Raw genomic sequence first — 69,877 nt, 5'->3', positions numbered from 1 at the left:
GCTCTCCCTGATACAGAAGCTCTGTTTCCACTAGAATGTGGCATCACTAGGCGGTTTTAGTTTAGTTTAGATTTCTTTTCTTTTTTTTTTTTTTTTGGTGTGGGCTTCCCTGGTAGCACAGTGGTAGAGAATCCACCTGCCAATGCAGGAGATGCAGGTTCAATCCTTGGGTCAGGAATATTCCCTGGAGGGAGAAATGACAACTGACTCCAGTATTCTTGCCTGGAAAAATCCCCATGGACAGAGGAACCTGGTGGGCTACAGTCCATGGGGTCGCAAAAGAGTCAAACATGACTTATGGACTCAACAACAACTTGGAACATCTTGGAATGGGTAGCCCTTTCCCACCCCAAGCTTAGAGCACCCACACCAGGGACCTCTAGGTGTCTCAGAGCTTGGGAATCCACAGGCACCATCCTCACCCAAGGGGTAATTAATTAATGCTAATTAATATCTGTGTTCACAGAGCCAGCCAGGCTCCTGGGCCTGGAGCATCCAAGGAAGAGAAGTATGAGAAAGCTGACACCTTTCCAAGCAATGGGGATTATTCAGCCTGCCAAGGGCTGGCAGGCAGGGACGGGCTCATGGTGACCAGCAGGGAAACAGAGGCGTAGGTGAGGAGCAAGCAGTCCTGGACAGCTTCAGAAGGGATTTGCCATTTCTTTTGTTTTCTCTTTTACTTTTTGTCTGCACCCCATGGTACATGGGATCTTAGTTCCCCCATCAGGAATCAAACCCGCACACCTCTGCATTGGAAGGCAGAGTCTTAACCACTGGACCACCGGGGAAGTCCCTTCATTTGAAAGAACACGACCAGCCTTGGCAAGAGGACAAGAGCCTCTGGCTTCACATGAGCTCTGGGTCCCATCCTTTGAGCTTCAGTTTTCTCATCGGTGCGTGCGTACTAAGTCACTTCAGTCATGTCCGGCTGTTTGTGACCCCATGAACTACAGCCCACCAGGTTTCTCCGTCCATGGGATTCTCCCAGAAAGAATACTGGAGTGGGTTGCCATTTCCTTCTCCATTTCTCATCTGTAAATGGGGCCAATAATCTTTTTTTCTTCTACATGCAAGGAGAATCATCAAGAGTGTATGCATGTTGGACTTCCCTGGTGGTACTGTGAATGACAATCTGCCTGCCAATGCAGAGGACACAGGTTCGATCCCTGGTCCAGGAATATTCCACACGCTCCGGAGCCACTAAGGTCCTGCGAGCCACAACTACTGAAGCCCAGCCGCCTAGAGCCTGTGCTTTAGACTAAGAGAAGCCACAGTAATCCGAAGCTAACCAAGGGCAAGGAAGAGTAGCCTCCACTTACCACAACCAGAGAAAGCCTGTGTGACAGTAAGGAAGACTCAATGCAGCCGAAAAAAAAAAGATTTTATGCCTGTAAAATGCTTTGCTTGCAAACTTCCTTTCCTTGGCTGCCTAGGGAGAGGATTTCTGCAGCCACGTGCCTCAGTTTCCCCTCTCAGGCACACAAAGAGCAGGGAAGATGCCCCTCTGCTGCCCCTCCCTATAGAAGGCTCCCAGGGCAGGGAGGGCCCCACTTCACCGAAGACTCAGAAAGATCGCTTCCGATCGGCTTTAAATTAATATCGCCATCACAAACGTGGCGACGAGAGGGTTCCCTGGCCCCTGATTAAAAACAGAAGTCTCCCCCACGTTTGCGGAGACGGAGCAGAAGGGAAAACAAAGACGTCGCACACTCGCCACCAGATAAATACAGACGCAAACACATGCACGGCAGATAAACACACACTGGCACACCAAATATACACACAGCCGGCTGCCGAGCTCGGGGTGGGCTGGCACAGCCTGGCTCCAGTCGGCCCACAGCCCACACCCTCCCTCAGGAATGGCCACACGGGAAGGTAAAGAAACCCCACCCCCCACCCCCACACAGATGCTGCCAGGCCTGGACAACGTCCAGGCCCCTGACCAGTGCAGTGCTTGTGGCCAGGAGCCAGACGCGCGCCAATGCACGCCCCCAGCAACCAGTCCTTAGTTCAAGCAGGAAGGGACTTGGTGGATAAATACCTCTGCTCCCTCTTCTCGCGGCTGCGTGGTCCATGGGTCTCCCAGAGCTCCTGGAGCATCTGCAAGCCCTGTCTCTCCACCCCTCCCCACTCTATCCACCCCCTCAAGTTTCCCCCCTCATCTCCTGTCTTCATCTGTTCTGGCTGCTCTAACAAAAATACCTAGACTGAGTGGCTTGTAACAGCAGAAATTTCCTTCTCCCAGTTTTGGAAACTGGATGACCGAGATTATGGTGGAGTTCTGGTGACAGCTTTTTTTTAGGTTCATACAAAGCCAGCTTCATGTTCTGTCCTCACGTGGCAGAAAGAGGAAGAGGGACCTCTCTGGGTGCCTTTTTCAAAACTTTATTTTGTGTTGGTGTCTAGCCGATGAACAGTGTTTTGATAGTTTCAGATGGACAGCAAAGGGACTCAGTCATGCATATACATGTCTCCATTCTCCCCCAAACTCCACTCCCATCCAGGCTGCCGCATAACATTGAGCAGAGCTCCACGTGCTATACGATAGGCCTTTGTTGCTTATCCATTTTATTTATTTTTATTTTTTTTAAAAACCAAAAATATTTTGTATCGGGGTATAGCTGATTAAGAACGTTGTGATAGTTTCAGGTCAACAGCAAAAGGACTGAGTCATACATATACAAACTTCCCACCCATCCAGACTGCCACATAGCTGAGTTCCCTGGGCTATATGGTAGGTCCTTGTCGGTTACCCATTTTAAATATAGCAGTGTGCTCACGTCCATTCTGAGTCCCTTTTATATGATGGCTCCACCCTCATGACTTAATCCCTCCCAAAGGCCACACCTCCTAATACCATCACATTGAGTGTTAGGATTTCAACATAGGAATTTGGCAGAAATACAAGCGTCCATTTTGTCTCCCAAACAAGCCCTGTGCCTTCCCGCCTTGTGTCACAGTCGGCTTCTGAGGGAAGCCAGCCCAAGGCACCCACAAAGAAGCAGAAATGCACATCTGTACCCTGACTCGGTGGGTACCTACCAGAAGGGTATGCAGCTGTAGGTCTCAATGCGGGTGATTGTGCCCCCAGGGGATGTTCAGCAGAGTCTGCAGACATTTTCGGTTGTCACAACTGAGGTGCTACTGGGATCTAGTGGGTCAAGGCAAGTGAGGCCGCTTAACACCCTACAGTGCACGGGATGGCCCCTCCCCCACAGCAAAGCAGGATCCAGGCCCTTGTGTCAAGAGTGCTGAGATTGAGAAATTCTAGTCTACGGGAACCCAACTGCCTCGCATACCTTGGCATTCACGTAGAACTGACCTCCATGTAGAAACAGCTGAATGCACACATATCCAGTGCGGCACTGTGGTTCACAGGCAGCCTCAGACCACAGAGATGCACTAGGCACCAGGCCCTCATACTAGGCAAAATAGCAGGAACATTCGAGAATGGTGTGTTAGCCACCAGGATGTGTAGACCACCAAAGGGGACCTGCACAGTCTGGGCGCAGCCCACATACCAAGCACTGCTCTGAGAGCTTTTCATGGGAATAATCCACTGGACACTCACAGCCATCTAGGGAGATAGGTCAGTGGCCATTTAAGCTGGGACTTCCCTGATGTTCAGTGTTTAAGAATCCGTCTTCCAGTGCAGGGGACTCAGGTTCAATCCCTGGTCAGGGAACTAAGATCTCACGGGCCACAAGGCAACTAAACTGATGCACTGGGATGAAGACACAGCTCAGCAAAAAAAAAAAAAAAATATATATATATATATATACACACACACACACACACACACATATATATATATATATATATAACAACTCCCCCCCAAAAACCCTGACAATTAAGCCCATTTTACAGATGAGGAAACTGAGGCCCTGAGAGAGTAGTTTATGCTTGGTGCCCCAGCTAGAAATCTAGGGGCCCCCAGTGGTATGTGTAGGCACCTGTGAAGACAGAGAAAGCAAGGTGGAAGGGAACCTTCCCCATCACCATCTGGGGCCTGAGATGAGATTCAGGGAAGATTTCGACTTTCGAAACAGATTCCTGTATCCCTGTGGGTAACTAACAAATCCAACTCTTTAGTTTTTTTTTAACCGACTGATGCTGGAGTTTGGACACACCTAGGGCTCTAACCCCAGCCTCACCATTTTCCAACTCTGTGAACCTGGGGTCTCCTGGAGCCTCAGTTTCCCCTTCTGTAAAATGGGGATTCCTCCATTCAGTATTCCACAAGTAGGCTCTGCGGGCCCACCAAGGCCGAGCGCGGAATCCAGACCCAGTTTATAAAGGGTTAAGAAAAGACATGCGCTGAGCAAGCGCATCCCCCACCCTCAAGGTACCCCTCCTCAGGCGTGAGGCTACTTAACTAGTTATGCGTGAGCAAGAGCAAACGTGGGGCGGAGCCCTCAGCTCCCTTCAGCCCCACCCTCCCCGTGCCTCCGACACCCCCAGAAGTTGAGACCCCTGGAGGCGTCCAAACTGCGGCCAGGGGCTGACCCCAGGAAGATAGGGGCTGGGATTAAATCAGCAGGTGCCTCTGCAACCACCAAAAGCTCAGGTTTTCCCACCTGTGCCTCCAGCCGCTAAAAGCGCGCGGAGCGAGCGCCACCTGTGGGCCACCGGAGGGAGGTGCGTGCGCCTACCCGGAAAGTGGGTCGCCCCTCCCGTCTCTCCCCACCCAGGACTTGTGGGGTGGGAGGCCGCGCGACAGTTCTGGGTCCAGCCCCTGCCGCCGGTCTACAAAATTCTCCTCCACGTTCCGCTTTTCCCAGCCGCTGTTTCCACATTGTAATCTTGTCGCCCGTTTACTTCCCATCACCAACAGTTAGCACTTAGCTGTACCGGACTCTGTCCTGGGTTCAGAGGACACAGAAGGTACATAATAGGTAAAACTCCCTGCTATTCTGAAACACTCAGTCTGGGGCAACACAGACGAGGAAAGGGAGAGCAACCCAGGGGCCCATTCCTGGTTGAGATGAGTGTTCTGAAGGTGAAAGTGAACAGAAGGATGTAAGAGGACAGGAAGCTTGCTCTGAATAAGCGGAGTAGAAGGGGCTCTCAGAGGCGGCAAAGTTTGCACTGAGGCCTGAGGGGGATGTGGGCTTCTCAGGTGGCTGGCGCTAGTGCTAAAGAACCCGCCTGCCAACGCGGGAAACATAAGAGACCTGGGTTCAATCCCTGGGTCGGGAAGATCCCCTGGAGGAGGGCATGACAACCCAGTTGAGTATTCTCATGGACAGAGGAGCCTGGCAGGCTACAGCTCATAGGGTCGCAAAGAGTCGGACACGACTAAAGCAACTAAGCATGCGCTGAGAGGGATAAAGCCCCAGCCACCCCAAGACGGGGGCGAGGCATCCTGCGGAGGACATAGTGAGTGCAAAGGTCCTGGGGCAGACAGAAAGGAGCTTGGGGTGTTGGACAAGAAAGGATCAGGGTGGCCAGAGCTGAGCGGTAGAGGGAGAGGTTAGGTGGGATGTCAGATACTCTTTTGGAGGCAAATCCGACCTTACACTCCCCATCACACAGGTCCCCCTGCTTCTGTACCCCTCTTTGAGGTGTCATCTCCTGGAGAGGAAAAGAATAAACCTCAGACTGAGACAAAAGCCCTCTATCACCACTCAGCTCCACATAGATACCATTCTCCCAACCCACCATGAACACCTGCGAGCAAGTGCCCCCCCACCCCCGCCACACACACCAGAAAAAAAACCTCAGGCCATGGGACCTGCCTCCCTCTCCCAGGCGTTTGCCTCTGAGGATACTGACTCAGTTATACCACCAAAGGGCAAGTGTAGTGGAGAGGAATGGGACTCTACATGGGGACCTAGAGTTGGCCTCAGAAAGCTTGCCGAGGGGGACTTCCCTGGTGGTCCAGTGGCTAAGACTCCGTGCTTCCAATGCAGGGGGCCTGAGTTCAATGCCTGGTCAGGGAACCAAGATCCTGCAAGCTGCAATGAAGATCAGAGTTCCTACATGCCACAGCTAAGACCCAAGACAGCTTAAATTCATAATTATTTTTTAAAGGAAGTCTCCTTGGGGGATGCCAGGGGCTAGATAGATGGGGCAGGGGCAAAGCAAGGGGTCTCTGTGGACCTGCGTGTCCTAGGGATCACTGTGTACCAGTTGCCCCACACACTGGGCCATGGGGTCGTCTCTGCTCCTCGTCTCCCGACCACCTCCCTGGGAGACCCAGAGAGCACACAACCAGTCTGACTCCTGAGGCCTATGCCTCTTTGCCGTGGTGAGCGGACATCTCCTGTCCTCACTGAGCCCCCTAAGACTGCCCCCATCCTCCCTGTGGCCAGCCCGTGTCCCTGGGGTCCTCACCCCCTTTGAGGTTGGGATCTCTGCTTCACTCCCCTTGGCCAGAGAGAAAAACCCTTAAGGGTTATTGCCAGCCCCACACCCCAGGCCCCTTGCCCAGCCCCGTCTCCCTGACTTCCTGCCCCGCAAAAGCAAAGTCCCCTTGTGTAGCCTGACAACCCTGAAAGGAAAATGCCTGGGTTCCATGGGCGCTGGTCCCTGCATCCCTGCTCTGGGATGGGATGGGGTGGTGCTGAGGGAGGCTGGGAGGCTGTGAGTACCCCTCAACCCTGCCAGGGAAAGAACCCTGCCCCCAGTCCCAGCTGGCCTCAGCATTGGGGACTGTCTGCCTCTTGGGGAGGGGGGCGGAGCCTCTTGGAGCTCCTAATTACGCTTTCAGAAACACAGACTTAATTACTGCCTTGCGAAGGGTTAATTACCCCTAATCGGTTGGGAATCAGGCAATTCTCATGCCTCCGGAGAATCAAAATATTTCCCCTCCCAGAAGCCCCCCCTCTACTTTGAATCTTCGCCGTTTCCTTGCATGGAGGTGTGGGATGGGCTGGGCGGATCGCAGCGGTGGGACAGAGAGGGTTTGAAACACCCAGTCTGCTGGCAGAGAATCTGCTTTCTGGGCAGAAAAGAGACCCAGCGGGCCCAGAGGGGGCTCCATCAGTGGGGGCTCACTCAGCACCTGGGGCTGCTCTGTTCCTCCCAGAGCCTTCTGCCTGGGCTCGGGAAAATCAAGAACTGCCCACTTCCCTGCTTTTCTTCTGATGCCCTCCCAGGGCCCTAGACATACCCACTGCTTCCCACTTCAGGCCCTGGCAGGTCCCTCCACCTGGTTTCCTTTCCCCCACCCCCCACCATGATGCTGTGTCTGGGAAGTTCTGACCCCAAAATGTCATCTCTTCCAGGAAGCCCTCCCTGACCACCATCTCCCCAGGCACCGCTCCTTTCCTGGGAGTTCTCTGGACTAGCATGCTTTACTCCTCTGAGAAACTGCCTTATTTATACGCAGGCTGGGTGACCCGGGGCTCCGTTTCCTTATCTGGAAAGTAGGGGTGATGTCAGCAGTCCCATCAGAGTCTTGGACCATGACTGTGGTGACCCCCAGGGCTCAGGGTGACTTGGGACAGCCTTCTGGAGGGTCCCAGGAGATGAAGATTCTGAGCAATGCTCAAGGGTAGCGGGTTGAGGGCAGGCGAAGTGAGGTTCGGGTGAGCAGTTAGAAGACGTTAGAAGGGAGGCAGAGCTGGGAACAATGATCAGGCTGTTTTGCACCTGTTTTACAGGTGGGGAAACTCGGGCTTAAGGAGGTGAAGTTACCCAGGGCACAAAGCCCTCTAGTGGGAGAGCTGGATTTCAGACCCACATTTGGCAGAGTCCCACAGGGGCTTCCCTGGTGGTTCAGGCGATAAAGAATCTGCCTGTAATGCGAGAGACCCAGGTTTGATCCCTGGACCAGGAAGATCCCCTGGAGAAGGGAATGGCTACCCACTCCAGTATTCTTGCCTGGAGAATTCCATGAACCAAGGAGCCTGGTGGAGTACAGACAGTCCATGGGGCTGCAAAGAACTGGACACGACTGAGCAACTGACACACAGGCACTGAATTAGGGAGGAGTGAGGCTGGGGAGGTGGTGATGGGAGGAGGGTTGTTTGGAGGGAAGGTAAAAAGTTCAGTTTGACTCAGTTGAGTTGGCTGTGTTGGGGGAGGGGTGGCAAGAATTATGGTTTAGACTGGGATGGGGTAAGGATTAAATTAGGGATAGGAGGGAAGAAGGGAAAAAGGGAAGGAGGGAGAAAGAAAGAAAGAGATGGAGAGAGAGAGAGAAAGATGAAGAAGGGAAGGAAGGAAAAAAGAAAAAAAAGGAAGTGGAGAGGAATGGAAAGAGGCAGGCAGGGGAAGGAAACCCAAATTGACTTAAGGACAAAAAATATTAATAATTGAATGGTTCATATAGCTGAAAAGTCTAAGGTATGTTGGCTTCAGGCGCAGCTGGGTCCGGGGACTGAAACCAAGTAATGTTCCCCTCTCAAATGTGTCTGTGTGCTAATCTCTCAGTCATGTCCAGCTCTTTGCGACCCCCATGGACCCTGTCCGTGGAATTCTCCAGGCAAGAATACTGGAGTGGGTTGCCATTGCCTTCTCCATCGGATCTTCCCAACCCAGGGATTGAACACCGGTCTCCCACATTGCAGGCGATTCTTAACTGTCTGAGCCACCAGGGAAGCCCCTCTCTCAAATGAGCCGTCCTCTAGTGAGTTCACACTCAGACAGCCATTTCCCATGGGGTTTAAACGGCCTCACAATCCCCGGGTTATATCTTATCAGCCCCGAAACTCTAGGGAAGACAGCTACTTTGACAATAGCTCTGGCAAAAGTCCTAGGGCTGCCTGTCCTTGGATAGACTGAGATCCATGTCATTTAGGAATCAATCACGGTAGCCAGAAAAAAGTGGCGTGTGTCCACTGACCAGGTCTGATCTTGTGATCGCTCCTGGTGATGGGGGTGGGCCTGGCCCCACCAGGCCTAAGTGGACAAAGGGTGAACGAGAAAGAGACAACTCACTCAACGAATTTATTGAGCACCTACTGTATGCCTGGTTCTGCTTTAGGTGCTGGAAATACACCAGAAACACCCCTTGCACTCATGGAGTTGATACTCCAGGTAAAGGCGTGAATTATAATGATAGTAGAAGGTGTGGTATAGAGGGACTTCCCTGGTGGTCCAGTGATTAAGAATCCACTTCCAATGCAGAAGACGCGGGTTTGATCTCTGGTCCTCTGGTCGGGCAACTAAATCCCACATGCCTCAACTAGAGAGCCCATGCACCACAACAAAGACCCAACACAGCCAAAATAATGGTAATATTAACAATAAAGTGTATAGTTTAACAAAGAAAAAATAAGGTGTGGCATAGAGAAAACTAAAGCAGGGGGAAAGGATAGAGACATTTGAGGAAAGGGAACTGAGTTGTTTTTGATTTTTTAATATTTATTTATTTATTTGCCTGCACCAGATTTTAGTTGAGGCGTGTGAATCCTTAGTTGGGGCACTTGGGACCTAGTTCCCTGACCAGGGATCAAACCCCAGCCCCCTGCATTGGGAACGGGGAGTCTTAGCCACTGGGCCACCAGAGAAGCCCCAAGGAGCTGAGATCTTTTTAAACAGGAGGTGGTATGTGAACAAAGACTTGAAGCAAAAGGAGTAAAAACATTTGGGAAAGGCAGAGGGAACAGCCTGTGCAAAGGCCCCGAGGCTGGACTGTGTCGGTGTGTTTGAGGAGCGGGAAGGAGGCCTGTGTGGCTGGAGGAAATGAGTGACGAGGAGGGTGGGAGGCAATGGGGCCAATTGTTCAGGGCCTTGTGGGCCACGAGGACTTTGGATTTTGGCCTGAGTGAGATGGGGTCCACAGAGGGTTCTGAGTAGAGAGGAGAGACAGGACCTGAACAGACTCGGGAATTCACGGAAAGAATAGATGGTCAGACCCACATAGCACCTGTTATATACACACACACAGAGGCTGGGTCTCTACCCACCATGATCCCCGCTGATCTGCCCGCTACCATCCTCTCCCCGTGCTTCCCTGAGGTTCTGAAACAGGAGGGAGGAAGGCAGGTCAGAATGTTGAAAAGAATGACGTAGCCCAAGAACTCAACATAAACTGATTGGAACCAAATGGGTCCAAGATGGCAGACAAGTGGACTTCCACTGGACCTTAAGCTTCAGTATATGCTCATTGTAACACATCATCAAGCTAAGGGACCCACCCACAGGTGCCATGACACTTCCAAGGCTGACCTTCAAAGACCCCAAAGTGGGAGGTGGCCCAGTTCTTGGACATCGCCACCCCTTCCTCAAAATAGATAACCAGTCCTCCCAGCAGGTGCCAATAGTAAAGAATCTGCTTGCCAAGAGACTTGGGTTCGATCCCTGGGTCAGGAAGATCCCCTGGAGGAGGAAATGGCAACCCACTCCAGTATTCTTGCCTGGGAAATCTCATGGACAGAGGAGCCTGGCGGGCTACAGTTCGTGGGGTTGCAAAGAGTCAGACGCGACTGAGCAACTGAGCACACACTCTTCCCACTCATCAGCCTGTGAAATTAGCCAGCCCGTGAAAGCTAACCACACCACATTTCGAGGCAGCACTTGCCCCCTCTGACATTCCACGTTTTCTCTGTGGAGTGTGTTTCATTCTAAATAAATCAACTTCTTACCTATCACTTTGTCTCTCACTGAATTCTTTCTACAATGAGACATCAAGAACCTGAGTTCCATTGGGTCCCAAAACCAGCTGTGTGATCTCAGCTGGAAGACTGTGGATTTCGGCCAGGTTTGAACCCCGGCCATGTGGGTTCAGGTCCCAATCTGAGATGAATGGTTTCAGTTGGCTTTGTGACCTTCTCCCACGACCCACAGGGAGAGGCAGGGGTTGGGTGAAGGGCTGGGAGGGTAGTATAATACCTCGGGCTTCTCATTCCCAGAAGCCCTCAGCCCCACCCTGATCAGGGCACACTTGGGCAAGGCTTCTGGGAAAGTGTCTGCTTTCTGCCTTCTGCAGGTTGGTGGGAACAGGAGTGGCTAGGGGAACAAGGACACGTGACCTAGCTTGACTGGAGCAGGGGAAGAGGGAAGGAAGCCGGTCGCTGAGAAGCCCACGTAAGCCAGCAAGTCCTACGCACAGGGTCTGCCCCCTCGGAGGAGGCACAGGGTCCAGAGGTTATTTCAGGCTTTGCTGGCACCGTGCTCTGTTTGGATCTCAAGCCAGGGGCTGTAGGAAGGTGGCAAGCCCTGTGGTCTGGCTCGAGTAGAGCTGTTGATGGAAGGGCCGATAAGGACCCTTGAGGCTGGATTTCAGCCCTGAGAGGTTGGGCAACATCCTGTTTGGGCATCCTGTCTATGGTTTTCTCTCCTGCAGCCCTGCCCTGACCCTGGTGGGAGAATTACAGACGGGCAAGCAGGAGCCAAGTACCCACTCGACCAGAAACCAAAATAACCCCCGTTCGAATTTTCCAAAGAATAGGATATACACATGCAAAAGGAAGAGGAAGGAGAAGAAGAGGATGGGGGCAAGCTCTTACAATCTATTTCCTGTTCTACACAAAAAGTCATTCTAAATAGACCAGAGCGTGCATGTGTGCTCTGTCATGTCCAACTCTTTGCGACCCCATGGACTGTAGCCCACCAGGCTCCTCTATGCAGGGGATTTTTCAGGCAAGAATACTGGAGTGGGTTGCCATTTCCTCTCTAGGGCATCTTCCCACCGAGGGATCAAACCCAAGTCTCTGCGTCTCCTGCACTGGCAGGCAAGTTCTTTACCACTGAGCCACCTGGGAAATAAACCATAGACCTAAACATAAAACCTAAAACTATACAGAATTCCTTGGAGATCTAGTAGGTTAGGACACTCACTGCTTTCACTCTTGGGCCTAATTGGGGAACGAAGGTCCCACCAGCCACACGGTGCAACCAGAACAAACAAACAAACAGAAATTTTTAAAAATCCCAAAGTAAACAAAAACAAAAATTCCCTTAAACTATAAAACTTCTGGGAGAAAATAAATGGGGCAATCTTTGTGACCTTGGTTTAGGCAAAAAAATTTTAGCACTATGTCTCCAAAAGCATGTTTTGTAAAAGAAAATATAAGTAACTTGAACTCCTTTTAAGTGAAATATTTGGAAAATGAAAAGACAAGTCACAGACCAGGAGGAAATACGTGCAAATCGTATATCTGATAAAGGACTTGTATCCATAATATGTAGAAAGCTCTCAAAACTCAATAATAAGTCTCAACATCCATTCATGTTTAAGACTCTAAAGAAAGTAAATATAGATAAGATTTTCTAAACTCTGATATAAGGTACCTACCAAAACCTCACAGGAAATATCAAACTTAATTGTGAAATAGTGAAAGATTTCCCTCTGAGATTAGCACAAGAAAAAAAGGCTCCTATCACCACTTGTCTTCAACGTTGCAGTAGGGGACCTAGCCAAGGTAATAAAGAAAGAAAATAAAAGATTTAAAGATTGAAAACTGAAAGTGTTAGTTGTGTGTGATTCTTTGCAGACCCATGGGCTGTAGCCTGCCAGGCTCCTCTGTCCATGGAATTCTCCAGGCAAGAATCCTGGTGTGTGTAGCCATTCTGTTCTCCAGGGGATTTTCCTGACCCAGGGATCGAACTTGGGTCTCCTGCATTAGCAGGAAGATTCTTTATCATCTGAGCCACTGGGGAAGTCCATAAAGATTGAAATGCAGTAACTAAAACCTTCACTGTTAGTGAATGATACTGTTATGTACATTGCATATATAATAAAATCTACTGCTAGGGACTTTCCTGGTGGTCCAGTTGCTAGGACCCTGCACTCCCAATGCAGGGGGTCCAGGTTCACTCCCTGGTCAGGGAACTAGATCCCACATGACACCCTGACACCATGACTTGAGAAGCCTGCACACTGCAACGAAGACCCAGCACACCCCAAAAAAGTAAGATAAAAATGCTTTAAAAAAAAATCTACTGCCAAACTAATAAAACTGAGTGAATTTAACAAAATCCCTGGATACAAGGTCAATTTTTTTTAATAACTTATTTTTATTGGAGTAAAGGTCAATACTTTAAAATAAATTCTATTTCTATATATCAGCAGCAAGGTATTGAAAAATAACTTTTTAAAAAAGGAAATAATAAGATACTGTACAACGTGGGGAATAGAGGCAAGATTTGATAATAACTATAAATGTAGTATAACCTTAAAATTATAAATCACTACATAGTACACCTCTAACAAATAAAATGGTACAGAAACTATACTTCAATAAAAAACAAAAACAGGGAACTTCCTGGCGGTCTAGTGATTAGAACTCAGCACTTTCCCAGCTGCAGCTTGGGTTCAGTCCCTGGTTGGAGAACTAAGATTCCACAAACTGTGGAGCATGACCAAAAAAAAACAAAACCACAACAAAACCCCCTCCAAAAAAATAAAGCTCAATAAACGAAAATTAAAAACTCAATTTAAGGGACTTCTCTGGTAGTTCAGTGTTTGGGACTCCAAGCTTCCAATCCAGAAGACGTGGGTTCAATTCCTGGTTAGGGAACTGGGATCCTACATGCCCTGCAGCACAGTCAGAAAAAAAAAAAAAGTTGCAGCTCTGGGAAACTACTGGATAAAGTGACTAAGAGTGAAAAGGAGAAGAGGGTGACAGAGGACAAGATGGCTGGGTGACATCACTGATGCAATGAACATGAACTTGGGCAAACTCCAGGAGATGGTGAGGGACAGGCAAGCCTGGCATGCTGAAGTCATGGGCTCACAAACAGTCAGACACGACTGGGCAACTGAACAAAAACAGGTGGTCCAATGGCTAAGACTCCATGTCCCCAGTGCAGAGAGCCCAGGTTCGATCCCTGGTCAGGGAACTAGATCCCACATCCTGCAACTAAGAGCTCACACGCTACAACTAAAGATCTCAAGTGCTGCAACTGAAACATGTTACATGCCACAATAGAGATAGAAGGTCCTGTGTGCTGCAGCTAAGACCTAGTGCAGCTAAATAAATAAATGTTTTTAAAAACAATTTTATAAGGTTTTAAACAGATAATTCAGCAAAGAGGATATTTGGATGGCAAATAAAAATAGGAAAAGATACTCAAGATCATTCGTGGTTAGAGAAATGCAGATTAAAGCCACCATGAGATACCACCACACACACCATTTGAAAGAGGTAAAATAAAAAAGACTGATAATGCCTAGCATTAGGATATGGAGGTACTGGAACCCTCAACTGCTTCTAATGTCGAAGTAAAACAGTACCATCGCTTTGGAAAACCATCTGGCAATGTCTTAAAAAGTTAAACATTTGTGCCCCATATGATCCAGAAATGAAAGCAACCTCTGCAGAAAACTTGCATATGAGTCTCCAGAGCAGCCTTATCTGTAATAGCCCAAAGGTGGCAATGATTGAAATGTCTATGCAATGACATAAGGTGCTTTTGGTAGGCACCTTATATCCGAGTTTAGAAGTTCCTGTCTATTTTTACCTTGCTTAGAGTTTTAAATATGAGTGGATATTGAGACATTATTGAGTTTTGAGTTATGGATACAAGGCTTTTTATCAGATATACAGTCTGATAATGAATAAAAAGAATGTGATAGATCCACACAATGGAATACTACTCGGCAATGAAAAAGAACAAAGAATTGATAAACACACCAACATGGATGGATCCCCAACAATATTACCCCAAGTGAAAGAAGCCAGATACAAAATACTACATCTTGTATGATTCCATTTTTGAGAAATTTCTAGAAGAGGCAAAGCTAGAAAGACTGAACATAGACCAGTGGTTGCCTAAACTAGGAGGCAGTGGAGACAGACTATAAAGGGGAATGAGACAGGGGCCTTTCCTGGTGATCCAGTGGCTAAGACTTTGCACTCCCAATGCACAGGGCCCAGGTTCAATCCCTGGTCTGGGAACTAAGATTTCACGTGCTGCAATTAAGACCAGGTGTGTGGCCAAATAGATAAAATTTAAGAAAACGAAACAAACCCAATAGGGAAGAAGAGAACTTTTGAACTGTTCAAAGTGTTCCCAAACACCAGATTATGGTGGTGGTTGCATAATACCCCCGAATTTACTAAAAATCACCTGACTGCAGATACCAGGTGAATTAAACAAAATATAAATTACACTTTGAGAAAGCTAGAAAAAAACTTGCCCCAACCATCTTCAGATGGGATTGTCATCATTCAGTCAGTTAGATCAACAAGTAGCTACTCTTCACACAGGGAGCACAGCGGGGAAGAAAACAAACAAAAAAAAACCCTTGCCTGTGTGAAACTGATGTTCTCACGCGGAGACAGGAAGCAAGATCAGAAACGAAAACCTAGAGTTGTCAAATGCTGATGTGTTACAAAAAATTGTGCAATTTTAAGTCGGGGGTCAGGGAAGGCTCTCTGAGGAGGTGACCTTTGAGGAAAGACCTGAAGGAGGTGAAGAGAAAGTCATGCAGAAATCTAGGGTGGAAAGGTACTAGGCAGTGGGAATGACAGGTGCAAAGGCCGTGTGGTAGGAGCAGGACAGGATCAGTGAAGAAGCCAGTGGGGGACAGAAGGAATAGCCAGGGGGAGAGTGGGAGGAGGTGAGGGCAGGGAGGGGACAGGGCAGAGTGTGCAGAGCCTGGTGGTCCTGGGGCACACTGGCTTTTGCTCTGAGTGAAGTGGGAGCCAAGGAGGTTTCTTGAGCAGGGGAGGGTGTCCTCTGGCCACTGTTGGGGGAGCAGCCTGTAGAGAGGTGAGAGTTTGAGTTGGAAGATCCGGGCAGAGGTGATTGCACTGGTCCAAGTGGGAGATGACTGGGGCTGGGAAGGAGGTGAAGGGTGGTCGAATTATGCATAATTGGAAGTTGGTGGTCAGCAACCCCTGGACCACTGGGTTTGCTGATGCAGGAGAGAGAGAGAGAGAAGAAGGGGGAGGTGGGAGAAGGAGGAGGAAGGTGGGGGGTGGTGGAGCAAGAAGAAGAAGAAAAAAGAGGAGAAGAAGATGAAAATAGCCTGGAGAGGTACGGATGACTTCCAAAATTTTGACCTGAGCCTCTGGGCCACTAAGAAGAAAACTGAGGCCCAGAGAGGTAGGGGATGGGGCAGGTTGCACAAGGATCCAGGGCGGACCTCATCCCCAGGTGAGGCTGATTTGAGAGCCCTGGGGGTGTGAGTATCACCACAGGCAGAGCCAGGCACCTCCCACCTGCTTCCTCTCGCGTCCCCATCCTAGTACCCCTTTGGGCTCTGCTCTCTTCATTTCAGTCTTCTTTCCAGAATTTCTCCTCCCTGGGGAATCCAGTCCATGTGCTTCTGATTCCTTTGTCCTGAACTCATATGGTGTGAGCACACCACCCCCCTCCCGGCCCCCCGAAAGCCTTATGTGGAAGAGTGTAGAGGCAGTGGCAGGGGAGGGGGCACATTCCTCCTGGGGAGTGGGGGATGGTCAGGGCTGTGTCCAGCAGCCCAGAGGCATCTCCCGGCCGTCCAGCAGCAAAGGAGGCATCTTCCCAGGCTGGGCCAGACCGGCTGCCGCCCGGCACATGCTTTCTTTGGGGACTGGCCCACAGCCCCGGCTCCGGCTCCGTTTGCCCTGATCTTCCCCCCAGGCCTCCCACGTATTTCCTCCTAAGAGCCGTGACTATGGGATGTGGTTCCCCCACCCTCTCCATCTCTATGCAGCTCTACCACTTCCCTAGGCCGTCTCCCTGGTGGTCACAGTGGGCCTGGCTCCCCGGCCAGCCCCAAATAGCTGTGGCAGCGCCATTATGTGGCCAGAGCCACAAGGCAGGGATCACACCCTCCCCCATCTTCTGACCTCTATGTTCCCTCCTCCTCCCCACCACTTGGGGATCTCTGGTCCCCTCCTCCCTCTCCACGTCAAAGACTTTAGAGAGGTCGCTTTAATTCATTGCCCCTTTGCTGACCACTAACCCGCCAAACCGAGCTCTCATAACGGGGGAGACAGACTGGCCGACGCTTAGAAGCTAATACTTGTAGAGAGGCCTTTCTGGCCATTATTAGATCAGCCCATCCATCTCCGGACGACTCTAAGAAAGAGCAAGATGGGTTCCTGTTCCCGTTTACATGCAGGGAGGAGATGTTGCTTGTCCAGGGTCACAGTGCCAGAAAGCGGCTGAGCTGGGACAATCTCTTGACCACAGATGAGGTCTTGACCTTCCAGGAACTCTCAATCCAGGCGAGAGAGACAAGAAATAGCAACTGAGCAAGAATATCCTTCAGTGACAAGGGCGATGACGATCTCAAAGAGGACAGCTGGTTGGGGAGTGGAGGCTTGGGTTGGAGATTCCCCCAGGACCACCCTTGGGGGAACTTCCCTGGTGGTCCAGTGGTTAAGAACCCACCTCTCAGGCTTCCCTGGTGGCTTAGTGGTAAAGAATCTGCCTGCCAGTTCAGGAGACACTGTTAATTGATTCCTGATCCAGGAGGATCTCATATGTTGCGGAGCAACGGAGCCCGTGTGCCGCAACGATGAAGCTAACACTCCAGAGCCCAGGAGCCTCAACTGCTGAGCCCAAGCGTCCTAGAGCCCCTGCTCCACAACAAAAGAAGCCACTGCAGTGAGAAGTCTGCGTGCCACAACGAGAGTAGCCCTCATTCGCCACAACTAGAGAAAGCCCGAGCAGCAACGAAGACCTAGCACAGTCAAAAAATAAATACATTTCTTTTCAAAAAGAATACGCCTTGCAATGCAAGGGATGTGAGTTTGATCCCTGGTCAGGGAACTAAGATCCCACATGCCATGGAGCAACTAAGCCCCTGGGCCTTGACTAGAGAATTTACACGCTTCAACAAAAGATCCTGCGTGACGCAATGAAGATACTGTGTGCAGTAACTAAAACCCAATGCAGCCAAATAAATAAATAAATATTAAAAAAAAAAAAAACAAAAAAAAAAACCAGACCTCTCTGGGAGTAAGTGAGTCATGAGGACTCACAGACCTCAGAAAAGTTGTTAAACTCGCAGTTGCAGCTTATCTCAAGAGAAAAAGATCGAGATTAACATCAGCAAAAACCAGTGGCGCATGGGTCAGCGTCTCAAGAGACCAGACACAAGTCTCCATGTCCCCTCTGGGTCATGCCGACAGCTCTCAGTTCTGCCAGTAAGGGTGTGTGACAACATGCATGGGGTATTGCCAACCAGGGGAACTCACTCCAGCCTTGGTGTCCAGGGTTTTTCTGGGAGCCAGTCACACAGGCACAGCTGACCCCCGAGTAGCTGATCTAAGATGCCAGCCCCTCCAGAGGCCAAGCTGATACTGCGTGGTGGCCCAAGAACCCCACCACAGAGCTTGTGATTTATCTCGTGTGGGTTGGATCCTAGGAATAGAGACGCTCTTATCTTGCAGGACACTCCAGGGGCTTAAAGGTGACCTCCAGGAGCGGGGCGAGGGCCAGTGTTGCAGACGGACGTTTCTTTGAAATGTGCAGGATTGGAGAACTTCAAACTCACTGAGTTCACTCTTTACTGGGAAGGACTAAAGATTGTGGTGGAACTAAGATCCTGCATGCAACATGGCACAGTTAAAAGAAAAAATAATAAAGATGCAGAAATGCATCTTTAAGGAGTTCATGTTGGGACTTCCCTGGTGCTCCAGTGGTTAAGACTCCACAATGCAGGGGGCCCAGTTTCAATTCCTGGCTGGGGAACTAAGACTCCGCAATGTGGCAGAGCAACTGAGCTGGCATGCCACGCTCTGAGCCCATGCACCACAGCTAGAGAGTCTATGTGCTGCCATGAAACATTCCAAATGATGCAACAAACTAAGATCCAGCTCAGCCAAATAAATAAACAAAGTATTTTTAAAAAATAAATAAATAGAACTTCCCTGGTGGTCCAGCGGTTAAGAGTCCACCTGCCAGGACGGGGGACATGGGTTTGATCCCTGGTCTGGGAAGATTCCGCCTGCCTTGGGGCAACAAAGCCCATGTGTCACAGCTGTCGAGCCTGTGCTCTAGAGCCCTTGAGCCGCAACGACCAAGCCCACGTACCACACCTGCTGAAGCCCTCATGCCAGGCTCTGCAACAAGAGCAGCTGCCATAATGAGAAGCCCCCGCGCCAAAACGAGAGAGCAGGCCCCACTCTCTGCAACCAGAGAAAGCCCACACAGCAATGAAGACCCAGCACAGTAAAAAAAAAATAAAACATAAATAAATAAACATGTTTAAAATAAATAGAGGAGTTCATGTTAAACCTACGGCCAGGAGGAATTAGGTCTCTACCGAACTGAGCCTTCGGATGAGACCGCAGCCCAAGTTCTCATTGGGGGCCCCGCACGTATGTGGCCATATGACTTGCTTTTGGCCAATGAAAAATGAGCAGTTATGACATGAGTCACCTCCAGGCAGAAGTTTTAGGAGCTGGTGCCAGCCCCGCTGTGTTTCTTTTACCTTCTGCAAAGGGCAGCAGCGTTATGAGAAACACTGAAGGAGGAGCCATGCCAATATCTCCTGGCAGAGAATTCTAGGTGGAGGGAACAGCAGGCACAAAGGCCTTCAGGTGAGGCTGAGCTTCCAAGAAGAGAGGGAAAGTCAACACGGCCGTCTCTGGATGAGGGAAAGAGGTGAGAAGAGAGGGACCACCTGGAGGCAGGTTAGGGGGCCTCATAGAAAGGATGACCGAAAGAGGGGAGTCCAGGAGGCCATCGCTACCTGGGGCTTGAACAACGGAGCCATACATCCAGAAGGGGAAAATCAGTGGACAAACTCCAGGACGGCCCCACCCTGTCTCCTGGTATCCACACACTGCGTAATCCCATCTCCTTGAGTGCAGGAAGGACCTTGTGACTTACTTCTTTATATATATATATATAAAGTGTGTGCTCAGATGGTATAGAACCTGCCTGCAATGCTGGAGACCTGGATTCAGTCCCTGGGTTGGAAAGATCCCCTGGAGGAGGAAATGGCAATCCATTCCAGTATTCTTGCCTGGAGAGTTCCATGGACAGAGGAGCCTGGTGGGCTGCAGTCCATGGGGTCACAAAGAGTTGGACATGACTGAACAACTAGCACTTTCGCTTCCCTTTGTATATATTTGGCTAAACTGAGTCTTAGTTGTGGCACACAGGATCTTTAGCTGAGGCAAACTCATAGTTATGGCATTTGGGATCTAGTTTCCTGACCAGGGATTGAACCCACGTCCCCTGCATTGGGAGCTCAGAGTCTTAACCATTGAACCACCAAGGAAGTTCCTTACTTCTAACGATAGAATAAGACAAAGGTGATGGGTTGTCATTACCAAGCTATGGTTACAAAAGATCGACACTTCCAGCTCTCTCTCTACCTATGATAAAGTTGTGTTGTGAGCTTCCCTGTAGAGAGATCCACATGGCAAAGATCTAAGAGCTACCTCCTCAACAGCCCATGAGGATCTGAATCCTGCCAATGAGTGAGTTTGGGAGTGGATCCCTCCCTTATCAAGCCTTCAGATGACACTGCAGTCCCAACCAGCCCATGGATGGCAGCCCATGAAAGGCCCTCAAACAGAGGACCTAGAGAAGCCACACCTGATTCCTGGCCCACAAAAACTGTAACATATAACAGTTTGCTATTATTTTAAATCTCTAAATCTGGGATAACTTGTGACTCAGCAATGGATCACTAATGCAGCAGGTTTTCATTGGAAGGACTGATTATGAAGCTGAAGCTCTAATACTTTGGCCACTTGACGTGAAAAGTCGACTCATTGGAAAAGACCCTGGGGCTGGGAAAGATTGAGGGCAGGAGGAGAAGAGGGTGACAGAGAGAGACGGTTGGATGCTATCACTGACTCATGGACATGAGTTTGAGTAAACTCTGCGAATTGGTGATGGACAGGGAGGCCTGGCGTGCTGCAGTCCATGGGGTCACAAAGAGTCCAACACGACTAAACAACTGAAAAACAAGCAGCGGGTTCGGCCAGAAGTTAGGAGGGGAACCAGGAATTAAGGTGCCTGCCATGTTGAAAAAAATCATCATTGGCCTCTCCCAGTTGCAGAGTCTGAGGGATATGAATGCAGGTGCTTCGTTAGAAGGGGATCCTGGACAGCATGAATGGAGAAAAGGGGAAGTGAGATAGGGAGGGGCGGACAGGAAATGCTGAAAGTCTGAATGAGCACATTTTTGCTGTGAACACCTGGGACTCAGTCCCTGTGGGGAACCTCTGACAGAGTGTGTAGGACACACACCTTAGTTATCCCATATGAGGGGTGAGGGAGCTGGTGTACCGATCCACCAAAAGTGAGTAAGGATTATTCCCAGGCATGTTAACATCCTATCAGTCCAGACCTGTGGTCCATGGAGAAACCTGTGGAGAAACCTCCCAGGCAGAGCATCCTGGGTGTTTTCCAGGGCTGGGACTAGAGTACGGTGAGTGAGGTGCACAGGTTGATTTTTCCCTCTGCCTCTCCTCTGGTGGATTCCTTGGTGGCTCAGTGATAAAGAATCCGCCTGCAAATGCAGGGGACTCTGGTTTGATCCCTGTGTCAGGAAGATCCCCTGGAGAAGGAAATGACAACCCACTCCAGTATACTTGCCTGGGAAATCCTATGGACAGAGGAGCCCGGTGTGCTACAGTCCATGGGGTTACAAAAGATTTAGACATGATTTAACAACTAACCAACAACAACAGGCTTCAATATGTCTTGGCATATCATTTGGACAGATCTCATCTTCACTTAAAATTTTACCTTTTTATTCATAGATGTTTTGCATTCATTTCAATTATTCAGAACATTGCACTGAAGTAATATTCACCTTGGGACTTCCCTGGTGGTCCAGTGGTTAAGACTCCATGGAGAGGGCCTGGGTTTGATCCCTGGTTAATGTATTCTGCATGGCGTAGCCAAAAGAAAAAAAAATAATAATAAAAGTTAAAGTTATAAAAAATATTCATCTTGACAATAGAGTTCTTTGTCATCCCCTTACGTTTTGCTTTCTGTGGTGAAAGCCTCACTTCTCACCCTAGTTCCAGCCCTGGGGTTCATGGTCCAAGGCCATCAACACACAGAGGAGATGACTCAAATGCCAGTCGCTGTGTCAGGGTCAGGGCAACCTCAGTTCTGCTGCAGTAACATGTAAGCCCCACATCTCAGGGATTTAAAACATCACAGCTCTTACTTCTCACTTGGCCACCATCTGGCACATTGCAGGCTGCCCGTTGCAGAAGGAAAAGGACCCACAGCAGGGCCAGCTCCAGCTCTTAAAGCTTCCACCGTGAAATGACACGTGTCATAACTGCTCACTTTTCACTGGGCAAAGCAAGTCATATGGCCACATAAGTGGGCAGCGCAGCTCCTTCTTCCCTTCTTCCTGGAAGTGTAGAAGCTGGAATGGTAGTGACAGACCCCACCTACAGTGGCCCTGTAGCAGCCCCAGGCGAGACTGAGGAGGAGCTGGGTATTTGAATCGAGATTGGAAGGTCCATATGGGGACAGAAACACATGAGGCTTCAGGATATAATTGGTATTGACTCCATAGGGGATCCATCATCTGTCCAAAAGACTCGTGGGCTGGCGGGTCCAGCCTCAGTCCATCGTAAACTCCCACCCTGAGTTTTTAATTAATGTGATAAAACACACATAACAAAATGTACCATTTTAACCATCTTTGGTGACCAGTTCAGTGGCATTGTGTACATTCGCAGTGTTGCACAACCATCACCACCATCCGTCTCCAGAAACCTTTGCATCATCCCAAACTGATTTGGTCCCCATTAAAAATTGACTCCCTATTCTTCACTCCCCGAGCCCCTGGCACCCACCTTTCTTCTTTCTGCCCCTATGATTTTGACTCTTCTATGTTGCTATGCACTTCTAGATGCTCCAGGGAGTGTGGAATCCTCTCAGACCAGGGAGCAAACCCATGGAATCGTATAGTATTTGTCTTTTTTGTGCTAGGCTTATTTCACTCAGCATAATGTCCTCAAGTTTCATCCAAATTGTACTATGTGTTTAAATATCTTTCCTTTTTTAAAAATTTGTAAGTGGTAAAAACACATAACATAAAATTTACCATCATAACCATTTTGTGTACAGTTCAGCAGTGTTAAGTATTCATTCAGTGAATGTTAAGTAACATTCACTGTGGTACAATCAGCCACTAGAACTTTTACATCTTGCAAAAGTGACACTCTGTACCCACCAAACAACTCCCCTCCTCCTCCCCTCCGCCCTTAGCAAGGAGTGACATTCTTCTACAAATCTGACCACTTTATGTGAGTAGAATCACGGGATTTTTGTCCTTTTGTGACTAGCTTATTTCACTTAGTGTTATGTCTTCACCCACGTGTTATAATTTCCTTCCTCTTAAAAGCTGGATAATATTCCATTGCGTGGATGTACCATATTTTGTTTCTTCATTCGTCCACTTATAGAAACTGGGTTGCTTCCACTTTGGGACTATTATGAATAATGCTGTTATGAAAATGGATGTACAGATATCTTTTTGAGATCTTGCTTTCAGTTTGGGGAAGTTATACACCCAGAAGTGGTATGCTAATTCTGTTTAATTTTTTAAGGAACTGCCATACTGTTTTCCACAGCATCTGCGCTATTTTACGTTCCCTGGAGAAGAGTCTTGAGAGTCCCTTGGACTGCAAGGAGATCCAACCAGTCCATCCTAAAGGAGATCAGTCCTGGGTGTTCATTGGAAGGACTGATGTTGAAGCTGAAACTACAATACTTTGGCCACCTGATGCAAAGAGCTGACTCATTTGAAAAGACCCTGATGCTGGGAAAGATTGAGGGCAGGAGGAGAAGGGGATGACAGAGGATGAGATGGTTGGATGGTATCACCGATTCGATGGACATGGGTTTGGGTGGACTCTGGGAGTTAGTGATGGACAGGGAGGCCTGGCGTGCTGCGGTTCATGGGGTCGCAAAGAGTTGGACACGACTGAGCGACTGAACTGAACTAAACTGAATGGTACATGAGAGTTCCAATTTCCCCACATCCTTGCCAAAACTTGTTATTTTCTGTTTTGATAGTAGTCATCCTCATGGGTGGGAGGTGGTATCTCACTGTGGTTTTGATTCACATTTCCTTGATGATTAGTGACGCCGAGCATCTTTTCATGTGGCTATTGACCATTTACCAGAGATTTTCTTCTTTTTTGGTTGCACTGGGTCTTCATTGCCGCACTTGGGCTTTCTCTAGTGGAGAGAGGGGGCTACTCTCTAATTGTGGTGCGCCGGTTTCTCACTGTGGTGGCATTTCCTTTTTTGAAGCACAGGCTCTAGGTGTGGAGGCTTAAGCAGCTGCGGCATGTGGGCTCGATAGTTGCAGCACATGGACTTAATTGCTCTGAGGTGTGGTCCTCCCGGTCCAGGGATGGAACCGGTGCGCCCTGCACTGGCAGCTGGATTCTCAGCCACTGTGCCACCAGGGACGCCTCCCACCAGGGATTTAATGAGTCAGTTTCAAAGAAAGCTCAGGGCATGGGTGCCAGTCTCCGGTCAGTGCCAGAGCTTCCTGGTCTCACGGGCACCAGGCAGCCTGTGGGGTGCCCGGGGCTGGCTCTTTGACCCAGACAGAAACTCGGGCCAAGAGGCGGATGTTGTGGTGGCATATCCACAAGGGAAGTCCTGCAGAACTTTGTCACTTGGCACCCGGGAAACCCCAGGGACACCCTCGGCCCCAGACACGGGGATGCCAACAGGAAATTATCTCAGAAAAGTCATTTCTCCGACCACTCGGAAAAGTACGCTGTCTGCCCAGAGGGGCCCTCTGCCCCTCGCTCACCCTCCGAGTAGCATCACCTACAGGATACTTTTGGCCGAGGCAACATCACTCCTGCACGTGGGATCCAGGTCTGCTGCCCCACCCTTGCCTCCTACTGTGTGGAGTTGATTGACAACTCCCAAACATCATTCATTCCTCTCTCCATTGCCCACAGGTTCTTCCTTCAAGCAACTTTTCCTTTTTTTAAATCCTTTTTAAAAGATATTTTTCAAATAAAAATTTTTTTTTGTTTATTTGGCCACATTGGGTCTTAGTTGTGGCGTGTGGGATCTAGTTTCCTAATCAGGGATCGAACCCAGGCCCCCTGCATTGGGAGTTCAGAGTCTTAGCCATCGGACCACCACCTTTTTAAAATTCTTGAATGAATTTATCTTGAAAGGAAACTTTGGCTGTACAGCAGAAATTAACACAACATTGTAAGTCAACTATACTCCAATAAAAAATAATTTTAAAGAAAAAGAACCTTTATGTCACTGCCTCTTAAGGAAAATAAGGCCATTTTCATAGTGGAGGGCAGCAGAAAAAAGAACAACATGGGCAGGGACAGTGCAGAGGCCATGTTAAATCAGCTAATGCCACTGTCTTCTTAAGACTCAGAGCTGGGAATAGGGTGAGGAGAGTGAGGCACTCAGGAGCAAAATTTAAGAGGTCGCTGGCTCTCAGGGCTGGGCCTCACTCCCAGGAGCCTGAGAGCCTTGACCTCATCCTACAGTCCAGTCATGAACCAAAGACGGTTTCCCTTCTTAAAAATAAAAAAGACATAAAGGAAAATGGAAAGAGATTACTGAGGTGTTGAAAGATGTCAAAAGCAGCTCATGCATCTCAAAATCAAAGAACCAAACAACTCAATCAAAAAATGGGTAGATCTAAATAGACATTTCTCGAAAGAAGACATACAGACAGCCCACAGACATGAAAAGATGCTCAACTTCACTAATTATTAGAGAAATGCAAATCAAAACAGCAGTGAGGTATCACCTTACAACAGTCAGAATGGTCATCGTCATCAAAAGCATACAAACGATAAATTCTGGAGAGGGTGTGGAGAAAATGGAACCTTTCTGCACTGTTGGTGGGAAGGTAGAGCGGTGCAATCACTATAGGGAATAGAACGGAGGTTCCTCAAAAAGCTAAAAATAGAGTTACCATGTGATACAGCTATCACATTCCTGGGCTTTTCCTGGGCAAAACCATAATTCAAAAGGATACATGCACCCCAATGTTTATTGCAGCATTATTTATGATAGCCAAGACATGGAACAACTCAAATATCCATTGACATATGAATGAGTAAAGAAGATGTGGTGTATAAATATAGACAATGGATTATTATTACTCGACCATAAAAAAAAAAATGACATTTGCAGCAACACGGGTAGACCTAGAGATTATCATATTAGGAGAAATAAGCCAGGCAGAGAAAAATAACTATCACATGATATCACTTAATAAAAAATTATACAAATGAGCTTTTTTACAAAACAAAAACAGACCCACAGACATAGAAAAACAAAAGTATAGTTACCTGAGGGGAAAGGGGAAGGCAGAAGGAGAAATGAGGAGTTTGGGATTAACACATACACACTACTATACATAAAACTGGTAAACAACAAGCATCTGCTGTTAGCACAGAGAACTATACTCAGTATTTTATAAGAACCTATAATGGAAAAAAATCTGAAAAAGAATACACGCATACGTATGTATGTATAACCGACCCACTTTGCTATATACCTGAAACGAACACAACATTGTAAATCAACTACACTTCAATTTTTAAAAATGAAAGGGGGAAAAGTGTCAAGATACAACCACAATAAATTCAGACTTGCACCTTCATCCAGGCGACCATTTCTGAGCACAGCCGTGGAGCATGTGCTCTGGAAGATACAGGGACACGGCCTTGACCGCAGAGGGTGTGCTGGAGGGACGCGGACAGTGCATGATGGACACAACCCACGGAGGGTCCCGGCGCCCCCAGGCCCTCAGAGACAAGGGGAACAGGAGAGCACCCACAGGGGGTTAACTCTGTTCTTACTGGCTGGCCTCCACACCTTGCTAGGTGTTAAAAAATGTTTTAAATGTCACCTCTGACTTTCTAGCGGCTGACAACAATCTCACCCCACGCTTTCTCTCTGGCCTTCTCTCCTGTTTCTCTCCCCACTGTTCACTCGGTTTCAGCCACACAGGCCTCCTTGCTCTTCCACACAGCCTCAGGGCCTTTGCACAGGCTGTTCCCTCTGCCTGGAAGGTTCTTCCCCAGATCTCCCCATAGTTCTGCCCTCCTCACCTCCTTCAAGTCTTTTCTCAAATAACCTCTCTGAAGGGCCTTCTCTGACTGCCCTGTTCAGTTCAGCAACCTCCCCATCACCCACCTCCCTCTCTTTCATTGTTGTTGTTCAGTTGCTAAGTTGTGTCGGACTCTTTGTGACCCCATGGACTGCAGCACACCAGGCTTCCCTGTCCTTCACCATCTCCCAGAGTTGCTCAAACTCATACTCACTGAGTCAGTGATGCCATCCAACCATCTCATCCTCTGTCACCCTCTTCTCCTCCCGCCCTCAATCTTTCCCAGCATCAGGGTCTTTTCCAGTGAGTCGGCTCTTCGCATCAGTTGGCTAAAGTATTGGAGTTTCAGCTTCAGCATCAGTCCTTCCAATGAATACTCAGGGTTGATTTCCTCTAGGATTGACTGGTTTGATCTCCTTGATGTCCAAGGGACTCTCAAGAGTCTTCTCCAGAACCCACAGTTCGAAAGCATCAATTCTTTGGTGCTCAGCCTTCCTTATGGTCTAACTCTTACATCTGTACATGACTCCTGGAAAAACTGTAGCTTTGACTGTATGGACCTTTGTCGGGAAAGTAACATCTGTGCTTTTTAATATGCTGTCTAGGTTGGTCATAGCCTTTCTTCCAAGGAGCAAGCATCTTTTAATTTCATGGCTGTGGTCACTATCCACAGTGATTTTGGAGCTCAAGAAAATAAAATCTGTTGCTGTTTCCATTTCCGCCCATCCCCCCCCCCCCCCACATCTATTTGCCATGAAGTGATGGGACCTCTTTCATTAACTTGCTTAATATTCCCATTCTTAACATTCTCTGCAATGTTCTTATTTATCATATTCACAGGCTTCTCCTGCCATGAAATATCAGCTGCATGAGACAGACATCCGTCCACTTGTTCACATCTGCACCTCCACCACCATCACCTGGCTCCCCAGTGTTAGAACAGCGACTGGCATGCTGTGTTTTCTTTTAATTAATTAATTAATTATGCCCCACCACTCGGCTTATGGAATCTTAGTTCCCTGACCAGGTCCTTGGCACTGAAAGCATGGAGTCTTAACCACTGGACCACTGGGGAGTTCCTGGCATGCTAGGTTTGTTGAGTGAATGTATGACTGTCAAATCTCTAAAAGGAAGAAGACAATGCCTAACTCAGGGCAGTGAAAAGATGAAATGAGGGGAGACCTATGAGCTCCAAAGGAGAGTGAAAGGAGAGATGCCCACAGTTGGGTTGGGGACACTGCTGTGACCCACTTAGAATTTTTTAAAATTGGAGTGAGAGTCACATGATATAAAGTTAATTATTTGCAAATGATGCTGAAGCTGAAGCTCCAACACTTTGGCCACATGAGGAGAAGACCTGACTCAAAGGAAAAGACCCTGATGCTGGGGAAAATTGAAGACAGGAGAAGAAGGGGGCAAGAGAGGATGAGATGGTTGGATGGCATCACAGATTCAATGGACATGAGCTTGAGCACACTCCAGGAGATAGTGAAGGACAGGGAAGCCTGGCGTGCTGCAGTCCATGGGGTCACAACAAGTCCAACATGACTTAAGAGACTGAACAACAACAGTTTGCAAATGAGTAACCCAGTGTCATTTAGTACATTCAACAATGTTGTTCGATCTCCACCTCCAGCCATGTTGTAGACATCTCAGAAATGCATTCTTCTTTATGGCTGAATAATATTCCAGCATGTGGATGGACATTTTGTTTATCCATTCATCTGTCCATGGACACTTGGGTGGTTTCCACCTCTTGGCAGTTTCTAATCACACTGCTATGAATGTGGGTGTCCAGGTGTGTTGGAATTTCTACTTTCCAATTTTTTTTTTTTGCGTATTGACCTAAAAGAAGAACTGTTTGTTCATAACACAACTCTATATTTAACTTTTTTTTTTTTATTTAACTTTTTGAGGAACTGCCAGACTGTTTTCCACAGCTGTTGAAAGCAGACCCATAGCTGATAGAATGGGCTTCCCTGGTGGTTCAGTGGTAAAGAACTCTGCCAATTCTGGAGATGCAGGTCCGATCCCTGGGTTGGGAAGATCCCCCGGAGAAGGGGATGGCAACCCACTCTAGTACTCTTGCCTGGGAAATCCCATGGACAGAGGAGCCTGGCGGGCTACAGTCCACGGGGTCCCAAAGAGTCAGAGATGAGTTAGCGACTAAACAACAGTCTGATAGAGTCCTGGAGATGGGTTTGTTTCTCCCAAAGCCCCTGGCCCAGAATACACACTTCTTTCTAGCACTGGTCATGACCATCAGCAGCATTCATGGCCTGACTACCCACGACCCTGGAAACCTGTGATGCGGGCGCCCAGATAGGGAAACTGAGGCTGGGGGAGAGATGGACGAGGGTCCTCAGCCTAAACCCCTTTCCTTCTCCTCCCCCGCCTCACATTCTGGGACCCCCTTGCAGAGCCCCTGGAAGGCTGGCGTCCATCCTCACTGGGCATTGTCAGCCACCAGCCTGGGGCTCCCAGAGTCCTCACAGAATGGGGAAGAAGCTGAGAGCTGAGAGCAGGAGGCGGAAACACTAGCAGGAGCCAAGCGGAGTTCCCAGCCCTGCACTGCAGAGCTTCTGCTTGGGGCTGCCAGTTCCTCTTCCCCGACCACTGCCCCCCACCACCAGCTGCTCCCCTTACCCAGCCGTGCCTCCCCACCTCTGGCCACCTCTGGTTCTCTCTCTTTTCTTTGCTTCCTCTAACGGCTTCTTGTGAAATCCTTTAAATATTTTTCAATTTCAAAAAACTGTCAACAGGGCCTAGTTCACAGAAGTGATGAAGTGTCATTCTCATGACCAGAGGTCTATCCATGACCCGTTTTACTTTACTTTATTCATTAATTAAAAAAAAATTTTTTTTGCAAGGTATACCCACAAACCCCCAACAAGAAGTCGTTACTCCCTCCCTCCACCACTCTGAATTCTGTTTCTTATTCTCTCACTCCTCCTTTATTTTTTTTTGTTTTCTTACATGTCTGAAAACTTGTTTCATTTTCTGTCTGAGCTTTATAAGGAGTATGGTTTTAGTATAGGCTTTGGGGACTTCTTTTTTGCTCAAGATTCAGTTCAGTTCAGTTCAGTTCAGTCGCTCAGTCGTGTCCGACTCTTTGCAACCCCACGGACTGCACAACGCCAGGCTTCCTGTCCATCACCAGCTCCTGGAGCTTGCTCAACTTCATGTCCATTGAGTTAGTGATACCATTCAACTGTCTCATCCTCTGTCTTCCCCTTCTCCTCCTGCCTTCAATCTTTCCCAGCATCAGGGTCTTTTCCAATGAGTCAGTTCTTCACATCAGACGGCCAAAGTATTGGAGTTTCAACTTCAGCATCAGTCCTTCCAATGAATATTCAGGACTGATTTCCTTTAGGATTGACTGGTTAGATCTCCTTGCAGTCCAAGGGACTCTCAAGAGTCTTCTCCAACATCACAGTTCAAAAGCAGCAATTCTTCAGCACTCAGCTTTCTTCACAGTCCAACTCTCACATCTGTACATGACCACCGGAAAAACCATAGCCCTAACTAGACGGACCTTTGTTGGCAAAGTAATGTCTCTGCTTTTTAATACGCTTTCTAGGTTGGTGACAGCTTTTCTTCCAAGCTGAAGATTCCACTAGGATCAAATTATCCGGTCATAGGCTTTAAATATATTACAGTTTTGTCAGTCATAACTCAATAAAGCTGGGGTGGTGGTGGTAGCAAGGATTAAAGATTCTACTATGAAATCTGTCCAGCTGAAAGTTAAGATCTACACTGCACTCAGATCCCTAGAGGAGGGCATGGCAACCCTCTCCAGTACTCTTGCCTGGAGAATCCCCAAGGACAGAGGAGCGTGGCGGGATACAGTCCATGGGGTTGCGAAGAGTCAGACGTGACTGAGTGACTAAGCACTGCACTCAATTTTTAAAAAGGAAAGAACGTGTTGCCAGGACCCAGCCATCTGGCAGCGAATCCTCTAGGGTTCATTGTCACAGCTGTGTAATATTCCACTGTTTTTCCCGTTGCTGCTGAGTAAGCATTAATGTTCCATTACAGTCTTGTCTTTCTTTCTTTTAAATCCTTTGGTCACTCTGCCAGGCATATGGGATTTTAGTTCCCTGACTGGGGACTCCTCCTGCTGTGGAAGCACTTAAAAGCCAGTGTGATAATGGGCTGCCTTTAAACTAACCACTGAACCACTGGTGGTGTTCTTTTTAAGCAACTCACCCCTCTGTTCCCTCTTCTTCCCCAAATCTTGGGGATTGCTGGCCGGGGGTTGGGGGTGACATTGGAGACACTTTGGGGTCTAGCTACCCTGAAGAGCGCTCCTGGATCCATGGCCAGCCCCTGCCCTGGTGTCCCTGCGGCTGCTTATAAATCAGCTATTTATAGCCCCACCTCCCCCCAGCTCACGTCACCAGCCCCTGCTACCCTGGGGCCACCAGTGAGCTCAGGGCTGATGGGGAAGGGGAAGAGGGTTGCTAAGCTCTGGGGTTTGTTTGGGGTTTGAAGGTGCCCCTGCAGTTTCCTGTAGGCCTTCATTTCCTAGAAGCTGAGAACACTGAAGCAACAGCTCAACCCACTTTTTGGTTTGGGGTGAGAGAGGAGGTGGAACAGGGCGCTGGGAACCCTATACCTGCTCCTGAGCCCCTGACGGGCCTCTCTCAGGCATCACAGCCTCTCGCTTCACTCCTCTTTGACTTGGCGCTCCTCCACCACATCTCTCTCTGTCCCCTGTTCAAATGGGGTATAAGAGAGTGCCCCTGAGACCCCTCCCCCAGACCCCAGTCCCAGGAGACTGAGAGGCCTGGGCAGTCCCGGGGGTCCAGGCTAAAAAGGCACACGAGCCGTGGCACCGCCACCCCCCCCTACCCCCCGCCCAAAGCTGCCCCAGGGCCGTGGCCCCAAATAGCTCAGCTTCTATATTTAGGGGTTTGCTCAGCAGAGCCAGGGAACTATAAATACAGCCCAGCTCAGCTGCTAGCTCCCAACACCACGGGCTAGGCCGGGTGGGGGCCAGGGGTTAGGAGGATGCCAGCTGGGGCTGAGTGGGGTCTGTGCCAGGAGTCCCTGGTCAGGTGGATTCTGGAGGGCTGGCCTCAAGGGAACCCAGGTGTCCAGCCTGCAGGAGGAGACAATGGACCCATCGTTGGGCCTTTCTTTCCCCGGGGTCGAGGGTCAGGGCTGGCCCTCAGCCTTCGGCCTCCCACCCCCTTCCCTTGCTCCCCGGGGTTTCCTGGCGCAGGCACAGCTGTCTGGCCTCACAATAGCTGTGCCGCCCTCCTGGAGCCGGCAGCTGGGCTCATCTGTGTGGGGGCTGGCCCGCCCCTTCCTCTGCCATTGTCTCCCTAACAGGGGGCTTCCTGTTATGCCCCTCTCCGCCCAAAGACCCCATCTGACCCCCTGCCTCAGCCCAGGCTTGCAAGTGTGGCTGGGCATGGGCTGGTGGCGCCAGAAGCCAGAGGGCAGGATATTGGGGTCCCCCCTCCCTCCCCATCCCAGACAGTACCAAAGAGAAGGGACTCTTCCTAACAGCCCCTGATGTACTCACTAACTGTATAATCTCAGCTGCCGCTGCTGCTGCTATTTAACCACTAAGTCATGTCCGACTCTTTGCAACCCCATGGACTGTAGCTGGCCAGGCTCCTTTGTCCACAGGATTCTCCAGGCAAGAATACTGAGGTGGGTTCCCATGCCCTCCCCCAGGGGATCTTCCCAACCCAGGAATGGAACCCTTATCTCCTGCACTGATAGACAGGTTCTTTACCACTGAGCCACCTGGGAAGCCCCTACTGTCAACTATATCCTGACAACTCACTCACTCCCTTAGGGTTCCCATCAGCCCCGCTGCGAGATTCCAACCATTCCATAGATGGGGACCAGAATGGCCACATCACCCGCCCGAGACCACCCAGTCAAAAAGCGGAAGAGACTGGGTTTGCCCCGGACCTCTGATAGAAGATCGGGGTGCCCTGTGACTGCGCACGTCATTTTCCTCCTCTGTCTGTGGGATTTCCCAGGCAAGAATACGAGAGTAGGTTGCACTGGCAGGCGGGTTCTTTCCCGCTGAGCCCCACCTGGGAAGCCCAATGACATGTTACATGGCAGCTATAATACTAAAAATATAAAATATATACAGCTATCATTCTGATTGGTTGACTAGTCCTGGATCAGTTACTTCCTAGCTGAGGAGTCTCAGGCCAGTGGCCCAATCACACCCCACCCCACCTCACCCAGGTGCTGGTTTTCCATCTGACCAACAGGGACCCATGTTCCTTCCTTGCCCCACACAGTTGTGGACCAGAGGTCATGAGATTGTCCAGGGGCATTGGGGCTGGGACTTCAGAGCAGGGGGTGGGGGGGAAACGCCATGACACCTCAGCAGGGGCCAGAGCAGGAAGGCTGCAGGGGGCTTCCTTCAGTGGGGCCCTACTGGGTGCAGGCTCTGCTCTATCTTGTTTAGTTGCTAAGTCGACCCCATAGACTGTAACCCACCAGGCTCCTCTATCCATAGATTTCCCAGGCAAGACTATTGGAGTGCGTTGCCATTTCCTTCTCAAGGGGATCTTCCCGACCCAGGGATCAAACCTGCATCTCCTGCATTGGCAGGTGGACTCTTCACCCCTGAGCCACTAAAGAAACTCTGCTTCTGCAGAAAGGGAAGTGGACCAAAGCTCTGCCCTCCAGGCTGACAGTCTAGTGGGAGTGGGAGCAGGGGTCTGACAGTAAACAAATTAAGTAGGTAGATTTTACGATGGCAGGGGGATGGTGAACAGTGACAGAGAACTCAGAAAGCAGGGAGTCTCCAGAGAATGATTTACCACATGGAGGCCTGGGTGGAGGTTAGGTCAGGGAATGTTTGGGCAAGGAGGGAGATAAGACAGAGAGGACCCTGAGGTTATCTGGTTCTCTGGATAAGAGTGCTCCAGGCAGAGACAACAGCCTGTGCTAAGGCCCTGCGGCCACATCACTCCCAGTGTTTTCCAAAAGAAAAACTGTGGCCAAGTGAGAGTGGGGGAGTGGGAGGAGGTGAGGGCAGGGAGGTGGCCCAGCAGAACAGGCAAGGTCTTATGGGCTGAAAGAAGACAGACAGTTTTACTCTGAGGGAAGTGGGAGCCATGGAGTGCTCTTGAGCAGAGGAGAGATGAGACCTGCCTCAGGCACCCTTGGCCTCTTGGAGGGGAAAGGAGTGGGGGTTGTGGGGGCAGAAGGTGGAACACAGACCCAGGAGATAACATGGCTGGACCAGGGTGGGGTCCAATAAGAAGGAGAAGTAGAAAGATTCTGGGTCTATCTGAAGGCAGAGCTGTAGGACTTGCTGATTATGGAGATTATGGAGGCGGTGGTGGGGGAGGAGCCAGGGTGGGGGTGGGGGAGAGTAATGTCCCGCTTCATGCCTTCCCCAAGCCTTCTCTATCATATCACTGGTTCCTTCCTCAACCTGCTCTGTGAAGCCAGTAGACAGGCATTATAGTCCCATTCTCCAGAAAGGAAAATTGAGTCCCAAGCTGGTTACACCTGCTCCAAGGGCCCAAGACACATCCCTGGGGGGGGGGGGGGCAGGCAGCGGCTCCCCAGGCTGAAACCCCCACCTCCACCCACCCCCAGCTTTTGTAAGCACCAGCTGTCAGACCTGTGGTGGAGGGGAGGATGTCCAACCCTGGCGTTTCCAGTTTTAAGGGAAAAAAGCCAAAAATCCACTTTGGGCCTGGTCTGGCCCCCTCCCCTCCCAGTCTCCTCCCATATCCACTCCCCTCCCCCTGAGGAAACTGAGGCCCAGAGAGGCCCCAGTTTCCCTGATGGGGCCCCCTTCCCATGCCCTGTCCAGGTCAAAATGACAACAAGGGCAGGAAGGGGTTAATTTTACAACTGGGGGTGCTCCACCACCCCTGGGATAATGTTTGTCTGTCTTTGGCCGAGGGTGACCTTTTTTTTCCATGACCACAATCCTCCCCCCTTCAGACTATTATGTACTTAATGTTTTATTTAATTGTCTATGCTGTTGCGTTCTTGAATCCATTCCTTTAAAAGAATCTTTATTTTGATGTCCTAATTGAAAAACCCTTCTCATTGCCTCAGATAGTCTGTAAGCTTAACAAATACATAATAACACAAGGAGCATAAAGCTATGAATTCTAGCTGGAAAAACTTCAGGGCTACCACGGTGTTAAAGACACATTAGCACCCAACTGAGACTTTCTGCTGGACCTTGGGTTCCTTGCAGAGACTTGGGGACCCTGCTGCCTGCCTGTGGATCTCCGTTTAGCCACTTGTGAACTGTGCCTCAACTTTCCCCTTCTGCAAAATGGGAATCATAGCAACACCTGCCTCAAAGAAATTTTGAGGAGTCAGTGAATTAAAATAGATAGATAACTCTAGTTGAATCTACTAGAGGGCTTCCATGATGACTCAGACAGTAAAGAACCTTCCTGCAATGCAGGAGACCTGGGTTCAATCCTTGGGTCGGGAAGATCCCCTGGAGAAGGGAATGGACACTCCAGTATTCTTGCCTGGAGAATTCCATGCAAGCTATAGCTACACAACTGAGCGACTAACACTCTTTTTCACTTTCTCTAGGTGAATCTGGCCTGGCTCAGATTAAGTGTTTTACAAATAATAGTGTGTCTGTTTGTTTGCTTTAAATGATGAGATGGTTTCAGAGACAAGTCAGTCACATGTCTAATTAGAAAAGGAAACAACTCTCCTATGATGTGATTTCTCTGTTGATTAACGCAGTGTCCATGAATCCCTGAAATATAAGTTTCCCACCAGGTGAAACGCTGGCCCATAAAAGGCCAGCTCCCCAACCTTGGACCTCGACAGCCGCGGGGCCCCGCAGTTCTGCTTTCTCGGCGCCAGCCTGGCTTCCAAGAAGGGCCCCTTTGTGCCCCACCCTCGCACAGCTCTCCTGTGGACTCTGGCCTCTCCGGGCCTCAGTTTCCTCATCTGGAAAACAAAGGAGGAAGTTCCTGTTAGCGCGGAAACTGACGCTGGAGAGTCAGCAAGACCAGGCAGCCAACACAGGGTCGTCCCCGCAACGTGGGAGCCCCGAGCTATTTCTGAGCGCGGCCCCTCCCCAGCCTACATGCCTCCGGCCAGACAAGGCTAGCAGGTCCTGGAAGACTCCTCCCGCTCCCCCTAGCCCCTGGGATCCGCCAGCCGCTTTCCATAGAGGCCAGACAGAGCAGACACTCAGAGGGCAGGTTGTACCGTAATGTGTGTGCGCGGCGCCCCTGGGTCTGTGTTTTCGCTCCACTTTCCTGTTGGCTTCCAGCTGCCCCGCCAGTTCCGGGGAGGGCCCTGGGCCCGCGGCTGCTCCCCCGCCCCCCTTTATAAAGGCCAGGCGGGCCTTGGGAAGGCTTGCACAGCTGCCCAGCTCGGCGACAGGAACAGCCCTGCCCCATCGTCTGCTGGCCCCGCGGCAGCTCGGACCATGGGAGGCCCCCACGGTGGCCCCTTTCTTCTCTTTCACGGTGAGCCCTCTGGGGCCCTGAGGGGTGGGGGCAAGCGGCCAGGGAGCCCCGGGCAGCACTGTGCGGTGCCCCGGCGCCCTCTTTTCCCTGGGGAAATGCGAGGTGCAGCTGGCAGCTCTGGGGCCAGCCTTGAAGGGAGCCACATGGCCGGGCATGGGGGCGGGTGCTGAGGGGGCCTGGGGCCAGGGGCCAGACACCCCCACACTGTGGCGGGATCCCCTGGCATTTTCTAGCGCCTGTCCCCGTCTCCCAGAGAAATCTCTGAGCTCTCTGAACTGCTCCCAAAGTGGGAGACAGGTTTGGGGAAGGAGGAGGGGCAAAAAGGGAGTGCTGAGACCCTCTGTGTCTCTCTCTCACACACACAGACACACACAGGTGGCGGCTCTTAACACAGGTTGTAGGGAGATGCTGGGGGGCTGGAAGACGGGGCCGGGGGGCGGGACCTCTGCACTGCCAGGCGGGTACCCCCAACATGTCCCACACTGTCTTAGTGGCAAAATCAGCCCCAGAGACCCTCATTCTTGCTCCCCCGGACCCAGCTGGAATTCAGCTGCAGGTGGGTGGAAAAGACTTTACCGGCACCGGTGGCAGGTTTGAACTTTTGCTGTGACTTCCCCAGAGCCTCCCTTCCCGCCCCACCCAGGGTGGCTCTAACGGTTATCTGGGCAGCTGGTTGCCTAAGCAACCAAGCAACAAAGAGAATGAAGAAATGGTGCTTGGGGTACCAACCAGGGCTTCCCAGGTCGCCCTGGGATGGGATTCCCCGTGCTGGCCCAGGTTGGCAGGCATGAGCTCAGTGGCTTCTGGGCGGGGAAGCTAGAAAGAGGAGCCTGTGTGGGGGCACACCTGATGGAGGGGGGCGCGCTGTGTCACCGGAGCTGAGTCTCACTCCCTCTGAGCCTCACTTTGCACATCTGTAAAATGGGGTAAGACTGGTCTTCACCTTATTGGGCTGTGTTGAGTTCCAAAGCAAACTATTCCAAAGCAAACGATAAACTAAGGAAGAATTAAGTAAACAATATTTTTACTGGCTCAGCGGTAAAAATTCCACCTGCAATGCAGGAGACGCGGGTTGGATCCCTGGGTGGGGAAGATTCCCTGCAGGAGGGCATGGCAACCCACTGCAGTACTCTTGCCTGAAGAATCCCATGGACAGAGGAGCCCGGTGGGCTACAGTCCATAAGGGTCAAAAAGAGTCAGACACAACTGAAGCGACGCACATTATTATTATTTCACTGGTGGGTTTCGGGGTAGACTGGAGGGTCTGAGGAGGAGGAGCAAAGAGAGGATGCCTGCCCTGCCCCCACCCCAGGAATTTAGCTGCTCCTGGCTCGGCAGGGGGAATGCAAACCAGATGGGGCTGGGCGCAGATGACCAGCAGCTCCTCTCCCAGCTCCTGTTTGGGTAACTTCCAAGGACTCAGATGGAGAAATCCTGGCTTGGGAGCCTCTGTGGTGGGGGAGCAGAGCCCAACCCCACCCAGGCGGAGGGCACGGGGCTCAGAAGAGCCGTCCCACCCCCCCTGCAGGGTCTGGGAAACTTGACCCCATTTTCCACCTTTTCTTTTTTTTTTTAAGAGTTGTCACTTTTTGTTTTTTATTTATTTTTGGCTTTGCTGGGTCCTCACTGCTGCGAGGACTTTTCTCTAGTTGTTGTCGGCCGGGGCTTCTCTCTCGTTGCGGTGCACGGGCTTCTCATCGCGGTGGCTGCTCTTAGAGGCACGCGGCCTCAGTAATTGTACCTACCGGGCTCTAGAGCACAAGCTCCATAGTTGTGGCGCATTTAGTTACTCCTCGTCATGTGGGATCTTCCCAGATCGTGGATCAAAACCACGTCTCCTGCCCTGGCAGGTGTATTCTTTATCACCAGGGAAGCCCCAGTTCCACCTTTCCCAAGCTCCTCTGTTCACCAGCTTCTTCCTGAGCCTTTTCTGGGCTCCAGGCCTCCATCTGTCCATCTGCAGAATGAACACAAACTGGGCAGCCGTGAGCAGGAAGTTGGGAAATGGGGACGAATCAGCCCAGGCTGCATCCTGCTGTGGTGGGGGGGCAGGGGCGGGTGGCAGTAATTTTGGGTCTGTCCTGCAAAGAGGAACTGAGTCCCAGCGGAGGGGGTAGCTAGCCCAGCCCTGTGACCACAGAGGAGGACGAGAGAAATCCTCAAACGAGGAAGGGAAAGGGCATTCCAACCTCAGCTTACCCTTGCTGAGAGGGCTTCTGGGAGGGACTCTATGCCCACCACCAACCTGAGGGGTATCGAGTTTGGACCTAGGGACTGAGTGGCCAGGGGATCCTCCGGTCTGCTGGCCCCTCTCAGCCCTTCAAGCTCACAATGACAGACCCCAGAATTCCCCTGGAAGCTCCCTCCGGGGGCAACGAGCTGTGAGTCATCCTTTCCCTTGGCCCAGGAAGTGACTCATGCCTGCCCTTCCTCCTGCCCCCATCCCTCCGCCCACTGCCCCCTTTTGGGTCTCCTTGGATTGTTGGGGTCTGTGCTGCCTCCATAGCATTCCCAGGTGGGCAGGGACTGCCTTGGGTGCCCAAGCCCTCCAGGCTTCCTCCTGCGGCCAAACTGTCCTCCTCCCTCCCTCCCTTTTCCTTTGTTTCCACCCCTCCCTCCTAATTGTTTTCCTATCTCCCTCTCAGTCTCCACATCTCAGTGTTTCTTTGCCCAATCTGTTTCTCTGTTTCTGAGTTCCCTATTTCTCTGTCCATCTCTCTCTCATTGCACAGTCACTGTCGTGTCCCACGCTTTGCGACCCCATGGACTGTAGCATGCCAGGCTCCTCTGTCCTCCAGTCTCCCGGAGTTTGCTCAAATTTATGTTCATTGAGTTGGTGATGCTATCTAACCATCTCATCCTCTGTCACCCCCTTCTCCTGCACTCCATCTTTCCCAGCATCAGAGTCTTTTCCGCTGAGTCGGTTCTTCCCCTGGAGCGGCCAAAGTACTGGAGCTTCAGCTTCAGTCCTTCCAATGAGTATGCAAGGTTGACTTCCTTTAGGATTGACCATCTCTCTCTATCACTGACTTAACTTCTGCCTTTCTGTTTCTCTCCATCTGTCTGTCCTCGTCTGTCTCCATCTCTCTCTCCCCCTCTCTCATCTCTGTTTTCTCTCCATGTCTTCTTGTCTGTCTCTCTTTGGTGAATTGTAAGGAGATCCCCATCTCTAAAGGCCCTGATGACTTGAAGAGGCCCTGAGAGTGGGGTGCCCCTGGTAAGTATAGCCAGAGAGGACCCCCTTCCAGCAACACCCCCAATGTGAACCTGCAGCATCTTCCGGTGCACTGGAGTGGGGGCAGGGGGAGCCCAAGGTGAAATGTCACCACTGGGTCCCAAGACAGCCGTCAGGACTGACAGATATGGGTGTGGGATGCATGAACCTGTGTCCCTGAGGAAGGGTATGGGAGCTGGAGGATCTTAGATTCAGGGTTGGGGGTGGAATCTGAGAAAACTACCTGATCCAACCCCCTCCTTACATAAAGAAACGTGACACAGGGACCTCTACTCAACATTCTGTGATAACCTCTATGGGAAAAGAACCTGAAAAAGAATGAATATATGTATACGTATAACTGAATCACTTTGCTCTTCACCTGAAATTTACCCAACACTATAAATCAACTGCACTCCAATATAACTTAGAAAAAAGAAAAGAAACGTTGATGACAGTACACTGTGATATTTGCAGGCTTAATTCTGACAGTACTCTAGGAAATGGGTCCTGTCATCGTCCCCACTCCACAGAAGGGGAAGCTGAGGCTCCGAGAGATGAGGTCGCCTGACCACAGTCCAGGATGAGGCCTGGGGCCGCCTGGCTCATCTGTTCACTGAGCTGCTGCCCACACAGGTCCACGGGCGCTGGGACCCCCTCGGAGCTTGGAGCTCTCGCTCACCCCTCACTTTCTGTCTTTCTCTTTGGCTGTGCTTAGTCCGCATTGCTGGGCACAGGCTTTCTCCAGTGGTGGCTCATGGGAACCACTCTCTAGCTGTGGTTTGTGGGCTTCTCATTGTGGCGGCTTCTTGCTGTGGAGCATAGGCTCTAGGGTCCTCGGACTTCCGTAGTTGTGGCACGTGGGCTGAGTTGCTCCGTGGCATATGAGTTCTTCCCCGACCAGGGATTGAACCCGTGTCTCCGGCGTTGGCAGGTGGATTCTTTATCACTGAGCCACCAGGGAAGCCTGCCATCCCTCGGTTTCTGAAACCCACCTCCAGGTGACAGGTGGCAGATCCCCTGGCCGTGGGTGTTCACTCGCAGGCAGATGCCACGTACCCACTTTCTCCTTGGGCAACGGAGAGAGACAGAGCCCAAGCCTGGGAGGGGCCGAGAGCCCCTTCTTCCTCCTTTGCATTACTCTGAGGACTGCATCTGCCCTCCCCTGCTCCGTGACCCCTCTGACGCCCCGCCCTCTCTGTTCCAGTGCTGTGCTTCTTGCTGACTCTGTCGGAAGTTGGATCCCAGAACAGCAAGGGTGAGTCTGCTGGGAGCAGCTTGGTCCACAGATGGAGCCTGGGGAAGGGGCCCTAGACCTCCGCCCACATCCCTCAGCCCAAGCAGGAGACAAACCGGTTACAGGGGGAAGGCCAGGGTCACGCCTCCCCAGCTCCCCATCTCCTGGAGTTGACCCTGCCCCACTCCCCAGCCCCTGGCTCAGCCCTCACCTTCTGACCAAGGCCTCCATCCCCACAGCCTGTGCTCTGCGGTGCCCTCCGAAGTCCTCATGTGTCAATGGCAATGCCTGCCGGTGTGATCCAGGATTCATTTCCTCTTCTGGGGAGGTCTTCACCGACCCCTTGGAGAGTTGTGACGGTACAGCGGCTTGGGGGTGATAGTGTGACATGCAGAGATTGTGGGGTACAGTCCAGTGTTTCTGGGGGACATGGGTGTTGGTTGGGGGCCTCAGCCTTTGTCCTCAGGTCCGTCATCAAGGACAGAAAAAAAGAGAAAGGAAAAGATTTAAAGATGGAGAGATGAGACATGAATAAACATGGCTTCCTGGAGAGAGGGCAGCTGGGTCTCCAGGAGTCTGGAGTCTGTGCCTCAGTTTGTCCTTTCAGGACTGAGGAGGGGGACACAGGGCTTCTACTCACACCCCAGTTCAGCACTTCCCACTGTGTCTAAATCTGGGGTGGCAGCCAGAGGGCCAAGAAGAACAGAGCTGATTACATAAGCTTCAGGAATGGCTTGCTCCAGCCACAGCCCAGTCTCAGCTGTATGGCCTGAGAGTCTAATTCTTCCTAAAAAGATACTGATTAAACTTCAGGCCCAAAGCTGGGGAGTCAGGTAGGGGTTGGGGAGCTCTGCACTGACCAAACTCAAGCCTTTGGAAGGTGACCCTTTGTCCTGCTGTGTTCCAGACATCAATGAGTGTGGGCCACCCTCACCAGTGTACTGTGGAAGTTCAGCAGACTGCCAGAACACGGAAGGAGGCTACCACTGCACATGCATCCCAGGATATGAGCTTACTTCTGGGGTAACAATATTCCAGAATGAGAGTGAGAACACGTGTCAAGGTAAGAATGACCCTGCATCTCCCACCTCTCTGTTCTTGAGGTTTGGGGCCACCCGAATGCTGAGTCCTGCCTGCAGCATCCTGGTTACAGGTGTGGCACCCAGGTCTGAGCTGGGACAGGTGGACATGCCTGTGCCTCTTACACAGAGAGGCAGGGTGGCATGATGAACCAGGGACCCAAGTCCTGGCTTTGCCCCCTGATAGCTCTGTGTGTGACACTAGCCAGGATACTGATTCAGAAATCACTGTTTGGGACTTCCCTGGTGGTCCAGTGGTTAAGAATCCACCTTGCAATACATGGGACATGGGTTCAATCCTTGGTCAAGGAACTAAGATCCCACATGTTGCACAGTTCAGCCAAAAAAAAAAAATCATTAACATGTGAGATGTGATAATACAATTGTGAGTTTATGCTTTAAACAAACAAACAAACAAACAAAAAAAGAGTGTCTTTTACAGATAAAAACAAAAGTAGCTTTGCCTTTTACTAACTGTGTGATCTTGGACAAGTTACTTCACTGCCCTGTCCCTCAGTTTACCCATCTGTAAAAGTGGCTGACAATGGTGCTTACCTCATAGAATTGCTGGGGTATAAATAATAAGAATAACAAAGCACAAAACACTGATGGCTGTTGGCATTTTAAATTATGGTCATCATGATCTAACACACCCTCTCCAGGATGGCCATCCCTGGGGCCTGTGCCCCAGGGTGGGTGCTCAGGAGCAGCTGTCCTGTCCGTTCACCCCCTCACCAGGGACCCAGGAGCCTGGCCTCCACACATCACCAGGCTTTGCCCCCTTTCCAGTGGGAGGAGATAGGGGAAGGGGCAGAGGAGACCAGCAGTGGGCAGACAGGAGTCCAGAGAGGGCTCCATGGAGATGGTTAGACCTGAATACAGAGGATGGGGAGGGGAAGAGAGTGAAGGTGAGAGGTGAGAAGGGGGCTGAGCCCAGCATCCAGAGGACTCTGAGGAGGGTCCTTTGACCCACACTGCTACACAAAGAGCCTGCAACCTTGGTCCCAGCCCCTTCCCTCCTGCCCTGCAGAAGAGGGCGGCAGAGCCTCCCTAGTGGGAGGCAAGAGGGGACCTGCATCTGTGGGGTCTCTGCTGGTTCACAGGGTCCTCTGTGGATGGATGTTGTGCTGGAAACATGTGGCCTGGCCAGAGCCTGCATGATGGAATAGGGAAAAGCTCCCTGTCATGTCACTTACCTTCTTGGCTGGATACCCTTGTGCAGTGATCAACCTGCACAACAGTACATGGTGGTCATGGACCCCACTCAGTATGCCTGGATTGGGTGTGCCGCCCACCCACTGTTGTGAGTTCCTCTAGAGACATGCATGAACAAGAGTGAGTTGGGAAGGGGACCTCCAAGGGCCTCAGGGAGGGTGCCAGGCAGAGAGCAGCCTACTGATTGGGACTAAAGCCTGCCGCCTGAAGACCTAGCTCTCTGACAGGCTCAGCTGGACTGTTTGTGCACCCCCATTCCAGCGTTCCAGCCTTTGCTACACCTGAGCACGTGTCCATCCATGTCCAGGCCGTGGGGTCTGCTATGGGCAGAAGACCTGGGCTGCTTCCTGGGTTCCTCCTCCCACTTTCTCCAGGCATCAGAGGGTGATCCTGTGCATCTACCTCATCTCCCAACCCTCTCTGAACCCCAAGGCTCAGAACCTCTGCAGAGGGTCTCTTCTGAACGCTCAGAGCATCCCACTGTCGTGTAGCATTTTATTTGCATAAAACAAAGGAGGGGTGACATTCAAGATACTCAGTGTGATCACAGCACCGTGTGTCCCAGAACAATACCTGTCCTCTTTGCCACTGTTAATGACTGCTGGGAGGAGACCTGCCCCCACTGGGGCCCTCTGACACCCTGGGTCATGGTGGACTCTGGGGACCTGTCTAGAAATGCTGGAGGAGGGAGATTCAAGGAACAGTCCACTGTCCCTGGCTGACCATGCCCCTGGCCCAGCAACCTGCCTGGAGAAGATGCCTTCTGTCACCCTGACCCCACATCTCAGCTTCTCAGCCTCCATCTATTTCCCCACCCCACCCAAGGCTCCACCCTGACCCTCCGCAGTAATTCCAGTTCACAGACCTGAGGCAGCTCTGATGACTGAGGCCTGGGAGGATGTTGTGTCAGGGGTGTCCCAGGGTGACATCAACCCCCAACCCACTGGAAGAGTCAGTTGAACAAAGAGGCTTCCATCTGGACCAGATGACAAGACATCGTTGAAGACCATTGCCCCTGGCCTGACCCTTTACTGAGGAGACCAATGCAGGCCCCACAGTGACCCAGACCACGTGGGGACAGAAGCTGGAGGCTGAGTCCCACCCAGCAGGATGCACAGGTCTACGTCTCTAGTGGGAGGCCAAGTGCCGAGATGGCAGAAACACCTGCGACCCTTCACCCATGGGCACCTGCTCCCTGCTCCAGCCACACAGCCTTTGCTCATTGTGAACTTTGCTCAGATATGGATTCTCACCACTTCCTGCCAATCTGGGGGAAGCCTTCATGGGAATCAGAAAAAGGTGCCTTCAGAGCCCCAAGGCTGCCCGGCCAGATGTCAGCCCACTGTCCAGCACAGCCTGGTGCCCACTGCCCCAAAAACATTGTCCTTGAGTTGCCTGACTCAGGGGTGGATCTTGGTCCATCTTCATGGAGCTGGAGTCTCAGAGTTAGTGTGGACGGGAGAGCGCTGTCCTGCCAAGGTCACCAGGATCCAAGGAGTACTCAGATGGCAACACTCGCCCTGGGGGAGTCAGGACAAAGTGCATCACTGGGAGCCAAGATGGGCCCTGCCGAGGGAACACAGCTGCCCTCAGCTTCCAGGAAGGCCACCCAGTCCTTCGTCCAAATCCTCAGACTGGGACACAGGCAGCTGTGATGTCCCCACCCCAGCTGGGAGCTTCCCAGGGAGGCTGAGGGAGCCAGAGCTGGCAGACGGGGAGGACTTGGGCCACTTCTGGCCACATCTGGACAACAGAACATCGGGGCCACCATGCTCACTATAGGATGCCTCCATGTGAATGAGGAAGGGCCCCCGCTCACTGAGGAAGAGAGAGCCGGCCCTTCTGGATGCTTCTATAGCAAAAAATGTGGCCAGACTCCAGGCCCGAAGGCTGTCCACAGCTGCAGGTATCCATCACACTCTCCTTTCCCTTGCAGACGTAGACGAATGTCAACACAGACCCAGAGTCTGTAAAGGCCGCAGCATCTGCATCAACACCCAGGGCAGTTACACCTGCCAGTGCCCACCCGGCTTGGAGTTCAACCCAGAGGACCCGAGGAATTGCACAGGTAGAAACCCCAGGAAGAAAGGGTGAGGCGGGCCCGGAGCTGGGGAAGGAGCCGAAGTGGTTCCCGGAGCCCGAGCAGGAGAGAGAAGAGACTCAGGGTCCTGTGACGACAAGGGTCTGCTGGGGCCCTGCCTCAGGATCGCCTCCTCGCACGGTCCCACCACAGACCAGGGAGACAGCAGAGACTTCGGGCCCCAAACTTGGCTCTGTGAACATCTCCCAGGCCTCAACCCTTCCTCATCTGCCACATTCGAGCAGAGGAAGCTCTCACTTCCGGTTCCTAGAAGGGGAACCTCAGTCCAGGGCCCCGGTGGGAGCAGGCAAGAATCCTTGGTCGGGAAGTCCAGCCCCTGTGACTCACTTTCACTCCTAGTTTTTCTGCCTATAAATTGAGGACCATGGCCCCTACCACGCCCATCTTAGAGGTGTTTTAAGAGTTAAGTTGAGGGTCACCAGGTGATGGCACATGCAATCACAGAGGGGTCCTTGGTACCTGGCAGTGAAAAGTGGGTACAGTGAGAAGTAGAAGTGGGGGTGGCGTTGACCCTCTGGCTTTGTCCTCAGATGTGAATGAATGCACCTCGGGGAAAAAGCCATGCCACAACTCCACCCACTGCCTCAACTTCGTGGGCAGCTATGAGTGCCGCTGCCGCCCCGGCTGGAAGCCTATTGCTGGGTCCCCCAACGGCCCAAACAACACCGTCTGTGAAGGTTCGGAGCTCAGATGCTACACTCTTGGAGTGTGCATGCATGCTCAAGTCGTCTTGTCTGACTCTTTGCAACCCCATGGACTATGGTCCATGGCATTATCCCAGCAAGAATACTGGAGTGGGTTACCATTTGCTCTTCCAGAGGATCTTCCCTACCCAGGGATTAAACCCGTATCTCCTGAGGCTCCTCCATTGGCAGACAGAGTCTTTACCACTGAGCCACCTGGGAAGCCCACACTCTTAGAGACCCACACTCAAAACATCCGACCACATAGTCAGTGGCACCCACACAAACCAAACAGAATGAATGCTGGAGGTGTCCTGCTATGCCAGGCATTAATTCTTTAAAGGCTAAATGTGAGATCTCACGGGTCCTGGAGAAGGAGCTGGGGTACCAAGGGGAAGGCTCCCAGGGACTTGAGGCAGCAGCTCATTGTTGTTCAGTTGCTAAGTCCTGTCGGACTCTTTGCCAACTCATGGACTGCAGCACATCAGGCTTCTCTGTCCTTCACTATCACCTGCAGTTTGCTCAAACTCATGTCCACTGAGTCGGTGATGTCATCCAACCATCTCATCCTCTTTCGTCCCCTCCTCCTCTTGCCCAGCATCCGGGTATTTTCTAATGACTAGAACAGATACTTCAGTATTTTCACAACTTGCCTATCTGCGCGGGGCCCATCTGCTGTGTGTCAGAATTCTGCACACTTCCCACAAATAACCTCAGTGTCCACCACTCGAGGATTTGCGGACATTGGGTGGCGTCACCTCCTGGGGAACTAATATGGGAAAAAAGAGGGGGCACAAGGAGGACAGGGGCCTCACAGGGCTGAGGCAGAGCCTGACTCCCTTCTTTGTGTCCCCAGATGTGGATGAGTGCAGCTCCGGGAAGCATCAGTGTGACAACTCCACTATTTGCGTCAACACTGTGGGTTCATACACCTGCCACTGCCGCCAAGGCTGGGTGCCTAAATCTGGATCCTGGGATAAGCAGATGACCACCTGCGAAGGTACCTGTCCTGCCCTGACCCCAGGCCCCACCCACAACAAACAGACACTGTCACAGCTAATGAACTGCTGTCCCGTCCCCTGCAGAGATCGCCTTCCCTGCCTGGACTGCTCCCCCTGGAATCAAGAGCCGGGTGAGTGGCCCCAGCAGGGACCAGCAGCAGGAAATCCCTCCAGCCAGCTCACCCTGATCACTCATTTTCCCCAAAGCTCCCCCGCCCAGGATGAAGCTCTCTGATTTCCCCACCTCTCCCCTCTCTCCAGAGTCTCTCTGCCTTCTTCGAAAGAGTCCAGAAAATGAGCAGGGACTTCAAACCAGCCATGGCCGAGACATCCATGCAGGTAAAGGCAGGACAGTGTGGGGTGGCTGGAGGGTTTCAGTGTGAGTGGAGATGCCTGAGCAGGGGCCTCTGGTCGAACGCATACATCTGTACACAAAATTCACAGATTGCTATTGTTTAGTTCTTTTCGACCCCAGGGGACTATAGCCCTCTAGGCTCCTCTGTCCCTGGAACTCTCCAGGCAAGAAGACTGGAGTGGGTTGCCATTTCCTCCTCCAGGGGATCTTCCTGACCCAAGCTGCATCTTCTGCACTGGGAGGTGGATTCTTTACCACTGAGCCACCAAGGGAGTCCATACACACCACACACACACGTTTGAGAGGAATATAATGTCAATGGAATGGAGCAGTTGAGAATTCACCTTTGGAGCAAGGCCACAGAGTTCAAATACCCCTCATCCCACCCACTGCCAGTTCTTGCTGTGTGACCTCAGGCAAGTGACTCCCCCTCTCTGAGCCTCAGTTGCCTCACTTCATAAATCGTACCTGCTTCAAAAAAAAAAAAGTTGTACCTGCTTCATCCACTTGGGGAAAAGGTTTAAATGAACTAATAGGAGTGAGGCTCAAAGAAAAGTGCCTGGCATACAATATAAATACTACATGTCATATGTGCTTGGCCTGGTAGAAATATTGAGCCTCTAAAAAGATTATAGTAATAAATTTTTTAAAAGGGAAATATGTGAGCCCTTAATGTCATTTGAATTTTTCCAATAGCTGCATTTTTAAAATACAAAGCTAAAGAATACATTTAAAGAGTAGAAGTATAAATGCTGGAGAGGGTGTGGAGAAAAGGGAATGCTCTGCACTGTTGGTGGGAATGTAAATTGATACAGCCACTATGGAAGATGGTATGGAGATTCCTTAAAAAACTAGGAATAAAAAAAAAAAAACTAGGAATAAAACCACCCTATGACTCACCAATTCCACCCCTAGACATATACCCTGAGGAAACCAAAACTGAAAAAGACACATGTACCCCATTGTTCATTGCAACACTATTTACAATAGCTGGAACATGGAAGCAACCTAGATGTCCATCGACAGAAGAATGGATAAGTTGTGGTACATATACACAATGGAATATTACTCAGCCATAAAAAGGAGCGCATTTGAGTCAGTTCTAATGAGGTGGATGAAACTAGAGCCTATTGTATAGAATAAAGTAAGTCAGAAAGAGAAAGATACATATCGTATACTAACATATGGAATCTAGAAAAATGGTAGGGCAGTAATGGAGAAGCAGACACAGAGAAACTCAAACAAGGTCTCTGTATCAACCTAGAGGGGTGGGATGTGTAGGGAGATGGGAGGGGGGTTCAAAAGGGAGGGGATATATGTATACCTATGGCTGATTCATACTGAGGTTTGATAGAAAACAACAAAAATCTGTAAAGCAATTATCCTTCAATTAAAAAATAGATTAATTTTTTTTTAAAAAGTAAACAAGTGAAATTAACGTGAAAATTTCATTTAACCCCATAGATTAAAACTATTATCATTTCAACATGGAGTCATATTTCAAGTGACATCTGGGGCTCAGGGCAACTGTTTAGGGCAGTGCAGACTTAGAACATGCCTGCTCAGTCGCTCTTTGTGACCCCATAGGCTGTAGCCTGCCAGGCTCTGTCTGTGGGATTCTCCAGGCAAGAATACTGGAGTGGGTAGCCATGGCCTTCTCTGGGGGATCTTCCTGACCCAGGGATTGAACCTGCATCTCCTGCATTGGCAGGTGGGTTCTTTACCACTGAACCACCAGAAAAGCCGCAGACTTTAGAACAGGGCCTGACATAAAGCCAGTGCCTGATAAATGTTAAGCACTGTTGCTGTTATAACATGTGCACACAGGCATATGCTCAATCCCCTTACTCGTCTTCTGGCTACTGCCGTGTCTGGATGATTCCCCTGGTTCTGTCCCCCCGGCAACCCAGGTGGTTCTCCAGTGTGTACCCCAGTTGTGGGGGTGGGGTGAGGGGAGGTGAAATACCAGGGTCCTTCAGGTAGCCCTTGTGGTGCAATAACCCAGGACCTGTCACTCATCATCCACAGAAACTCGTCGAGTTAGTGGATGACCTGTTGAAAAACTCGGGAGACCTGGAGTTACTGGATCAGTCTTCCAAGCACGTCACAGTCACCCACCTGCTCTCAGGCCTCGAACGAATCCTGAGGACCCTGGCCAAAGCCATATCTAAAGGGTCCTTCACCTACTGTTCACTTGACGGCACAGGTGAGACCTCGTCCTGCCCCACCCCAGCTCCCCAGGACCTGCTCCCACACCTGGAGCCCCTGATCACTGCCCCCTCTCTTCTCAGAGCTGTCCCTGGTGGTCCAGGAGCAGGGGAAAGGGAACGTCACCATGGGCCAGAGCCACGCACGGATGCTGCTGGACTGGGCTGTGGCAGCCGCAGCTGGGGAGTCAGGTAATGGCAGGCACCCGGAGCGGGCACTCCAGGGAAAGGGAGAGAGAAGCTGGGATATGGCTAGGATACGGGAAAGATTGAGGGGAAGAGGAAAAGGGGGCGACAGAGAATGAGATGGTTGGATGGCATCACTGACTCAATGGACGTGAGTTTGAGCAAGCTCCGGGAGATGGTGAAGGACGGGGAAGCCTGGCGTGCTGCAGTCCATGGGGTCGCAGAGTCGGATAGGACTGCGGGACTGAACAACAGCAACACAGCTTCAGAATAGGCAGCCACAGGAAGCCAAGCCTTGGGGCGGGACTCTGGGCATCCTCGCAGACTGGCGAGCTTGAATTAGACATCTTAAGAGGAAGGATGGGGCACAGAAGCAAGCAGAGCTGGAGGTAGCCAGCATGTCTGTCCCCCAGGCCCCTCCATGGCGGGGATTCTCTCCAGTCGGAACATGGAAAAATTGCTGGCCAATGCCTCTTTGGAACTGGACTTGGAAAAGCTGAAAGAGACCTACGAGAGTCCTGTCCGAGGTGCCAAGGTCACGCTTCTCTCAGCGGTCAGCTCCGTCTTTCTGAGCAACACGGACACTGAGAAACTCGACTCCAACGTCTCCTTTGCCTTCACCCTCTATGTGAGCCCTGGGCTGGGGAGGGGAATCAGCCACACTGCTCATCCCATAGCCAAGGTGCCCATGGGCCCTCAGCAGCCTTCCTTCCCTCACCCCCACCCACTCTGCTCCTTCCTTACACGTGCCTCAGGGCCTTTACACTTACTGTACCCTCTGCCTGGGACACCTTTCCTCCACAATTCAGTCCTTTACCTGTCAACTTGTTCACATGTCACCTACTCTTCTAGGCCTTCCTGGACCTGCTTATTTAAATTACAATCTGTAATCACACCCCACCTTTCCCCTTTGCTCTTTTCTTTCGCATTCAGCACCTGCTAACACACCATCTAGTTTACTTGTTAGGTGTATTATTTCCTGTCTGTCTCCCCCACTAGAATGTTAGCCCAGAAGGAGAGGGATTTGTGTCTCCCCAGTTGACCCGGGTCCCCTGGCCTGGCACACATAGTCAGTGCTCAGTAGACAACTGTCAAAGGAGAAGCAGCCCTCTTTGGGGTCCACCCAAGCCCAGTACCCACGAGAGGGTTCCAGGCTAACTTCTATGACCGCCTCTCCCTAGAAACAGCCTGAGCTCAAGCCACGGCAGGAGCTGATCTGTGCCTTCTGGAAGAAAGACAGCAATGGGAACGGGTTCTGGGCCACCTCGGGCTGCTGGAAGATGGGCAGTGGGAACGGAAGCATCACCTGCCAGTGCAGTCACCTAAGCAGCTTTGCCATCCTCATGGCCCACTACGATGTGGAGGTGAGCAGACGGGGGGCCATTCTCAAAAACCCACTGGTGGCATGGTTGGCTCAGGCGAGACAGGCAGCTGGTTCTCAGTGGAATGGTCCAAGAGGTTCCACATGGTTGCACAGACCAGATGACCCTACACTGCACCTCACAGCCCCTTGCTTGGCACCCCTAGACCTCCACGTGACTCAGCAACTAAACAGAGTGGCCTTGCTTCAGCCAGTGCCCCTCTGATGGCCCAACCCCAACTTGTTATTTAGTCATTAAGTCGTGTCCAACTTTTTCATGGCCCCACAGACTGTAGAACGCCAGGCTCATCTATCCATGAGATTCTCCTGGCAAGAATACTAGAGTGGGTTGCCATTTCCTCTTCAAGGGGATCTTCCCGACCTAGAGATCAAATCAGCATTTCCTGGTGGACTGGCAGGTGGATTCTTTACCAGAGCCACCAGGGAAGCCCCATCAAGTTGTTAAATACTGCTGAAAGCTCCTGAGGGACCCACAGATACACTGGGCCATGTGAATACCTGGAATGGTCAGGCAGAGTAGGGGAGGCTGGTGGTCCAGGCCCAAGGCCCGGGAAGGACACAAATGTGGGTTTTGATGAGTTCATAGTTGCGGCCAGGTGTGGGAGGGGCAAGAGATGAGGTGGAGATGAGGGTCAGAGAGGTGGGCTCATCAGTGTAGGGAAAGAAGGTTGCAGCCGTTGAGGATACACGGGGGACCTTCTAAGGAGAACAGTCTGGGTGTGTAGTGGGGAACTCATCCAGAGGAACTGGGGATACCTGCTGCACCCATGGGCGTAGGGGTGGTGGTATTTAGGGTGAGAGAGACACAGGTTTATTCAGATGTTGATGGTAGAGGAGGTGGAGGGAGCTGAGCCACCTGATCAGTCCTGCAGGCCAGGTCCCAGGTGGGTGTGGGTGGTGGGGCCCACAAGGAGGGCAGGAAGGCCTCAGGGTGCTGATGGAGTCCCGCCCGCCCCGTCCTGCATCTAGGACCCGAAGCTGGCCCTGATCACCAAGGTGGGACTGGCGCTGTCGCTGGTCTGCCTGTTGCTGTGCATCCTCACCTTTCTGCTGGTGCGGCCCATCCAGGGCTCGCGCACCACGGTGCACCTGCACCTCTGCATCTGCCTCTTCGTGGGCTCCGCCATCTTCCTGGCAGGCATCGAGAACGAAGGCGGCGAGGTGAAGCCCCGCCCCGTGGCGCGCCCCACTCTCACCTGGGCGATAGACCTGCAAGGGCCTGGAGTGGAATAGCTCCGCCTACTCCCAGCTGGGTAGGGTGGTCGGCCTCCCCCCGCGGAAGCGTACGGTCCCGCCCATTCACTGCTTCCGTGCCCAGCCCCGGGCCCGCCCACCGCTGACGCCACCGCCGTCCCTCCGCCCCCGCCCCGCAGGTGGGGACGCGCTGCCGCCTGGTGGCCGTGCTGCTGCACTACTGCTTCCTGGCCGCCTTCTGCTGGATGAGCCTCGAGGGCGTGGAGCTCTACTTCCTCGTGGTGCGCGTGTTCCAGGGCCAAGACCTGAGAAAGCGCTGGCTCTGCCTGATTGGTTACGGCGTGCCCCTGATCATCGTGGGCATCTCGGCAGGCGCCTACAGCAAGGGCTATGGCCGCGAGAAATTGTGAGCGCGAAGTGGTGGGAGGGCCCGGGCTTGGGGGTTGCACGGAGCCCTTGCTCCCCTCTGGGCTGACTGGGTGCTGACCAGACCCTCCCTTCTTGCACAGCTGCTGGTTGAATTTCGAGGGTGGCTTCCTCTGGAGCTTTGTGGGACCTGTGACCTTCATCGTTTTGGTAACTGTCTCACCTCCCCCTACCCTACACCCGTGGAAATCTGAAGCACTCGGCTCCACACGGAGCCCCTGTACCAGCTTTCTCCCTGCGAGTTCCAAGGATACCCCCTAATCTGAATTCTGTGCTCCCTGCCCAGGGCAATGCTATCATCTTTGTGATTACTGTCTGGAAACTCACTCAGAAGTTTTCTGAAATCAACCCTGACATAAAGAAATTAAAGAAAATCAGGTGAGAAGACAGAGGCAGGGAGGGGGGCTGACAGAAGGGGTGGGTGTTTGAGGCGGGGCCCCCAGCTGCAACTGGCCGCCTCCCCGCAGGGTGCTGACTATCACAGCCATCGCCCAGCTCTTCGTGTTGGGCTGCACCTGGGTCTTCGGCCTGCTCCTCTTCGACCCGGAGAGCTGGGTGCTGTCCTACATCTTCAGCATCCTCAACTGCCTGCAGGGTTTCTTCCTCTTCGTGCTGTACTGCCTACTTAACAAGAAGGTGGGCCGCAGGCCAGGCTGCGGGCAGGGCTGGGCCCCTCCTCCTGTCCTGGGGCCCGTCCTCCCCTGACCTGACCCCTGTGCCCCACAGGTGAGAGAGGAGTACCGCAAGTGGGCCTGCATGGTTGCTGGGAACAAGTACTCCGAGTTCGCCACAACCACCTCTGGGTCTGGCTTTAGCCAAAATCAGACTCAGGTAAGGGCTGAGCCTGGGGTGGGGGGTGCAAGACAGAAGGCCCCCGGGTCTCTGGTCTCAGTTCTCATGTCACACTCCTTTTCCTCCAGGCCCTCAGGCCCTCAGAGTCTGGCATGTGAAGGCGCAGTTCTGGCCAAACCAGCAGCTCCTGTGGCCTCAGCAGCTTTTGCACACACAGATGACCTCCTCTCCTCCCTCTCCGCTCTGCTCCCTCCTGCCTTGAGCCCCACACACACCATGGAGAGGAGGGTGTCAGCCACCATCTGGTACCGAACCCCTGAACACCCAGCAAGGGTGGAGGGTCGGACCTACTTCCTGCTGCCTCTCAGCTCCACCCCGGTCAGGACCCAGGGTAGGGGCAGCCCCCTCAAGTACACCAGGCCCAGACAGAATGAAGACTCGTGCCCAGCTTGGCCCTTTCCTGTCATCTGTCTTTGCTACAGAACAAGAGGCCAAGGTGCTGAGACTTTGCTTCTAGGTTAAGCTAAGACTGAGGTTGGGTGGGAGAGGGGCAGGGCCCTTCTCAGCCCCTTGCCGAAGAAGGCTCATGGTACTAAGTAAGGCCCACCTGCCCCCAGGGCAGAGGGTTCAAACTGATGTGAAGGCTGTGGACATTGTATGTTTTTGTTTAATCTGTATAAACCTTTCAGTGTTGACACTTTAAAAATTAAATCTCATGTTGACACAGAAGGTGGCATGTCTTGTTGGCCAGAGGCTCACTGACCAGGCCATGGGCCCCTGGTGTCCATGAAATGCAGTGAGGTGACACAGACACTGTGGGAGCCAGACTTTCATAATAAAAACTTAATTCTTGCACAAATCTACAGCTTTTAAACAGTAAAATGAAAGGCCCAGTGTCACCTAGAAAGAGGACTTGAAGCAGCACGTGGGAAGTAGAGTGGCTCTGGGTCATCAGGGCATGTGGTTACCGGCTCTGCTCAACTGTAAGACACACGGGGGACGGGGGAGGCCAGTAAGGAGGGGGCAGTGGAGAGAGAAGGCCCCACCACTGTCCCCCACCTCCCCCCCAGCACCCCAGCCCTGTCTGAACCACTTACTGTATGTGGAGATGTCAATTTCTTCTGGAAGCTCTGCCACGTTCACTTCAAACCGGTCCTGGACATCATTGAGGATTTTGGCATCGTTCTCGTCAGACACGAAAGTAATGGCCAGGCCTTTGGTACCGAAGCGACCCGCACGGGCCACCTGGAGGGAGATAGGAGCAAGGGTCAGGCTGAGGGCAGACAGACAGAGGTCCCCATCCAACATCAACCCTGAAAAAGGGGCAGGAGGGAAGGGACACCCCCATGGGCCACTCACACGGTGGAGGTAGGTGTCTGAGTCCTCAGGCATGTCGTAATTGAAGACAATGTTGACGCGCTCAATGTCCATCCCTCGGCCAAACAGGTTGGTGGCCACCAGGATCCGCCGCTGGAAGTCCTTGAACTGCTGATAGCGTGACAGACTGGGTGCAAGAGGAACAAGGGGCGGCCATCAGACACGGGGACCCTGGGTGGCATCTGTTCCACCGGGCCTGCCAGGGGCTGAGGGTGGCCTGCACGCACTCACCGCTCCTCCTGGGCCATGCCCCTGTGGATGGCAATGGCTGGGAAGTTCTGTTCCACCAGGAGCTGGGCCAAGGCCATGCAGCGCTGCACTGACTTCACAAAGATGACCACCTGTGATGGAGGGAGAGACAGACCCGCGTCAGGGCCAGACTCCCTCCCCCAGGCCGGGAACCCCAGCACAGGCCACGGGCGTGCAGAAGCATCACCTGGTTAAACTCCAACACATCCAGGAGGTCGAAGAGCTTGCGGTTCTTCTCACTGTCCTTGAGTTTCACGTAGTACTGCTGTAGTCCGTGCAGCGTGAGCTTGGTCTCGTCGTCCACGAACACCTCCATGGGCTGTGCGGGGAGGAGAGCAGGAAGAGCCAGGCGGGGCTTACTGCTGGGCCTTCTGCCTGCCCAGAACCTTCCAAAAGCGACTCCGTGGTGGCAATACTTCCAAGAGGCCTCTGTACCCCCGTTAACACTTGTCTCCCAACAGCTGGATCTAAGGTCCGGCCCGGTTCAGGTGTAGACCAAGCTCTCAGCTCCCAGTCTGACAAGAGAGGAAGAGGCTCCGCCGGCCTTCCAGCATGCTTGTGCCATGAGGGCAGCGTGGATGTTGGGGAGCGGCAAGAGCCTGCACCCTCGGAGGCCGAAGCTACCGCACAGAGCTCTCCGCCATTACTCACATCTTGCATGAACTTCCTGCACACGGGCCGGATCTCCTTGCTCAAGGTGGCGCTGAACATCATGCACTGCTTCTCATGGGGGGTCAGGCGGAAGATTTCCTGCACGTCCCGCCGCATATCTGGCAGTGAAGGGAGAGCAAGAAATGGGGCGTCAGCGCCTGCCAGACCATGACCCCCACCCGGATCCAGTCCCTCCCAACCTGTGCCAGGGAGCCGCTGGCCCCATGACAAGGGCGGTGTGAGCGCAGACTGCCAGAGGGGGGAGTCCCAGGTGCCTGAGGCCCAGACTCAGGGTAATAAGCAGAGGCGCGGGAGGAGCGGCAATCCACTTACACGCTGCCAGAGCGGAGCAGCCGTGCCAGCGCGCCTCCAGCCACGCTTCAGGGTGGGGAGCCTGAGGCAGAGACAGCCGCTGGAGTGAGAGCTGCAGCCGCCTCCCAGGCACAAGCCCCAGCTCCCACTAGCCGTCAGGGCTCCCTTAGCGCAGGCGGGGGCCTAGAGCTAAACCAGCGGGTGGCAGGGCCACGGTCCTCGGCTAACATGGACATGTGCCCAGACACGGCTCATCTTGGGCCATGTGGTCCCACTCCAAGATCCAGCTCAGAAGCCGCAGTTCACTCTGCCAAATGCCAGGACTTGCCCGCAAATCTGCTTCCAGGAGACCTGACTGCCGGCCACCCACACGACCCCACTCTGGGGAACCCTCTGGCCTGCCTGTCAGGGCCTGGCTCTGAAGTCCGGGGGATGATGTGGGGGGCCTCCACAGCCCGCAGACCCGGCGCAAGACACTCACCCAGCTGCTCCAGCATCTTGTCGCACTCATCCAACACGAAGTGCTTCACGTTCTTCAGGTTGAGGCTCCTATTGCGCACAAGTGCCAGGATCCGGCCTGGGGTCCCCACCACCACATGGGGACAGTTCCTCTTCAACACCTCCTCATCCTTCTTGATGGAAAGGCCCCCAAAGAACACAGATACCTATGCGGGGGAAAGCTGCTGTCAACCATCTGGTGGCCAAAAGCTCACACCCAACTCTTGTGACTATAGCCACTCAGTTCACGACCCTGCGAAGCCCCCACCGCCACCCCAGACCTGGTGCCTGGGGACAGGAGAGGCCTCAGAGCCTGGCCCCAGCTCCACTGTAAAGCAGCCCCAGGACTGAGACTGGCACAGGCCTCTGGGGCCCATTCATAATTCATCAGGCTTTTAAGGAGCATAAACCACCACAAACCTCAAAGGCAGCCGCTGCAGCCAAGCTTGGTTAATGCTGGCTGGGCCAGAGCTGAGGCCAACAAGGCTACAGAGGACCACACCACACCCCACCCAGCCTGGGGTACTCACCTTGACACTGGGCATGTATTTGGAGAACCGCTCGTACTCCTTACTGATCTGGAAGGCCAACTCTCGAGTGTGGCACATCACTAGGACCGTCACCTGTGGGGCAGAGGGGGACAGAGACCCTCAAGGCAATGTCCAAAGTCCTCCCCTGGCCAGAACCCACAATAGTGCTGGTCCCTGGCGGCCCCCACCCCTTTGGGCCACTGGAAGGTCCAGTCCACATGACCCCATCTTCTCCCAGTCTATCAGCTGCTGCTCACTCCCTGTATCTTCTTACTTTCTTCCCTAGCAGGTTTTAAGACTTAACTGTTTGTTGTTTTTGTTTAGTCCCTCAGTCACGTCTGACTGTTTGACCCAATGGACTGTAGCCCAGCAGGCTCCTCTGTCCATGGTTGCCATTTCCTCCTCTAAGGGATCCTCCTGACCCAGGGACTGAACCTGCATCTCTGCACTGGGAGGTGGATTCTTTCCCGCTGAGCCACTGGGAAAGCCCTCCCTACGTCTCCTTATAGCTACTCTGGTGTGTCCCCCTACGCCAGGGAGACACCTAGCTGGTGACACTCTCCATGCTAACACCTTCCTGAGCCTGCCCCCTGGCTGGCCTATGACCATCAGGGGAAGGCTACCCCACCTTCCTGGCCCACAATGCCAAGGACTGAAACCACACCATGGCCTCCCATGAAACCCTTTCCTCCTAGACCACCCACCCTAAGGTCAGTAACACCCAGGGAGGTGTGCCCCAGCATGTCAAGAACAGAACACCTGCATGTGCCTCAATTATCCCCTCAAAATAGTGAACTACAACATTTAAGGCATGAGAAGACAATTGTGTCCTGTCGGCAATAAAAGCAGTAACAAAACCATGTTCAGTGTAAGACCACCTTCACATATGTGCACGATCTAGAAAAGCACATGTAGAAATTACAGCCGTCTTGCCAGACTGGGCACTTTTCAGTTTTTCCTCTTGGGTTATCATTTTGGGGGCAATATTGGTAACAACTAACTGAGTGCATGCATGCTAAGTTGCTCACTTATGTCCAACTCTTTGTGACGCCATGGACTCACATGGACTGTGAGGCTCCTCTGTTCATGAGATTTTCCAAACAAGAATACTGGAATGGGTTGCCATCTCCTGCTCCAGTAGAACTAAGTACCGTACTTAATTTTAAAAGTTCACAAAGAGGATGCGGGAACAAGGATTTTTAACAAGAGGACCCATGATTCCTGCTGCATCAGGAAGCTAGCGCCTAGCAGGGAGGGTGTCCACCCACCTGTCCATTGACGGGCTCAATCTGCTGAAGAGTGGCCAACACAAAAACTGCTGTCTTGCCCATCCCTGACTTGGCCTGGCACAGGACGTCCATGCCCAGAATGGCTTGTGGGATACACTCGTGCTGGACTGAGGGAAGAGAGTACATGAGCTATCAGAAACCGGATGGATGTTCCTCGTGCAGGCCCCTCACCAGGTGGCTGAGTGGACCGTGCCGAGGCAGTGAGAGGAGAGCCGAGGGAGGGAGGACCCAGGGATGCGTACCCTCTGATGGGTGCTCAAAGCCACAGTCCACTATGGCCCTCAGGAGCTCCGGCTTCAGCAGAAAGTCCCGGAAGCCAGAGCTGTGGATGGAAACATAGGAACCCTTCACGTCTTTCTTGGGGGGAGGTGGAGCGCTCTCTGGAGGTGCCTGAGGCTCTTCATCTTCCTCATAATCCAGAAGCTCGTTTTCCACATCCTGTTCCGCCATGCTGCTGAGAACAGAGGAGGGAGGACAGGGCTCAGAGAAGCAACAACAGTGACTGATGCAGGCAGGAAAATTCCCAGAGGGAGGGGGAAAAGGGAGTTGTGCACAGAAGCTGCAAGCTGCTGAAACAAGTCCGAGGTGGGTGAGGTCCTGGGGTCCGGTCTGGCCGCCCAGCCACTGAAGCCAAGACTGGACATCATTCTCCGATCTCTCTTTAACTCACCTCCGACACTGACTCCCGCAGCAGACCCCACCACTCCACCTGTGTAGCACTTCCCAGCTTCCGCCTGTTGTGCCCACATCTCCACCACCCTCCACCAAGCTGCCTCACCTCTCCCTGGGACCTTCAGGCCACAATCACAGGTGCACCGAGTGAAACCCCAATTCCTTTCCACTTGCAACCTCCCTCACTGGCCCCTGCCCACCCCATTCCATACCACCACCAGCCTCATTTGGCTGCTGATACTTATTGAGCCTCTACCCCAGCTCAGGTCGCCCAGCCCCATAGGCACGACTCTGCTGCATTGCTTCTGGTCTCTGAACAAATAAATGCCTCCTTCTCAGCATCAAGGTCTCAGCTCTACTGAATAGCCTCAGACCACCTAGTCTCAAGGACTCCCCTCCACTGTCACTCCCCAAGGACCCCACCCTGAGCCTGGAGATGCAACTGCCAGGATGCTGGAGAGATGGGAGCTTCTGAGCTCGCCAGTGTCTACCCAGCCCCAGCTGCTCCTGCTATTTGTGGTTTGCACAAGGGAATAATTAAGTGCTCTCATGAAAAGACCTCCCATTGGGCCTGGAGCCAGTAAGAATACAGCCAAGATGGTAAAAAGAATTAATACAAAGTGCAATCACTTCCTGGCTTCATTTAATTCAGCCACACAGAGCACCTAGTGGGTGCAGGCTACAGGGACCCAAACATGAGAATACTGTCTTTTGTCCTCCCTGTTGCACCCCAGCCTCCAGTCAAGGGGTGGTTGTTGCTGTCATTTTAGTTGCTAAGTCGTGTCTCTTTGTGACCACACGGACTGCAGCCCGCCAGGCTCCTCTGTCCACGGGATTTCCCAGGCAAGAATACCAGAGTGGATTGCCATGCCTTCCTCCAGGGGATCTTCCCGACCCAGGGATTGAACCGGTGTCTCCCGCATTGGGAGGTGGGTTCTTTACCATTCAGCCACCAGGGAAGACCAGTGTAGGGGGTGGAAGTGCTAAAAATAGTCCCTCTTCCTGAGATGGATTTTGAGGGTCCCAGGCCCAATTTGTGGCCCTTTCGCCACTCATCCTCTGTGACTATGCAGCCCCAGGGCCTTAACCACCTCCATGAGGCCTCTCTATGGACAACCTCTCCCCTCCACCCGCATCTCAAAAAAGGCAACTCCATTCTCTAAACTGTTCTGTCTTTTCTCTTTTCCTGTCCCACCAGCCAATAAATCTAAGCAGGTCAATCAGGCCACTTCTCACCCCTGCTACGTCACTGGTTCTCAGGCTGTCGTCACATTTCTTTTTAGTTTAGAGCAGCTTTATGGACACATTCACATGCCATACAAGGCAGTTTAAAAGATACATTTTATTGGTTTCTTGTGCAGTCACAAATATTTTCAACTGCTGCCACAATCATCTTTAGCACACATTTCCTCATGTCAAAGACTGCACCCTCAGGCTACCATCCTGTGCCTCTCAACTCCCTTTGGCAACCACTAATCTACTTTCTTTTTATGAATCTGCCTATTTGGGACATTTCATATAATGGAATCATACAACATGTGACAGTCTGACTTCACTCACCTAATTTTTCAAGGTTCCTCTATATTGTGGCCATGTATCAGTACACCATTTCTTTTCGTGGCCAATGAATATTCCTTTTTACTGGAATAATACAGTTCGTTTTATCCATTGTCAGCTGATAGGCACCTGGGCACCGTCACCTCGTGCCTGGATTATGCCAAAAGCCGCCTTGTTGGGCTCCTTGCTTTCCATCTCCCACTCCCCCTTCAAGGCCCCTCAGCTGCTGGAGGGAGCCTAAAAAAGCTAAGTCAGAGAATGCCACTCCTCTGCTCAACACCCTCCACAGGATCCCACTGTGTTCAAAGCAAAACAGAGTCCTCACCACAGACTATCAGGCCCGGCACAACCTGACTCCCCCTATACTCAGTTTGTCACCCCCGTCACCCTCACACATAGGCCTTGCTGCTGAGCCTCAAACATGCCTCAGCACCTTTCAACTTGCTTTTCCCACTTTTTTCAGACCTCTGTTGCTTCAGAAAGGCATTTTCCATTGTGTTTTGTCACTCTGTCATTCCAACTCTTATTGACACCACGGACTGTAGCCCACCAGGCTCCTCTGTCCATGGGATTTTTCAGGCAGAAATACTGGAGTGGGTTGCCATTTTCTCCTCCAGGGGATGTTCCTGACCCATGGATCAAACCCCCATCTCTGTGTCTCCTGCACTGCAGGCAGATTCTTTACCCACTGAACATCTGGGAAGCTGTTCTGTTGTTCCAAAAAGGCATATTCCAAAGTTGGGTCCAACTAAAAAAACACCCCCTCCAGTCATGCCAGCCCAGCACCCAGAACAGGACCTGGTTCATAACAGGTAAGCACTCAAGAAGAGCAAATGGCTGAATAAATGGAATTAGAATCGGGGCCTCACGGCAGAGTTTAGGGGCTAAGCAAATATCCTCATAGGATTCTTGAAAGAGGCAATCTGATACAAGTACTGAGGATTCCTACTGGTGAAAACAGGAAAGCTCACTTCAAGCATCAAAGAAAAGAAGAGGCGCCAGCAAAGGGCAGTCCAGAAACCACTAGATCCTTTCAGGGGTTGGAAAGAACTGGTTGCTTGAAGCAAGTGGCAGAAAACCAAGCTGGTTAGGCCCAGAGTATTCATACTTAATTCGCTGAATAAGAAATCGCTGATTAGGTTTTTAGTTGTGACTCAATCAGGATTTGCTCAAGACCAAGTTACTCCAGAGAAGATGGAGTGAGGTAAGGGACCAGCAGCAGGGAAAACCAGACACCAAATCAAAGAGGGTTAACCACGGTGGGAGCATTGTTAAAGAGGGAAAAGAGGGTGGATCACCCTACAGGGAGGGACCAACCCCTGGGGGAGCCTTGGACTAAAAAGAGCCAGCGTCTTCTACTCTGGGCTTCAAATACGGAAAGAGATGTGCATTCCAAAAAATAAGAGTTCGAAGAAACTCTTTTTGTTTTAATGGGGAGACAAATTTAGTGACAGACTAAGTTTGAGACACAAAATTTCTAGGGACTGGCTAGACAGAACCTAAAAATCAAAACAAATTACATCAGGAAAAGATTTGGCGCTGTTTGCTCCACCCAGAGAAGGTGGCAGAGGCCCCAAGAGCTGATCAACTTGAAAGCTGACAGACGACTAAGTAACAACCCTTTCGCGTACCCTTTTCACCCTGAAGTGCCCCCAAAGAGATTTTCATCTAAGACTTTGTTCCTTACTGGAACATCACTTTTTGCCCTAAATCTCTGGAACTACGAATCCACCCCCCGAAACGCAAAGCAAGAACGGAGGAAGAGTCTTTCGATCTTGAAGATCGTCACGTCTACAAGCTCCGGCTTCGCGCACCGCGGCCCCAGACCCCCGTGTCGCCTCCTGTCCCCTCCCCAAATCGCCTCGGGCTTCCAAGAACAGGCAGACTTTGCCCCAAAGTGGGGTTCAGCCTGCAGGCGGCCATGACAACCCTTCCCGGAAGCGGGCCCGTGCCCGCGCGCCAACGGCCGGTCCGCCCCTCGCGCATGCGCCCTAACGCCCAACGGCCGCCAACCCGCGCTCCGGACAGCCCAACACCCCGCCTCCCCTTGTCTCGCGCTCGGTCTCCTTCCCTCAACCCCTGGCGTCTCCTATCTCCCGCTCGCCCGCAGATCCGACGTCTCCGCACCGCGGCCCCGCGCCTTGGCCAGCCGCTCACCTGATTCCTTGTTCGCCTCCGCGTGCTGCGAAGAGAGCCACCCGACTCTGGTTACAGTTCTCGCGCCCCGACACGAGCTGTTGCGCTTCCTGTCTCCGAGTGCGGCTCAGCTCACTGGGCCGCTCGCTTTTCATTCAAGAGAGGCGGGAGCGATGATTGGATTCTGTGGGAGGTGTCTGGAGGCTATTGGTGGAGAGGGGAAAAGGGCGTGCCTCATGCCTCCGATTCATTGGTCAATCTAAAAGTAGGCGCCGGAGTGGGCTGACCCAGGCGGGCGTCTGCGAGCGTACGGTACCGTCACGTGGTCGAGGTTGTGACCGGCTCGTGTGCCACCATATTTAGTCCGGGCAACCGAAGCCTTGATGTGGGCCCAGAGTGAGTGTCTCGCTCTTATGAAATAAGACCTCTACGCTGAGGGAAGAAGTTTTCGAAGTGGTCCTGCAGCGTAGAGGTTCTGAAAGGGTTCTGAGAAGGCTAGGGAGCTTGGAATAACACCACCGTGGAGAGACATTTTGCATCCTCAGTAGAGAAGGGGCCCCTCTGGGCGTGGGAGTGAGAGAAATGGTCCTAAGCCACAATTCCTGTTTGCTGAAAGTTGTGTCCTGGTCAGACACTGTGCGAATGGCCATGCAGGTTCAGGCCGAAAAAACCAAAACCAGGATGTTTTCGTCATAAAACTTTTTTGTTGTTATTACTTTTACTTTTCTTTGTATGAAAATTTCCCAGCCTTTTTATCCTGCCAGTGCTTTACTGAGTTGAGCGGTCCCATGAGTTCTGATGATTGATACCCGAGTGACAATTACCTGGTGAAGTTATAGAACATTTCCATCACCACAGAAAGTTCTGTTGTGTCCCTTTCAAGTCAGCCACACCCTCTTCCTCCCTCCTGCCCCAACCAGGCAGCCACTATGTTTATTTCTATCACTATAATCTTGTCTGTTCTTGAATTTCATATAAACAGAATCATGCAGTAGATTGTCTCTTGTGTCTGGCTTCTGCTCAACAAAATGTTTTGAGATTTTCCACATTGCTGTACATAGCAACATTCCTTCTTTTTCACTCCTGAGTAGTATCCCACTGTGTGGCTATACCACAATATAGCCAATAGAGTTTCTCCATTCACCTATAGATAGACATTTCCCCCCAGTATTTGGCCATTATTAATAAATCGTATACACCTCCAACTAATAAAAAAAAATAAAATAAATCGTATACAAGTATTTTTGTGAAAACGAATTTACTTCTCTATGGCAAATACCTAGGAGTGAAATGGTGAGTGGAAGGTCATGTGAGTATTAGGCTTTAGTAGATCCTGACAGTTTTCTACATTCTCACTAGCACCCTGTGACAGTTCCAGTGACTCTTAATTCTTGCCATACCTGGTACTGTCAGTCTTTTCTCAGCTATGGGAGATTTGGGGGGTGGGAAAGAAGGACAGTAAGTAGGGCAAACTCCGTAAGCCTGCTCCAGCTTTCCAGTCTCCCTAAGCCCTTAACACAATTAAATCTTTCTCCACAATTTTCCAAAGAGGTTCAGGCATTTCGTTTTCATTTAGTATAAAGGGTCCGTGTCTGAGACAAACTCAGCGCTAAAGTCATCACAGGTTTAACTTCAGTCAAAAAGCCCAATGAAGAGAAACCAGTCAATCCAGAGGGAGGCTTTACATGACATAAGGTTGATACTGTATGTGATAATTACATCATAAGTAATTACATCAGAACACTTATAGAGCACTTCCTGTATACCCGGAAGTGGGGAAGCGGGGCCCAAATGAGGGTGCGGCATGCAAATTTTAAGGGGGCACCAAACACCGAACAAAGTAAAAAAGCAAAAAACTCGTGAGACTTCCCTGGCAGTTCAGTGGTTAAGAATCTGCCTTGCAATGTACGGAATATGGGTTCCATCCCTGGTCTGGGAAGATTCCACATGCAGTGGAGCAACTAAGCCCAAGAGCCACAACTACTGAGGCCGAGTGCTGCAACTACTGAGGCCGAGTGTTGCAACTACTGAACCCCGTGCACCTGGAACCTGTGCTCCACAACGCGAAGCCACTGCAATGAGAAACACGCACAACGAAGAGTAGCCCCTGCTCTCCGCAACTAGAGAAAGCCCACTCATAGCAGCGAAGACCCAGCAGAGCCAGAAATAAAAAATAATTTTTTTAATCTTAAAAAACTGAGTCATCAAGATAAATAATATTTGAATGCACTACTTTAAAATCAAAATTAATGTTTAAAATCTCGCTAAAATATCTGATGAGCAAACTGTCAAAATTTTAAGTAAAGACAGGGTCAGTAACAGTGCTACGTCAAGCCATATTGGCACCTGAGGCAAAAGGAAACGTTCAGAACTACTGATCCTGTCTTTTTAAAAAACTAATAATAATAATTTTATTTATTTATTTATTATTGACTGTGCTGGGTCTGCGTTGCTGTGTGGGCAAAGTAGTTGTGGCAAGTGGGGACTACTCTCTGGTAGTGATGAGAGGGCTTCTCGTTTCGTTGGCTTCTCTTGATGCGGAACACAGGCTCTAGAGCTCGCAGGCTTCAGTAGTTGCAGCATGTGGGCTCAGTAGTCATGGCTCTGGGGCTCCAGAGCACCAGAGCACAAGCTCAATAGTCATGGCACTCAGGCTTAGTTGCTATGCAGGATCTTTGCAGATTAGGGATTGAACCTGTGTCTCCTGCAATGAAAGGTGGATACTTTACCACTGAGCCAGCAGGGAAGCCTGTCTTTATTTGTTTTGTTTTGTTTTGTTTTTTTTTTTGCATTACTTTTGATTTTTTAAAAATTGCATGTAAAAAACACATAAAACGTATTTATATTTAATTTGTGTGTATTAGCACATCCATTGTTCATATCTATTGTCATGTGGTTGACCTGAGCTCCAGATAGAGTTAATCTCGGTCCCAAAGTCACACTGCTGGCAGGAATTCAAGTCAAAGCCAGGTCTCTTTATTAGACTTAGCCAAAACCTCTCTCTCACAAAGAGTTGGGCACAACTTAGCGATGGAACAACAGAACCTCTATAGGTGGAGATAGAAGCCAAAGCCAGGTAAATTGGAAGCCTGGAGAAAACCAGTTCCTGGGGAAAGAAGAGGAGCTCCAGGAAAGCAGGTGAGAGGTAACCTTGGAGGTATTAGATTATCTGAGATGATGCTGGAGAAGGAGGAGACTGGAGCCAGTTGAGTCCAGTAAAGAAGTCTCGGAAAACAAAGGGGAAAAAAAACAAACAGGGCATTCACCATCTATGCAGCCAGGGGGAGCTTGTACTATTCAAAACAAGCAACAAGAAAGCCACAAGAAACAAAAAAATCCCACAAACTTTAAATCCAGAAAAGATTAGAGCCAGCTAAAGTACATTCACCACCCAAAATGAAAAAATGTTCACATTTGTCATATTGGCCTGATTCATTTCAGAATTATTTTAAGATAGAAAAGATTTTTAAACACCCACCCAAATGGCTAAAAAGGAAAAGACTCTCACAGTACCAAGGTTGGAGGAGAGGCTGTGGAGGAACCAGAAATGAGAAGACCACTTCAGAAAATGATCTGGCAGTTTGTAATAAGGTTAACTAGGGAACCTCAACCCCGACAATCTTGACATCTCAGCCGGATCCTTCTTTGCAGTGAGAGCCATCCCGTGCCTTGTAGGATGTTTAGGAGCATTCTTGGCCTCTCAATGCCAGTAACACCCTGCCTCAATGTCTTCAAACCAAAAATGCCTCCAGACATTGCTAATGTCCACCCTCACCCCCCGAAGACAGAAAAAATCTTCTCAGATTAGATCCAATGGGTTGAACAGGCACCGATGTCATGACTAAGCAGTCCTCAGAACAATCAATGAAACATTAAAAATTTTTTTGACATGTACACATTGTTAATATTTAATTTTTGGCTGCACTGGGTCTTCATTGCTGCACGCAGACTTCTCTAGTTGCAGCAAGTGGGGGCTCCTCTCCAGTTGCTGTGTGCAGGCTTCTCATTGGGGTGGTTTCTCTTGTTTCTGAGCACAGGCTCTAGATGTGCAGGCTCCAGTAGCTGCAGCACAGGAGCTACTGATGAATAGACCATTAGTTGTGTCTTTCGGGTCTTAGAACGTGCAGCCTTCAGTAACTGTGGCTTGTGGGCTCTAGAGCATGGGCTCAGTAGTTAAGGCACAGTTGCTGTTTGGCATGCGGAATCTTCCCAGACCAGATTGAACCCATGTCCCCTGCACTGGCAAGTGAACTCTTATCCATTGCACCACCAGGGAAGTCCAAGGAAACATTTTTTTTTTTGGGGGGGGGGGGGGCACAAAAAGATATGAACAGGACTTCCCTGGTGGTTCAGTGGTTAAGACGCCACGCTTCCAATGCAGGGGGTGTGGGCTTGATCCCTGGTCTAGGAACTAAGTCCCCACATGCTGCACGGTGTGGTCAAAAAGTTATCTTTATACATAACAGCTCCAAACTGGAAACAGCCCAAATGTCCATCAACAAATGAATGAGGAAAGAAACGGTGGTCCATTCATACCATGGAATACCACTAGAAATAAAAAGGAATGAATGATTCATAGCCACAACATGATGGATAAATATTAAAAACATCACGTTCTTTGCAAACATACACTGTACACTGTGTATGTTGGATTGTACACTTTTTTTTGATTGTACACTTTAAAAGGGTGAATTGTACAGTAACAGAAAACAAAATAAATATTAAGTGAAAGAATCCAGACATTTGGGGACCTCCCTGGTGGTCCAGTGGTTAAGACTTCATCTTCCAATGCAGGGAGTGTGGGTTCAATCCCTGCTCTGGGGGGAGCTAAGAGCCCACATGTTTGTGGCCAAAAAGCCAAAACATAAAAACAGAAACAATATTGTAACAAATTCAATACAGACTTTAAAAATAGTCCATATAAAAAAAAACTTAAAGAAAAAAGGAGTCCAGCCATTTTTAAAAATCATAAAATGATTCCACGCAGTATGAAGCTCAAGGACAGGTAAAGTTAATTTACATAAAATCTACATGAGGAGCTTGCCAGGGAAAGAGCATAAGTAAAACTTACGCCACAGGGGAGTGGCCTGAGCAGAGGCCACAGGGGTAGGTGCATATATACAAATTCATGTTGCTGAACACCAAAAGATCTGTGTACTTTACCATATGTAAGTTGCACCTCAATCAAAATAAACACTTTAAAGTAAAAGACGTAACATTATTTTTAAAGTGGAACTCATTTCTGTTCACATCCCCAACTCCATTCCCCTCCCCCACTATAGAAACAGCCTCAATAAAAATAACTGAACAATCCCTGCAGCCCTATTCTATGCTTTTGGAGAAGGAAATGGCTACCCACTCCAGTATTCTTGCCTGAAAAATCCCATGAACAGAGGAGCCTGGCGGACTACAGTCCATGGAGATACCAAGAGTCGGACACAACTGAGCAGCTGAGCATGCACACACATTCTGTGCTTTATGAGAATTAATTCATTTAAGCTTCCCAGCAACGCTATGAGGTTGATGGCACTATGATCATCCCTTTTTACAGATGAAGAAACCAAGGCACAGAGCAGTGAAGAAACTTTCCCCAGGACTTCCCTGGTGGCTGAGTGGCTAAGACTCCATGCTTCCAATTCAGGGTGCCTGGGCTCAATCCCTGGTCAGGGAATCCCATATGCCACAACTAAGACATAGTACAGCCAAATAAATTCATTAAATAAATAAAAAGAATTAAAAAAAAAAAAAAGAAACTTTCCCAGGGTCTCTCCGTCCATGTGCAGTGGTGCCAGAATTTGGACCCAGATGGCTTCCCAGGTGGCACCAGTGGTAAAGAATATGCCTGCCAGTGCAGGAGACATGAGAGATGTGAGTTCAATCCCTGGGTAGGGAAGATCCCCTGGAGAAGAAAATAGCAACCCACTCCAGTATTCTGGCCTGGAGAATCTCATGGACAGAGGGGCCTGGCGGGCTACAGTCCATAGGGTCACAAAAAGTCGGACGCAACTGAAGCAACTTAGCACGCGTGCAGCCTGGCAAACCTTAGGCAGGATGCCAGGCATACTGCCTACTATTCTGAACTGCTCCAAAAACTTGATACATAATATCCCTTTCTGGATTTTTTTTTTGTATTTGATATAAATAATAGCAAACTATATCATTTTTTAACCTTGCTTCTTTATCCCCTCCCTTCACATGATGTTTTCCAGTTTAGCCTTGCTGATACATGTAGTTCTTCTGGTGGCAAATGAATCTACTCCCATTTCTTTTCTCAGGCCCCCTCCCCTGCCCTGCTGGTGAAGACTTGCTTTGCAAACAGCCTTATCTTTTGAGAAATAATCCTTGTTCAGTTCCTCCCCTGCTAAGAATCTACCAGTGGTTCCCACAGTCCTCAGAGTCAGATCTGAATTCCACTCCCACTATGGGCAACATCTGGAGTGTTTTCTCTACTCCAGGTTCACAAGCAAAAAAAAAAAAAAACAAACAAACTCCAGCCATGCTTTCATGATACCTGGTTTGTTCATCTTTTCATCCAACAGCTGTTTTTTGAGTACCTTCTGTGTGCTAATCCCTGTTCTAGGAGCAAGAGTAGTCATGTACAGATGTGAAACTTGGACCATAAAGAAGGCTGAGTGCCAAAGAATTGATGCTTTTGAATCGTGGTGCTGGAGAACTCTTGAGAATCCCTTGGACAGCAAGGAGATCAAACCAGTCAATCCTAAAGGAAATCAACCCTGACTATTCATCGGAAGGACTGATGCTGAAGCTGAAGCTCCAATGCTTTGGCCATCTGATGGGAAGAACCATCTCACTGGAAAAGACCCTGAAGCTGGGAAAGATTGAAGGCAGGAGGAGAAGGGGACAACAGAGAATGAGATGATTGGATGGCATCACTAACTCAATGGACATGAATTTGAACACACTCCAGGAGATGGTGAACAACAGGGAAGCCTGGAGTACTGCAGTCCATGGGTTCACAAAGAGTCAGTCACACTTAGGGACTGAATAACAACAAAGAGCCAGAGACCCAGCAGTGAACAAGACAAAAATCCCTGTCCTATTTTGTTGTTGTTTAGTCTCTAGGTTGTGTCCGACTCTTTGTGACCCTATGGACTGTAGCTGCCAGGCTCCCCTGTCCATAGCATTCTCCAGTTAAGAATACTGGAGTGGGTTGCCATTTCCTTTTCCAGAGGATC

General features: G+C 51.0%; 2 protein-coding genes across 5 annotated transcripts; one reads left to right on the top strand and one right to left on the bottom strand.

Annotated features, from left to right (window-relative positions):
- Nucleotides 1–35,869: 35,869 nt before the first annotated feature.
- ADGRE5 (adhesion G protein-coupled receptor E5) lies at nt 35,870–54,139 on the top strand. 3 transcript variants are annotated; one of them, XM_061150096.1, is made up of 20 exons: nt 35,871–36,339; nt 40,761–40,811; nt 41,030–41,149; nt 41,698–41,853; nt 45,021–45,152; nt 45,716–45,862; nt 46,725–46,868; nt 46,954–47,000; nt 47,131–47,208; nt 49,253–49,430; nt 49,516–49,623; nt 50,031–50,245; nt 50,799–50,981; nt 51,968–52,159; nt 52,372–52,598; nt 52,702–52,768; nt 52,905–52,996; nt 53,086–53,254; nt 53,345–53,449; nt 53,539–54,139. In XM_061150096.1, exons 1-20 carry the CDS (start codon nt 36,081–36,083, stop codon nt 53,566–53,568), a joined length of 2,700 nt encoding a protein of 899 aa, XP_061006079.1. In that variant the 5' UTR covers nt 35,871–36,080; the 3' UTR covers nt 53,569–54,139. The 3 variants fall into 3 exon arrangements, with proteins under 3 accessions (XP_061006081.1, XP_061006079.1, XP_061006080.1); XM_061150097.1 differs by lacking the exon at nt 45,716–45,862; XM_061150098.1 differs by lacking the exons at nt 45,021–45,152; nt 45,716–45,862 and having other exon boundaries at nt 35,870–36,339.
- A 99-nt stretch (nt 54,140–54,238) lies between these two features.
- On the bottom strand, nt 54,239–62,852 carry DDX39A (DExD-box helicase 39A). 2 transcript variants are annotated; one of them, XM_061150099.1, is made up of 11 exons: nt 62,703–62,852; nt 58,559–58,770; nt 58,296–58,423; nt 57,028–57,120; nt 56,481–56,664; nt 55,688–55,806; nt 55,224–55,355; nt 55,019–55,128; nt 54,770–54,914; nt 54,508–54,655; nt 54,239–54,391 (listed from the first exon to the last, which is right to left on the bottom strand). In XM_061150099.1, exons 1-11 carry the CDS (start codon nt 62,834–62,836, stop codon nt 54,375–54,377), a joined length of 1,422 nt encoding a protein of 473 aa, XP_061006082.1. In that variant the 5' UTR covers nt 62,837–62,852; the 3' UTR covers nt 54,239–54,374. The 2 variants fall into 2 exon arrangements, with proteins under 2 accessions (XP_061006082.1, XP_061006083.1); XM_061150100.1 differs by having other exon boundaries at nt 58,559–58,767; nt 62,703–62,849.
- Between the last annotated feature and the right edge of the window lie 7,025 nt (nt 62,853–69,877).

The sequence above is a fragment of the Dama dama genome, chromosome 9 (assembly GCF_033118175.1).
Source record: "Dama dama isolate Ldn47 chromosome 9, ASM3311817v1, whole genome shotgun sequence".
NCBI classification, from domain to species: domain Eukaryota; kingdom Metazoa; phylum Chordata; class Mammalia; order Artiodactyla; family Cervidae; genus Dama; species Dama dama.
This window is presented reverse-complemented; position numbering and strand designations above follow the sequence as displayed.

What these genes read in the sequence shown, in the direction of transcription:
- ADGRE5 (XM_061150096.1), top strand. Translation starts at nt 36,081, where the DNA reads ATGTGTGTGCGCGGCGCCCCTGGGTCTGTGTTTTCGCTCCACTTTCCT. An exon ending in GAGTGAGAACACGTGTCAAG is followed by an intron (nt 41,854 to 45,020) that starts GTAAGAATGACC and finishes TTTCCCTTGCAG; the next exon opens with ACGTAGACGAATGTCAACAC. An exon ending in TCGAGAACGAAGGCGGCGAG is followed by an intron (nt 52,160 to 52,371) that starts GTGAAGCCCCGC and finishes CCCGCCCCGCAG; the next exon opens with GTGGGGACGCGCTGCCGCCT.
- DDX39A (XM_061150099.1), bottom strand. Translation starts at nt 62,836, where the DNA reads ATGAAAAGCGAGCGGCCCAGTGAGCTGAGCCGCACTCGGAGACAGGAA. An exon ending in GCAGGAAGTTCATGCAAGAT is followed by an intron (nt 55,356 to 55,687) that starts GTGAGTAATGGC and finishes CTCCCCGCACAG; the next exon opens with CCCATGGAGGTGTTCGTGGA. An exon ending in ATGTGTTGGAGTTTAACCAG is followed by an intron (nt 55,129 to 55,223) that starts GTGATGCTTCTG and finishes CCTCCATCACAG; the next exon opens with GTGGTCATCTTTGTGAAGTC.